The 72,089-nt window shown below is 41.5% G+C and overlaps 1 pseudogene; it reads right to left on the bottom strand.

Moving 5' to 3' along the window:
* Window positions 1–16,356: 16,356 nt before the first annotated feature.
* Window positions 16,357–66,167, bottom strand: LOC133832845 (uncharacterized; annotated as a pseudogene).
* Between the last annotated feature and the right edge of the window lie 5,922 nt (window positions 66,168–72,089).

Raw genomic sequence — 72,089 nt, 5'->3', positions numbered from 1 at the left:
AAAGTTTTCTTTGGTATATCATCTTCCCTTACCTTGAGCTGGTGATAACCAGATCGTAGATCAATCTTTGAAAATACAGTTGCTCCTCAGAGTTAATCAAATAATCCATCGACCCGGGTAGCGGGTACTTTTTCTTAATTTTCACCTTGTTCGGCTTGCAGTAGTCGATACACATTTGCATGCTTCCATCCTTCTTCTTCACAAATAGAATCGGTGCTCCCCATGGCGAATGGCTCGGTCTGATGAAACCCAAGTCTAAGAGTTCTTGTAACTGCGTTTTCAACTCCTTAAGTTTGGTAGGTGCCATCCGGTATGGTGCCTTTGAGACAGGCTCAGTTTTCGGTACTAGTTTGATTGTGAAGTCAATTTCCTGAGTAAGGGATAACCCTAGTAAGTCGTCATGAAATATCTCTAGAAATTCCTTTATAATGCGGACGTCTCCATCCTTTAATGGTGTTTCTTGTGGCAAATTCATGACGCTTGCTAAGAATGTGTGACATCCTTTCTCTATCATCCTCTAAGCTTAGAGAGATGATATCAGCGGTGTCTATATTCCTGAAACCTTTCCCATAAAACATAGTTTCTGACCGTCAGGAGTTTCGAATGTCACTTGCTTGCGTCTACAGTCGATAGTTGTGCCATACCTTGCTAGCCAGTCCATGCCCAGTATTACGTCAAAGTCCTTGATCTCTAACTCTATCAGGTCTCCTTCTAGTTATGTGCCCTCGATTTTGATCGGTACTCCTCGTACTATTCGTGATGATAGAACTACTCCGCACGAAGGCAGTTCCATAACAAACCTAATTCTAAATCTTTTGCGAGGTTTGTCTAATTTTTCTATCATTCCTAACGAGATATACGAGTGTGTTGCTCCTGAATCAAACAATACTAAACATATATTATCGAGGATAGGAAGTTGACCTATGACCACCTCATTACTAGCTTTGGCTTCTCCCTAGGTCAAGGCGAAGACTATTCCTGGAACCATCTTGTTGTCCTTCTTTTCTTCTTGTTTGAGCTGCGGACAATCCTTTTTCTGATGACCTTCCTGGCCATAATTGAAACAACCCTTGGTGTTTGCACGACACTCCCCAGGATGTCTTTTCTGCCTTTGGAGCATTGGAGGTATTCTACATAACCTGACCTATTATTTATGTTCTTAATTTGTGCTCTTTTGTCACCATCGGCTTGCTTATTATCAGGATGCTTTATCTTCTGCCCATTATTGCTATAATGATTATTGTTGTGGTTTCGACCATTTTGCGTCTGATTCTGTTGCTTGGGTTTACACTTGCTTGCTTCCTATTTACTAACATTTTCTTGGAGCCTTTCCACCACTATAGTCGTTTATAGAACATCGTCGTAAGAAGTGGTTCCAGGATTTTCTAGCTTGACACCTACCTCAATCTTGGGTCTGAGTCCCCTGGTGAACTTGGTAACCCTCAAGTAGTCGGTTGGAACTGTTGACCCTCGATTTGGCCAACGACACAGAGTCAAATAAATGCCAAAGAACAAAAGGAAAACAAGAAGAGAATCAAATGGAAAGAAAATGACACAAACGATTTATAATGGTTCGGCCCCAACTAGATGTTAATGACCTATGTCCACTTAGTGTTCTTATTGATATTGAATCCCAATATTGTGATCAATGAACTAGGGTTCACGAGTTTCACAAGCCTTGAGAGGATTACAATTTCAGTGGATAATCACACTGTGTTGTTTTCTCTTAATACAAAGATCAAAAGTTCAAAATTCCCTCCCTTGAGCTCTTTGAATCTTATTTATAGGCTCAAGAAGGTTACATGGGCCGACGACCCTTAATTACAATTAAAATTTGCATATCAAGGTAATAAAAAAAATATAATAAATGCTATTATTACAAGATTGCATATTCAAAAGTAAGTAAATGAAAGCATGTGACCAGACTGGTCGCACCCTAGAATGAGTCTTGATACATCAATAACTCTCTGGTCGGCGGTCGGACAGGATTCGTTCACTTGAAACCGCCACATGCCAGCCACGTGTAATTCAATCCTGCCACGTCATCAAGAGCCATTTTAGGGTAAACATTTGCCCCCCAAGTTTATTTTACTGTGACCAGCATAAAGTAAAATTAGACGACTGTCCTTTCGTATGCCCCATCAAATCTGTCAGAGCCATCTATGCCTTCTCGAAAAAGGCAACTAATCATGTCTTTTTGATTTCCCAAAAGTGTTATGATGGTTATTACACTTACCCATGTCTCGAAAAGTTACCCCTTATGATTACCTTGGTAACTGCTCCTCGATTGACTGAAGCTGGGGGGTTTTGATTGACGGGAGTTGGCGGAGGAGTTGTATTTTTGGTAGGAGTTTGTGTAGGAGGGTCCTTCGTTCAAGCCCTCTTTGCGGAGGGGTTGCTGCTTGTAACGCCCCAAACTCCAGGGACCATTACGATGTGCCTTATAAAGAGTGCTAAACTCGCTAATCGAGTCATTTGGCCAAAATCATGTAACTAAGTATGATTAGCAGTTTAGGGATTAAAAAAATTGGTTAAGATGTAACGTTTCATTAAAACGTTTATGGTATACATTCGGATCCCAAAAAAAAAAAAAAATTTAAAAGTCTATTGCAAGAAAATATTTACAACAGGTCGATCTAAGCGGCAAAACAGGGTTTAACCCTAGTTCCCCTTTCAACCCTCAGTCGTGGCGGTCGAGTAGCTGCATATGTACACATCGTCACCTAAGCTCTCCAACTCAAGGATGGTCCAACTTTCTTTTGCCTTTACCTGCACCACATAGCACCCGTGAGCCGAAGCCCAGCAAGAAAACTTAATATGCTCATGAACAGTAATAACATGTCATCAAATCATAAGGCACACGCCTAGTAGATATAGCCCTAATCAAGCAGGCAAACAAATTCACATATTGATGGGTATCCAGGATAAGAAATCCTGCACTCCTGAGTGGATGACTATCAAGTCAATCGCAATCAGATAAGTGATTTATCACTGGTGGTTCTGGTAACCATATCGGGCTGATAGCCCTGAATAAAAGAGTGACAGTGGTACAAGTCACTAAGGTGGGTTCTGTTCCCTTTTATAAATAAGTGATCCTAACACTAGCTTAAAAGGATAGGTCACAGTTACCAAGGTAATCGTAGTTGAAGACCTGGTCGACCACCATAGAGCCAGTTTCTTGGATGGCCTCTCAGCTGCGACGGTGCTTTGTTATCTTGGTCAGCCTATCTCACGAGCGTGGTGCTTAACTCAGCAAAAGATAGGCTGACCAAGATAACAAAGCACCGTCGCAGCTGAGAGGCCATCCAAGAAACTGGCTCTATGGTGGTCGACCAGGTCTTCAACTACGCACTGAACGAAGTTCTGAGCGTAAGTCATCATTCTTACCATGCTTTACCAATTTTCCTTGTCAATTTATTTCTACTAACAACTTTATCTTTTTCTGGTCGCAGGGAGTTCTCACCATGAGTTCTGGCTGGCAGAGCTCAAGGGTACTATCTGCTCAGTTTGAAAAAAGGCTTAGCGATCAGCTTGGCATAGCCGAGGCCCAACATGCCGAGCAGCTCAAAACTGTCAAAGCTAAACATGACAAGTAGCTCAAGGAAGTTGAAGCAAAGCATACCAAGGCGTTGCAAACAGCTGAGGCCAAACTCACCTCCCTCAAAGAGGAGTTGAAGAAGAAGGAAGCATCAATTTCCAAGATCTCTGCTTCCAAGGAGAAGTAAAAAGAGGCCTCTCTTATCAACTATTGGGAAGCCCACAAACTTCAAGCAGAGCAGGAGATAAGCCGCAAGGAGAATGCTGATCTTGAGGAGGCGAACGCCCGCAACCTCAAAAAACATGAGGGTGCGGTGTTTGAGTGTTTCTATATGTTTTGGAAATGCAATCCCAGCACCAACTTTTCCTATCTACCAGATCATATAAGGGAGGTTGAGCTGGAGAGGTGCGCTTCTCGCTTAAAGGAAGAGAAGGCTCAAGGGTCTCCCAAGATCTCTCTAGCAACAGGCATTGAGGGTGCCCAGGAAGATCCTGGAGTTACCATTGATCAGCAGCCACAAGAGCCTCAGCGGGATCCTCCGACCGCTTCGTAACTTTATATGTTTTTTCTTTAAGTTTTATTTTGAGACACACGACTTACAATTCGTGATGTAAAGGAAATTTATACTTTTATTGCTGCATGGGAAGCGTTTTCCTTTTAACAGACAATTACATCCGAGCAGTACCTGCTCGCGGTGTAAAGGGTTTCCTTTTTTGATATTATAATGTTTTTATTATAACATATGTTCGCATGACCGAACTTAGCATAGCACTTTGGTTTGATTTAAAAAAATAACAAAATTTCTTTAAAATACTCTAAGTACCATAGCATGCTTTCACTTATTTTGCTCGTGTGTTTACATACCCATTGATATGTTGTAACGACCCAAAATTACTAATAAGGCTTAAGGGCCTTGATTAGTGTGTCAGGAGGGCATAACTAGAAGATATGTGAATTAATGGTGAAAATGCATGATTATGTGATATGCATGATCCTATGATTATATGGATAAGTGGAGTGCATGTTTAGGAGTATTAGATAAGCATGTGGGCCCTGTATAGTCTTTAAGGGCATAATGGTAATTTTGGCCCGTTAGGGCATAAATGTGATAAATTGTTGAGGCCACATTTTTATATGGATATATTTATGTTTGCTGCATTTGGCATGAGGCGATCCTAGGGATCAAGTAGTGGGAAAGTCACAATGGGACCCGATACCCTACTCGGGGCGAGTCAAGGGGTATTCTAGGTAATGGACATTTATTTGGGTTATTGAGTTATGAAAATAAATAATTGGAGATATATTTGAGGTTAGGAAGCCAAGGAGGGAATACTGGGGGATTTTATCATTTTCCCTCGGGGACGTTTTTGGTACCCCGAGCTTTGGGATTGACTTAATTAACTAAGAGTGGATAAAACAAACTAATGAAAACAATAGAATTTAAGTAAACTGACTCTTTTCTCTCTCTCACCTCAGCTCCCTCTAGACTTTCCATTTCTCAAGCTTACTCTGAGATCAAGGTTGAATTATTGAGCTGGAATCTTGGGGGATATCTCGGTGGTAATCTGGACGTTCAAAATGGAATTCAGGTAAGCATTTAATTGTGGTTTAGCTAACTAAATTTTGTAGTCTTTGCTGGGTTCTAAGGATTTTTGGGTCTTGATATTGAAGATCAATTTGAGGCTAAGGATTTGGGGTTGGCTCAGTGATAGCTAAAGGAATCAACCAGGAGTTGAGGTAAGCTTCGAATTATATTCTTGGTCATTAAATTCTATGTTTTCTTTGACTAGTTTGAGTGTTCTTGAGCTTGTGGGTTCAAAGATTGGAATGTTGTTTTGATGAGTTTCTAGACTAGATTTATGTTGGGTTTTGTTGCTGGAAGCACGTTAGAAAGTTGTGATAATTGAATTGTGTCATTGGGATGGTTTTGGGTGGTTTTGAGTGAGGTTTGAATGTTAAAAATGGTGGTTTTTCTGGGTTCGAGGGGCTGGGCCGCGGCTCTATTCTAGAGTGTTGCAGCCCTACGAAGCAAGGAAGAGCCAGAAGGTGCTGGAGTAAGGGAGTGTCGCGGCACCACAGGGGCAAGGTCGCGGCGTGTGTCTGTGTTCAGGGAGGCCTAGACTCTATTTCAGGGGGCGGGCCGCGGCATAGGTCTTAAGGGCCGCGACCCTTGGCACTTTTGGCCTTTTGAAGGTTTTAAGTGGGGGAACCTAGTCTAGAATTCTCGAGATCGATTCTACTACCGTGTTTGGTGGAATTCGATGTCCCGAAAGCTAGAACTTTAATTGGAAACCTTTTTACAATTATTGATGGAATCCTTTATCATGGTTGTGACTAGGTGTACGCTTTGGCTCGGGTCAGGATCGTGCTCGAGGGTCGTCTTTCTTAATCAAAGCACTTAGAATTAAAGATAAGAAAACTGCACCCGTTTATGTGGATAGGATGGGACTAAGTGTTCCCTATGTTTGTATGCACGATTATATGATTGTGATAAACCATGTGAATATGTTGGGACTAAGTGCTCCCTATAATTGTATGAATGTCACTGGTGGTATTATGCCATGAGGACATGTGATGAACGGTCTAAGAGTACCGGAATCAATACTTGCGGACAGGGCGCGGCTCAACCATTGGTAGCTGAGGACAACTTAATAATCACTTAGCTCAGTTTAAGCAGGCTGGAATCAGTGGGGTGAACATTGGCTTCGCCTAAGCGATCCAAAAACAGTGGATTAAATAGAGGGTGCGGCCTACAGGCGTGAACCCTAGTTGTCACTTGACATGTAGACTATTGTTAAATTGATGTATATGATATGCTGAATATCTGGAAACTAGATCATTGGTTATTGACTGTTATTATGGATTGAATGAATGTTATGGTTTGCTGGGTATTGACTGATGTCTTGTAAATCATTTTATTGTGCTCTGTGGACTGCTTGGTTATCGATATTAAATGTGCTACGATATTATGTTTTCTTGCTAAGCCTCGGCTCACGGGTGTTACGTGGTGCAGGTAAGGGTAAGATGGTTCGACCATGGGTTAAAGAGCTCTGGGGGCGAGGTGTACATTGTCAGTGTTGGGGTTTTATGCCCTAATTAAAACCCAAATTCTTTGTAATCTCATTTTATTATCAATAAAAGAATAGAAATCATTTTTTGACTTGGTCAATCACTTTGCTCACATGTTTTATTTTCATGATTATTTATTTAATATAAACTTCTATTAAATCCCGAGCATATAGCTAATCTTATTTATAGTGACGTAATCACAGTGGAATATAAATAAGATTATATGTTCAAAAATAAGTTAGTCCTAAGATTAGTCAGTGCACCGGATTTACACTGACTTGCCAATCTACGATATGATCTACTTACACATTACAGTGTTATGTTCTTTCCAGAACATTAGCAAAGTAGATAAGATCGGATGTATTTGTTACATCAGACAGGACCGATATTGACAGTTGATAAGATAAGTAAACATACCGTTATTATCTATTCTAGTCATATCATATAGTTGACCATAGGTCAATTCAATCTCAATTCTGAGTGGTTAGTATTCTAACTGATTGTATTATTTGAGTTCTTTGACTTGTTCGTTACCAGCTTACCCTACGGACTAGCCCATACTTACATCTTGGGAACTCGGTAGTATAATTGAGTGGGAGTGTTAATCATAGATATGAACATCTATAGCCTCTGATGAAGAAGTGAAACGATGGTTTCCTTTTAGTTTGGTTCAAGGTGTTAAATGATAGAGATCTCATTTCAGTAATTAAATTAGTTTACTGAAATATCATTTACAAGGAACTAAGTGTTTTAAGGATAAAATACAATGAGGGGTAAAACGGTATTTTAGTCCTATCTCATTGTAGATCGTCTATAGAGGATTGAGTGACAATTATGGTTGTAACAATGGATAATTAATAGCGTATCTATATTTGTTATAGAGCGTTCTATGAATTCAAGAGTGCAATTCCAAGTCTATAGTGGAGTCACGAGGAATTAATAAGTTAGTAAATTTATTTGTTAGATTTATGATAACTTATTGGAGCTTGATTTCATAGGCCCATGGTCCCCATTGTACCTTGGATAAAATCATCTAGATAGTCTCAATTAATTGATTTAATCATCAATTAGAATTATCAAAGTTGACCAGGTCAATTTTGGATAGTTTCACAGAGTTGTGTAATTTTGAGAAGAAATGAGAAATTATGGCAGATTTATTAATTAAGATAAATTGGTATCTAAATTAATAAATAAATTTAAATCAAGGTTCAAATTATAAATAATTAATTTGATAAAGGATTTAAATAATTATTTAATTAATTAAATCAATAGAAAATAATACAGGCCTTGATTTTAAGTCCAATGGGCTTATAATCAAATGGGAAATTTCACGGGCCTATAGCCCATGATAATTTCGACCTAGGGCTTCAAAATGGCTGCTATTTTATTGATTTTTTAATTAAATTAAATGGCCTAATTGAGTCTATAAAAGGAGTGTTATAGAGAAGTCAAAAAAAGGGTTTTTGATAAGTCAGATTTTCTGATAGTTTTATATTCTCTCTAAACACAAGTCCTTTTCTAAGCCTCTTTGTATTTTCTCTTCTTCTCTCTATATCTATCTCATGTGTTGAGAATTTCCCACACTAGTCTAGGTGGTTCTAAGGATACATTGGAAGATCGTGAAGAAAATAGAAGATCGGTTCCGTTTCTTGATAATACTCTGCGACAGAGAGGATACAAGAGTTAGAGAAACTGAAGGAAGGACTCTTAATTCCGCTGCGTATACTGTAAGTATTATATTATTTTATTCTCTTTGAATTCAATTTTAGAAACATGTTTTAGGCTATCTCGTATTAATTTGTTAAATATTAGATATACATGAAAATAAATAAAGATCCTGTATAAGTTTTTTCCAACAGTCAGCTGCTCAGCCGCCACGGTCGAGGGTTTGTACAGGGACGGGGACCTGAAATATGCATTTTTCCATTAGATTGGCTTTGATTGTTTATAACATTTGGAAATTCTGTAATTATGTCATTTAAACCCTGATTTGGGATCCCATGTACCAAACATTTACTTTAATGAAAATTATTTATTTATAACCAAAATATTTTAAACCTAACCTATTTATCTGCTTAGATTCATGTTTTTATTTAAATGAATTGATTAGCAAGTCTCGCACTACTTCAAACACACAGTGTAACGATCTTGGTTATCCAGGGTGTTACAACTTGGTATCAGAGCGGTCTAGGTTTAAGGGTTCCTGAAGATAGGCTTGACATGTACACTTGCCGCTAAAGCCAAGCTCGACTCAGGGTTTTGTAATTGAATACATGAGATTACATGCTTAAGTTCTTGATTGAAATATGAATGTATTATGTTGTATGATTATAGGAAGCATGAGATACTGATAGGGCCAGGCCCTTGACTATTGTGTGATGAGATTGAGGCGTGCTGGTCAGCATTGCTATTGCATGTGAATGAATATTTGGGCAATGGTTTGTATATTGATTGTACATGGTTAACTAACTGGACTGAATTTATTTGTTATACTTTTTTATTGGCTTGGAGGAAGCATGATAAAGTGTGAGATACTTGGTTGTAATAAAATTTGGTAGCTAAATGTATAGAATTGTGGATTAGTGTTTATTATGCTTTTGTGTGCATGATTACTGTGGTTATTTGGACTTGGTTGTGGATTGGTTCGGAGTGTGAACCTCAGGGCTGAGGAGTTTAGTCAGCAGTGGCGGATGAATTCAAATTGGTTGCGCCCAGAATGGTTAAGTGAACTTGGCATTGTATTATAGGGGTTGCAAATGATAGTTGGGGTTGGAAACCTCCATCTATCCCTGAAAGTCGCAGCAGATGATTGCTAGCATGTGAGTAAGCTGTGGGGTCTAATAGTTGAGACCAGGTGAAGGAATAGCAGACTTCTTTGAGGGGAAAGTTTGGGTTTCTTAAGAGTTGGTCAATGGATGGGCAAAGCTAATTCCATCCTTGGCTATATGAAGGTGAGAGGTTATAACTAAGGGGTTGTGCTAGGTATTTGTGGCGGAAGGATACCTAGAAATGGTACTCCGACCGAGATATTGGTATGATGGGTTGGAAAGAACTCAGATGGTAACTTGATACAAGAGGTTATAAAGACATAGTTTGAGCTGCAGAGACTAATAGGCTTATGAGTTTGATTTGGAATGGTAAGGTAACGACAATGTATGTCAATGAGTGTTGTGAGTTGGATAATTCATTTTGGAAATTTATATAAGCGGAAGTTGCTGGAAATGATGACCCATTTAAGGATTAAACTCTGGAATGGTCCAGAGCGTCAGGGTCATTCCAATGTATGAGATCTTCATTTGTATTTAGGCAGTAGAGAAGGCCATGTTATTTGAGAATTGTGGGATGAGGTATAGGGTGTGAATGCCATAGGGCAAGAGATGCAAATGATAGTATTCCCATTGGTGGAATTTAGTAAGGACAGATTCTCGGTAATCAAAGCAGAGAAACCTCAAACAGTTCTATGGCTCCTGGTTTTGACAGGGAGGGGTCTAATTTACAGGATAGCCGTCAGGACACTGATGGGAACCGGTGGGGTTATTTATTATGCACCAGAGGCAGGGGACGCCACCTGGAAAGATTTCAGGTGAGCGCACGACTTCTACATGGAATGATTGGCTATGTTAGGATGGATTTCCCATATTAGGAAATGGAAGACTAGGATTCCTTGTTACATTTAAAGCCTGAGGCTAGTTCCTGTAAGGTGACCAATTGACTGAATAGTTCATGTTTTTGGTTATATAGCGAGTTGGAAGAGTCCGGTGTTGGGTGTCTTCCAGGAAAGGTTTAGGCATAGGGAACATGCCTCAAGGATAATATATGAGGGATTGAAGATATTAGTATTTTCTGTGAAGGAATTAGAAACTTCTAGAAGAGGAATTGGAACACAAGTAATAAAGAGGTTCGTGGTGAGAGCAATAGAGCTCGTCATATGGGAACCTTGACATGAATCAGAGGGAGGGTTAATTTGTTAAAGAGACAACCATGGATTGTACGAGATATCACTTGGGAATGTTAATTAGACTGAATGGAAATTGAGCTGACCAGTAGGAATTCAGATGGGTGTACAAGGAAGGTATGGGTACGCTTCAGGACTGGGCTACAGATAGGTTCGATAGCAGGGACATTATGGAAGATGGTAATGGTTTGACAGAAAGAATTACTAAAGTAATTGAAGAAGTTTTGACTTCGAGATGGATTAGACAGAGCATCATATCGTGGGAATTATGGGTATTGTCTATTAAGGATGAAGAGTTTTAAACGCCCAGTTACAATACAGGACAATGTCTTTAGAAATTGATCTACGGCCTGGTTGTTACCAGCTGGGGATCAAGGAAAGAGACATTTCAGGAATTAGTACTTATACCAAGTAGGGTGTGAAGAATTGGTATCAAATTTTCTTAATTAATTCAAGCTTCAGCAACACAGGTAAGTTCTACAAGCAGAAAATATAGGAACAATGTGAACAATTATCCTTTAGGTTTATTGGCAGTATGTTGGACTACTCTCCAGTTAGAAGTGGAATGCGAACGACTACTACGCTGATGATGTTAGTACTGACACTACAAGAAAAAATGCTTTTAATAACACCGAAAATGTGTTATCAAAACATACCATAACACTTTTTGATGTGTTAAGACCGACTATGTTATCGTAGGTCAGGGTACTTTACATAACACTTTATCATTGTTATACAGATGTGTTATTATACTGTCAACGATAACACACTTTCTGTGTTATTTTAATATATAGATAAGTGTTTAATTATGTTATTTATAGTCGATTATATAACAAATTTCAATACTTATAAATTTGTGTTATACTACACTTTAGTATAACACTTTTTTTGTGTTATACTACACTTTAGTATAACACATTATTTGTGTTATATAATGAAGTTTGCATAACACAATTCTTTGCATAAAAAGTGTTAGTGTAATAGATATTATAACACAATTTTCGTGTTATTGTTATATTTAGATATGTTTAAATTGTCATTATATATTTTATTTATATAACACTAATTTATTCTATTATATTTTATTTTTTTTTATATAATTAAAATTAGCTGTCTAATATATACTAGCATCATCAAATGAACTTGATTTTCAAATAACAAAAAGTAAGAACATTCAACATTGTATTAACAATCCACAAATTAGTTTAAAACATTCAACATTGTCATTAACAACAAAATGTTCTTTAAGTATTCAAGGAGTCTAAAAGTTACTACTTTCAACACAAATAAACAAACAAAGTTACTACTTTCAAGGAGTCTTAAGTATCCTTTTCTACTTCGCTTGTCACATCTGCAAAATAAACAAAGAAATATTTTATTGTTATTATCTAGCATCACAAATTACTTCAAGAAAAATTCTATGGAAATTATATCCAAGAAAGGACACCACATACAAAATAATGAATTCACAACTACACCAAAGCAAACAAAGAAACCAAACACTAGATTATAAGACATTGGTTATTTTTTTAGTATGAAAATGTACCTCTTAGAATAACTTTTTTAGAAGGCCATGCAACTGTGGAACCAACTGCTTCTTGTATTGTAAGCATCACATGATTAGGACGAAATAAGTAAGATTCTGGTACAATATCAACATCAACCCATACTCGTATAAAGTCTGGTCCAAGAGGCTTTCCATGTACAGTTATCTTTGGATCCATCTTTTATCCATCTCCAATGAATTTGAATTTGATGTTGTTCTCTTAATAAAATCTTGTTTTTTGTCTGGGTTTAACAACTGTTAGACAAGACAATCACATTATTTGCGGTTGTAATTTCAGGGTCATGACAAGGTCATTAACACACATGCTTTTAAAAGAAAACATGCCTTGGTTGAATTTCAGGTCATCTTAAAAAAAAAAATTCAGGTCATACCAGTTAAAAGATCCTTTTCTTCAGTTAAATATCCTATATTTGCTATTTATCCTATGAATGATTAAAAATGGAAGAATTCCTTTATTGTTTTGGGGTTAGTTGCAGAAGAAGAAGAAGAAAAGAAAGGTCATTAAGTCAATGTTGTTTAATAGAGAAGTTGACCATATTGTTATTTTCGACCTCAATTGTTTTGTGGGTTGTAAATATATCAATGAAAAGGCCTAGTGGGCATTGGCCTTTTAATTTGATTAAGAAAAAAATGGATACTATGTCTAGTGGGCAGCAAACTCTACATCATGTGCTCTTAAGAACTTGTTCCTTGAGAGTATAATATGATTAATTCAGTCTTTTAAATCTGTAAAAACAATTGGTTATATGATCCAAATGGTGGTAACCAACCAAAAGGAAAGAAAAGGAAAAGACATTGATCTCTTTTGTTTTTTTTGTTATTATATTTTTGCTCAAGATTATTATTATATTTCTTAGTATTTAAAGTGGTCCCCTCCAAAATTCCATTGCCATGTTAGCAGCTTCTGGAGTGTGTAGTGTGGAGTGTGGACAATTTTTGTATGATAGAATAGATCACATGAAGGGTGAGAATGTCAGCCTCATCACCATCTTTTCTTTTATAAACAAAAATATTTAACCTTTCAGTATCATCAATGGTCAGACTTAGATTTTTGTCTTTGTATAATATTCCATCTATGATCTCTTATTTCTCTTCCTATTTTTTATTTTTATGAGCAAGAATATAAATGGTGGGTAAAGTTTTACTTTGATTATGGTGAACCTATTTTCTTACATATGTACTAATTTTAGCATATTATTATTTACTTGATTCAAATAAAAAGAAACAGCTGACCCAGAAACTTGTTGTTGAAATTATTTTCCTTTCAATGAATAAGAAGTAATCTTTAGAAAAAGATAAATGTTCCCGACCCTAAACATTACCAAATATTGGACTGCTTTTAAATACAAAAAAATTCAAAGATATATTGTTTTTAACAAAACATTACCAAATAAGCAAGCATTTAAACATCATTTTTAACATCATTTTTAACAAAATAAGTGTCATATATCTCACAATTCAGGGCCAATTTAAGAAGCATACATAGCCATTTGTTTGTTAGTGTGACCATTTTCTATTAGTATACATTATAAATTCAATCTATTGTACTCACTTTGTTTGGACCTACTTATAGGCTATATAGATAATCAGAATACACCATACCATCATATGGCTAAGTACTTTCAGATTTGGGTTATAATTAATTGAAGAAATTACACTTTTTAATTGTAATTTTATTCCACCATACCATCATATTCTTACCAGTTTTTTTTCCCTCTAGTCTTGGCAGTTTTCCCTCTACGAGCTAATTACTCTCTTGAATAAATAAAAGCATTTCATTTCTTGGTTTTCTTTTAAATTATGGCTTTCTATTTTCTATTATACTAATCATATCAGCCCCTGTTTCTTATGGAATGAGCATGAATGTTGATTTTTAGGAATACATTTTGGTTTGGTTTGGCAGTCTATTGCGAAACTGCCTCAAAGTTCTTACTTAAGGAACTTCAGACTTTTTGACTGATTTTAATTTGTAGGAAGTGCTTGTGTGTTTGATTCTGCAGTAAAAGGAAGTTTCAACAATGAACAAGGGTAAGATTTTCAAGCTAGAAAAGGGGGTCCTTGGGGTACACTATCTAATACTTGTTTCATAGATTTGTAATTTCGAGTCAGATTTTATATTATATTCTCTGTCTATACACGATTGTAAGGGATTGCTGATGATTTTGGTCTTCTTATTATGTAAGTTTTGTAGTATTGATCTCATAATGAATCCTGCTCTAAGTCTTAGTTCCGTATTCAGTTTCTTTTAACTAAAAACTATACAAATAGTTTAGTTAATGCTCTCCTTCAGCTGCACTAAAGAATTATAGAAGGATTCATTTTGAGATCAATATTAAAGATAATAAATAGTAAAATATTGTGTACAATGTCTGAATGTGTAAATTACTTTTATTTTTGTGGCTTGAAAAGCTTGTTTGCATTTTATTATGGAGATTTCTGTTGAAATCAGTAAGGCAGAGTGAGTTTCACTTATTTTAGATAGATTTTCCTTTGATTGAAAACCTTATAGTAATTTTTGAGGAACCAAAACTAGAGAGAACTACTGAAATTCCTCATTATTAATTAATAGCCAGTGCTGGTATAGACCAAAACCCTAAACATTACAAGGTTGAGTTAGATTGAGAGGCTCCCCTTTCCCAAAGATTGCCAAATTCTTCTCTAAGTAAATCTCACTCTCTATCTACAATATCTTCCCAACCTAACAGCCCAGACAACTTCTAACACAAGTCTACAATATCTACTCAAGAGATTCTAGTGTTGTTTTTAATTTAAAAATCAGATTCTAAAATGGTAGCCACTAACTATTTGGGTTTGGATCAAAGACAAGATTTTAGCTTGGGTTATGGCAATTAAATCTAATATATACATATGGAAATAATGAAAACAATATGACTAAATGAAAAATCTAATCTATACATATAATGAAAAATCTAATCTATACATATAAAAGCTTACCTAACCATCTATCAATACCAAGTCAAAAAATTCAAACAACACACAATAAGTTTTCTTCCTTATATCACTGCAGCACACAAACAAATTTTCCAGAACCTACTTCTCTAATACACACAAGTTTTCAACATTCCGTTATCACTGCAACACACAATTTTAATCTCAGGACCTACTTCTCTATGGATGAATATTTAAGATATTCAAACTCCTCTAACATTTTTAAGATATTAATAATAAGAGTTAAAAGAACAAATTCCGTACCTCTTGCAAATTAACTTTGCAATGCTCCTTGCCAATTCGATCCACAACCTAAAGAATATAATCAATACCTAAAAGATTAATACAAAATTAAAATTTGTCAATAGATATTAAAACAGCCTTTGAAATCCAAAATTTATCTAATTCGATCTTAAAATTTGGGGATAAAATATATACACACATTAATGCATGTCCCTCTACAACGTTATATTAATGCATGCATGCCTTGTAGAAATTGAGTATCTCTATGAAATTGTTGAATTTGAAGCTGAAATTTGCCAAGATTGTGGCATTATTAATTCAAATTGTCTTGTCTTAGCTAGTTTTGTTAATGTGGATTTCAAATTGTTATAATGATGATGTTAGTAGTGACATTAGTCTGGACCACTACTATTGAATATATTTGGTCCACCTTTTCGGTATGAGATAAGTTTAAATTAGCATATTAAATATATCAAAACGTTAACTTTTACTTTCTTTTCTTTTCCATTTTTCTCTTATAAACAAGTACAAAAGTATCAAAAAGCAGAAGAAGCAAGTACAAGAACTTCAAAAGTTTACGAAGGAAAAAACTACAAAGTACACACTACGTATTCTCGTGATTGATTAACATGTGTGTTGCTTTTCTGTCTCGCATGGAAAACAATAATATCAAATTAAAAGTACCAAATTATTTTGATTTCTACAGTCTTACCAATCCATCGTCATCTGTATTATCTTGATCAATCACATTAAAAGTAGCCCAGAAAGAGACCAATAAATGGCTAGTTGTGACTATTGCCTATTGTGATTCTCACTAATTATAGTTTCTTCTGAAGAACACTTCTCTGGCCACTAATACATCCACTATAAACAAGTTTAAAGCTAGATCATTGCAAAATGTAACTCCTTAGTAAAATAAGGGTTTATATTATTTTTTAGTCCCACAGTACTTCTTAAATCCTAGTTTGATAGAGAAATTACTAATGATAGAGAAATTGAGTAGTAAAAAGTAATATCAATGACATGGTTTCAATTCTAGGTGGCACTAATGGGAAAATGTGGATTGACCAACTAATTACAAAGAGCAATAGGAATGAATATAATCTGTCTTATTAATCTGAACCATACAAAGACAAATGTTTCTTCTAAATAAATATCGATACACAAAGAAAAACTAGTCCAAATCACCTTGTAAGTATTTATTCCATCATCAACTACTCTTTCAATGTAATCTAAAATGCTATCTGTGCTTCTTCGCAATAAAACAGTGGTTATGGAGTTCCCACCTTCTTCATTCTTCACAACAGTGACCTATATTTACATTATGGGAAATGTTAATGAGATTAAAAGGAAAAATAAATAATAAAAACAAAAGGAACAAAATACCCAAGGGTGGTAGCTCAAACAATCTGCCTTTGGTTTGCTCACACAAAGTCTGAAGTTCGAGTCACACCCAGATACTTATATTGCAATTGCTATCGTTTCCTAATCCACAAAATATTTATGTACCCTAGCACAACCAATTTCTTCTACTGAAACCGAATCAACATGTCACAGGTCATCTGGGTTTGGCTTGCTTTAACTGTAACACAAATAAGAATATTGTTAGAGAATTTTGGAAAAAATTCAAAAAAATTGAGTACTATTAAATGATAGCTGACTTACCATAGCAACAGCACCAATAGTGCGGCAAAATCGTCTTAATTCAAATTTTTAACTAATTTTCAAAACCATAAGCCTGCAAGGAAAAAGTTCCAAATTAAATTATCAGATATGCTAAGAAAAATCTTAATAGAATAATAAAAACTTGAAATTTTTTGACAGATTTCATAAAAGATCAAAAGCATTTAGATATGTACAACAATCACAAGTATGATTTGAAAATTAGTAAGTTAATCAATAAAACAAACACAATAGAAGGTGATATACTTGTAGCGCTCACAGAAATGAAGTGCCATCTCCCCAACTGCTGCTCCATTAACAATTACTTTGGCACCGGAATCAGCAATTGCCTTTATAAGCTCCTCAACTTTAGCTTCTTCAGTTTTCGCATAATTTTCTAGCTACAAGATATTAAAAAAACTATGAGAACTACTTAAAGGCACATAATACATAAAAATGTCAAGGATAACATAACAAGCCAAGATATTAAGAAGCAATTTTATATCAACTAGAGCAAGAACAGAGCAGAACAGTATTCTCACGATGGTGTCATTTGGCATTCCTGAGTCAGGAATACCCACCAATATCATGGGAAAGAATAGAATTGCAAGCCCAAAACTGTCCAGCAAGAAAAGCTTTTCTTTTTTTAATTCATCATTAATTAAGGAGAAAATATGAACTAAACAACCAAAAGAACCCAGAAAAATGGATGCCACTAAACATTAATATGAGATGAAGGAAAATTTTGCACAATACATTAGTTACGTGGAGGATCAAAATTAGCCACAACAACAAAGGCATTGACAAACAGGAAACTGCAAGTGCATGCACATAAAAAGCAAGAAATAAAGAAAATAAAACAGAAAATAACTGCTAAGTATATTGGCGACCTCGATTGCTCTTTATGCCAAAGACTAAAGTTCATGTATTACGAATTGATAAATATTGTGGTTAGCTGTTGTTCCCATAACTGCAGTGAAATAGTTGGACCATATTTTGACTATTTTAACAAGGAACTCAAACACATGCACATTCTAGACTAGCAGCAATAATCTACATTACAAGTTTGGATTATTTATTTCATTTTAATGTATGACATAAATGAAAATTTACCGAGTATTCAAGCATGTTTTTGTACGGTCTTTCAACCTCGCGGAGCAAAAATGGTTTTCCATTTATGTAAATAACATATTCCTCTCTCATATTGTGCCAAACAACTAGACGACCACTTTTTGAGCCACCAATTCTTTGTATCACAGATCGTATTCCATCAATAGTTGGATTTTCCACTCCATAAACTGCAAAACCAGGAACTTCCCGAAATTTAGGGGCACCCTCCACTCTTTCAGGTAAGTTTTGGTTTTGGCAACCTGGGCAGTGATCACTTTTCAGAGCAGTTTGGCTGCCTAAAACCTCACCATTTCTTGATGCAGCAACTATACCCATCTCAGAAGGACGACCATCAGTAGATTCAGCAATCTTCATGAGGGATGGCTTCAAACTTTCATAGCCAAGTGCACCCATTGGATCTCTCCTAAGCAGTCTAAAAGAGCACCAGATTGCAGAAATATTATTAGTGACCAAAAATTCCAACAATAAGAATGCCTAAGATATGACCTAGTTCATCATGAATTGGGAGAGGAAAAAAAAAAGGCAACATCACATATGGAAATCCACTAAATAATCCTCATATACATTTTCTCCTTCCTGTTCCCCTTTCTCAAAATTAGATACAATCCACTTTTCAAGTCGAAAGATTGCAATGTGTTAAAGTTGTTCTAGAAATGCAAATTTATAACATTATTTTGAGTCTCAACTTAGCATCAAATGCTTGTAGAAAAGAATCACCTTAAATCCTTAGAACCCTTGGCTTATCTAACCTCAACATTAGTCATATACCTCAACATTATTGGAATTTTTTTAACAAATAATACACATTGCTCAGAATTTCTCTATGGTGATGAGTCTGATTACTCAAAATAGTCAGTTGGGATCAATCATAGAAGTAAAAGAAAAAACAATAATCAACCAAACCAGTTGGGATCACATTCAATGTTTGCCATATTATCAATTTTTTCAAATTTATTTAACTAGATATGATAAGCACTTGTTAATACCTGCGAAGAATGCTATAGAGTTCTGGTCTCGCTCTCATCCAGTCAGCAAAACTGCTATTACCAACAGATTTAGATTGAAGGGCTGATTTCTCTGAATGAATGTAGACAGCAAAGCATATAAGAAAGTAGTATCTCTCAAGATACTCCACAAAAAATGAAAGCAACGCCTCCCTTTTCATTTCATCTGGTTGACGTAAAATGCTATTGCGATAAGTGGCAATTGCCTCACGTAAGTTCTGTAAAATTTCAACAAATGGTTTCATGAGTTCAACAAACTTTTAATTTTAAACAGATTTTTTTTAAAATGCCAAGAAATAGCAAGAAATGGTTGAAAGAGATTTTCTGGCAAAAACAGATAATTTTAGATGATCTCTTATTAAATAGATGTTTAGAAAGAAAATTGAAGTCAAAAGGTGCAGCATGGGATTGAAGAGTTATACCTGCATGGAGGCACACTTGTCGATGACTTTATCTACCTGCCTTTTGCCTTCAAGGCCACCCTAAAACATAAATTTAATAATGAAAATTTTAAAAAGTACTAGTTTTTCAGTTTTTTCTTTTGAAAAGAAAAAGAGATTATTTAATGTACCTCTAATACCCGAACCAGGCTTCTTATGATGCCACATTCTCCTCTACGAAGTGCTTCTTATGTGTTTGGAAAGTTGTCAGTGGCAATAGCAGCAGCGTCTGAAACTCTTCCAATTGAATTGGATCTTGGAATACCTATTTATGCAAAAAGACTAAGAATGAGAAGCCAACATCGTCAAAGACTGACTAGTGTGTTGTGCAGATAACAACAAGAGAAAGAGGCAGAAAAAAGGATACAATATTTTAAAACTAGAAAATAATACAAGTGATCAAGAAAAAATTAGCAATAATATCAGTAAGACATTTGTTGTTGGCCCATTATCTTTTCAAAGAAGATCTAGTAACTTTTATTGAATGTAAACATGTTTGAAAATTTTCTCTCCAAGCCGTCACATTACTACTATTATTGATCAAAAAGAAAACTTTCATTTAGAGCTTGAAAATCAAACCTCAGCTTTGTCCTAGCTTTTTCAGAAATATTAAACAGGAATTCTTTTGGAAGAAAATTAAAGCAAAAGGCTTATTTGGGATACAATTACACTCAAAGTCTGGGAAGACTACCAATCAACTGCTTCATTCCAAATTACATACGTGATGGAAGAGATTATTAGGCAAAACAATGGTAGAATGGTCTGGTATTTTAGATATTTCTTCTTCCACAACACTGATCTAAGAAGCATATAGATACGAAATTTCAATATGCCACATCAAATGCTAATTATGGCATGTTAAAAACCTTTTAAAAAGGATTTTATTCTTCACAGTTATGTAGCTTAGATACTGATCCAATACTAAACTACTTGCGATGTGACCTAGGAACTATTTGGCCTTGCTCTAATCTAATTTGATGCCTAATGTCATCTCAGCATTTCTCAAACTTTCCTCAAGATGTACATCACTCTCTACTTTTTCTATTTGGATAACCACTCTTTCATTGATATATATATTACACTATTCTCCCTCCTGTTGTTATATCGATACTTCAAATAAAGGACCCTTAACCCACTAATCATTAAGATCTATTTCGTAATAATGATTGAACAATTAACAAATAAACTAAATGGAACAAGCAATTTCCCTGCCCTTCATTTTCTTAGACTCTTAGTATCAATATTCTGCAATGCATAGACCTCTACCAACAATAGCTTTTCTCCGGCTCTAATGTTACATGTTGTCAAATTAATATTATTAGCATAGCAAAGGGTGAAAATTAACAGATTTTTGAAAGTGACAAAGAGAATAACCAGGTTAACAAGACAAGTTTTTCCCAAGATATTTGTAACATGATGTCAAATAATGTAAATACGATAATTAAAGTCATAGTGTTCATTACATTGATGAATAATGATTATTCCAAACAATGAAAGTAAAAAAGAGTACAGAAAGCAGGTGTTGACGGTAAGAACTCGTCAACGATTGATGGTTAGAAAACTGGAATCTCTATACTATAGGAAGCTTTGAATCAGATAGAAAGAACTCTACTCAACAGAAGAAAACTCAGGCAACCATGAAAACCAGAAGCATATATTTCTTAAGTCTCTTTCATACACTCAGTTTTTCCAACCCCTTAGCCTGAGGGGTTGGAGCCTATTTATAGGGGGGGCTCTATTGGCCCTGGATACAAACAAGTCCCAGACCACAGAGACGTACGCAGGTACTCTGATAGTGTAGTGGCTCAAGGCGTAGTGGTGTCTACCCTGATGGTGTCGGAACCGTGGCCTAGGACATAGTACTGTCGGCTCTGGCGTATGGTCGGGGGTGTCCAAGTGGTACCACTACTCTTCGTACAAGTCCGTACCGCCACTACTCCTCAGATGCAGGTCACAGGGTCGTGCCTCTGTTCTTCACAACCGTACACCCCGTGTCAGCGCACGTGTTCCGTACTCGGTCGTCCTCATCAATCCCCATTCAATCCCCCATGTTCATTTTTCATATCAATAAGGTTCCTCCAAGTGGTCCCCATGCCTATGTCAAGGAGGCTTCGACCTATGCGTGTCCTGAGAAGCCAAGGTGCCAGGGATCAAGGCCGGCTTATGCAGGTCACATGGACACGAGGCTCGCAGCATGGGGACCATAGCAAGGCCAAACCCTCGCATAGCGAGGGTACCTCGCGTAGCGAGGCTGGTCCTTTTCCCTCGGGTGTAGGCATGGCTCGGGGTACGAGCGCCGCAACAAGGCAGCACACTCGCGTAGCGAGGGTCCCTCGTATAGCGAGGCTGCCTCTCCTCTCCCCGGGTGCAGGCGTCGCGAGGCTAGGGGCACGGACGCCAAACCAAAGCCTCACCCTCGCATAGCGAGGGTGCCTCGCGTAGCGAGGGTGCCTCGCGTAGCGAGGGTGCCTCGCGTAGCGAGGGTGCCTCGCGTAGCGAGGGTGCCTCGCGTAGCGAGGGTGCCTCGCGTAGCGAGGGTGCCTCGCGTAGCGAGGGTGCCTCGCGTAGCGAGGGTGCCTCGCGTAGCGAGGGTGCCTCGCGTAGCGAGGGTGCCTCGCGTAGCGAGGGTGCCTCGCGTAGCGAGGGTGCCTCGCGTAGCGAGGGTGCCTCGCGTAGCGAGGGTGCCTCGCGTAGCGAGGGTGCCTCGCGTAGCGAGGGTGCCTCGCGTAGCGAGGGTGCCTCGCGTAGCGAGGGTGCCTCGCGTAGCGAGGCTAACCTTCTTCTCCCGAGTTCAGGCGAGGCTTGGTGCCTGATGGAACGGGGCGCACGCGGACAACCAGCTGGGGACCCTCGCATAGCGAGGGTGACATTTGGATTGGCAAGCGGCCGAAGGCCCTCGCCTAGTGAGGGTGACTCTCTTATCACCATCATGTGACGCCCTTTTAGGATGTCTCGTAGTATAGAGCTTCACTCGTGAATAGAACTCACAAGGAAAAATTTCCACATTTACACTTCCCCCCGAGTCTATAAGTACACTTTCAAGTGTGTTTGTAGACTTTCTCCATTTCTCTTGCTTGACATGCACGGCCAACCTTGGGGGGGCTTAACCTTGGAAATTTTCCAATGTCGCTCGAAGAAGCACGAGGTGAGGCTTGGAGTTGTATTTCTTTTTAGTGTTCAAAGAAACACAATAGCCACCTAACACTTGGGGAATCCATGAAAGTTCCTAAGATTACATAAGGACCAATCATCCTCCATCGTGGATCCCAAGGTTACCCATACTCTTGATCTCCACCATTCATAGGGAAATAGATCCAATGGCTAGGGAGCATTAACTTTCCCTATAAATACTCCAAGGCTTGAAACCACTTCTCTACACCAAGACTTGCCTAGCCTAGTGGCATGCTCTCCAACTTGTTTTCAAGAGTTCAAGGGTTCTATCCTCCTCCAAAGCATTCTTGAGGTACCCTTTCCCTTTTTTTTTTTTTTTGTTATTCATTTTCTTTTCCTGTTTTTTTATAAAATTTTTTTTTTTGTTTCCTTTTCTTCTCTAGCTTCGTGGTGACGCTGGGCATTCCCTTGCTCCAACGGTCTTGCTCCTGCTCCTTCGCCAGTCTACCCTTGCGCCTCCTCAGCTCCGTATACCCACAGGTATGTCCCCTTCATCTCTTCTCCTTTTTGTTTTGCAATGATTACACGAGGGTAGAATTGATGATTGCACGACACTCATTCTTCAGGGTTTAACATTTTACTCGCATAACCTTTCCAGTACCCATACACAGGCCCTTTTCTTATACCCTCACACTCGTGTTGTAGATATAGAGTCGCCCTTATGCGTACACGCCCTCGAGTCTTAGCTTGTCCATGGCGTCTAGGCGATGTCCTGAAGGTCCGTCTAATGTTGAATTTATTGAGTTGTCCTCCTCCGACTCGGGGGTCGACGCACGTAAACCCTTTAACCGCGGGGGTGTGCGGGCGCTCTACCTCAGGAGACTATCTTACCTCAGACATAAGGCGTACTGTCTGGAGAGGGAGCTAGAATTCCATCCCGGGGACTCGGGTTCTGATCTCTCCCCTCGGCAAGCGACATACATTGCCCAACTACAATCAATCTTCCAGGATTGCCTTTCCGAAATTGCTTGCCTAGAAGAAAACTTGCCCCCTGTGCCTTTTTCCTTTTGTCGTGAAGAGTCTCCCGATTATGGGGATTCTCCTTTTGAAGGTGGTAGTCGTGAATTGGTTGAACCAGAGTTCCTTTCCATGGTGCCGCCCGCGCTCCCTCTCCTATCCCATGTCTTGCGCCCTAGGGTCAAGCAAAGAGCTGGTAGACATAGGACATGTGGGGGATCTTCTAGGACCCTAAGAAAGTCTGTTGCTCATAAACTGCCTATTTTTGTCCAGGTACCCGAGATGTCGAAGAGAGCCTTGGACACTTCTGATGAAACCGGCAGGTCTACCGTTACCCTGAAGAAACTGGGCAACATGCTGAAAGCCCATAAGTTACCCTTGAACCTCAAGTTCGTTATACCAGAGCGCAAGGAACGGGAATCCGCACCGCCAAAGGGGTTCGTAGCATTCAGCGATTCCATAATCCGATCTGGTGGAGCTCTGCCACTCCACTCTTTCTTCATCAAAGTGCTGGACTACTTTGAATTGGCGCCACTACAATTGTCCCCCAACTCCTGGGTGATGCTCAGCTGTCTATATGTGTTGTACCATCAGGTGTACTCTAGGGGGCCTTCGACAAGCGAGGTTCATTACTTCTTCACCCTGAGGGAGAACACATCGGCCCCCGGGTTCTACCAACTCCAGAAAGCCGCGGCCCTTAAAGGGAGTTCCCTCTTGGAGGGATCTATTTCCAATAGGGGGGCGTGGAAGTCAGACTACTTCTATACTTATAGTGGCCAGACCCGATACTCTAGCTTCAACACCCCACGTAAGGCTATCCTCATCTTGATCCCGTATATCAGAAATTTCTCTTATTATTCGAATTCTCTTTTTTTTTTTTTTATAGTTCTTTTTACTGTGGTTATTTCCTTTCGTTTGATGGCAGGTCTCTTAGGGGTTGTTGGTTCCGACTTGAAACGGTCGGCTCATGACCGAGTAATACAAATCCTGGCCATGTCGAAGGCATGCAAGCACGCCAGCACCCTTTTCACAGAGAGCAATCTCCACTTGTACGGGCTGCTGACCCCGGACCAAAAAGTTACCTTATGCACCATTTCCCCTGAATCTGAGGATCCACGCCCGGCGTCACTTGACCGCACACCGCCCGTCCCTGCGGGTCCATGCCTTACGTCACCCGACTCTGTTGATCCACCCCCAGCGGCACCCGTACTCGAGTGTCCGTGGGTATATGGTCACGATGAAAGGAATTATGATGAAGCAGCCGATAGGGATTACGTCTCCTCCCCGGGTGACCATATGGACGTTGAGGAGACCGTGGTGTCTGAGAACTACTCCTGCTTATACTCTGTTGCTGGCAGGGCTAAGGGTGTAGCCGGTGACGGTCATATCGGCGGTGCTACCTCTCGGATGTTGCCGTTAACGCCTGGCGGCGAGTTTGCCTTCGATGCCCCTGCCCCTTGCCCCTCCGTGCCTAGGAGGAATTTTGTCATTCCTTCTTTCGATGGGGCTCGTTCACCCCCGAGGAGGCATCCTAGGTGGGCATCCACTGGCGTCTCCTTACCCCAGGAAACGACTCCGCACTCTTCCGCTCCCCGCACCACTGCAGATGGGTCGGGGCCTTCTCGGTCCCCCTCCTTGCCAAAGCGGGCCTCGGCAGGTACTCACACCTCTCCTGGCCCAGCTCATGTTTCTATTCCTGAAGATCATCCTCTGGCAAGTCAATATGGGGAAGCCATGAGCCATCACTTGGGAAACTTTCCCAAAGGTGAATGGGGGACGCTGCACGATGTCCCTGAGGCTCAGCTAGAGAACGCCTACATGCGAGCCTCCCTGCAGGTAACTGTCGCGATACTTGATTTATTCATTTACGCTGGCCATATATATACTTTTATATTATTTCTGGTATATCGTCTAACCCTTGAGGCTTTGCTTTATATCCTCACCCTTACTCAAGCTTCCATTTTGAACCATCGACTGCTCGCCTCCCACTCTTCATCGGCCCAACGGTTGCAACACGAGCTTGAGGAGGCACTGGGGAACCTATCGGTGGCTCAGACTGCAAAGGATGCCTTGTCAAGTCAACTGGCCGAGGCGGTATGCCAGAGGGATACCGCCCTGGCCCGGGCTGCATCAACCTCTCATGCCAACATTTAGCTGGAGGCTACCATCCAAACTCTGAACGGGAGGATTGCTGTGCTCGAAACTGAGCTTATGACCATTGAGGATCGCATAATCGAGAAAACGTTGCATGCTGTTTGGAGGACTAACCCTGCCATTGACTTATCTTCTTTTGGTGACTATGCCGTCGAGAGGATTTCTGAGTGGCAGGGTTGAGGTGGAGATTTGTAGGTCCCCTTGTACTCAGTCTATGTATGCTTTGGCTGTGTAATCCCTCGCACCACTTTTTCTCTTTTTTTTTCTTATCAAACTTAAGGGGCTCTGGCAAGTCCCTCTTATTACTGTTGTTTGTGTGCTATATGTTTTTCTTTGATTTGATGAAGATAATCTTTCTGGTGCACCTTGATTATACTTGTAAGGACACGTTAACCCGTTGGGCTGTTGGGGTCCTTTTATGTTCTTTGCGCGCGCTTATTACTTTTTGCGAGAAGCGTCCTTCTCATCCTTATACATAGTACTATTTTTTTTCCCAAGGGTCTCTTGTAAGACCCTTTTTGGGCTAGCCGGCTTAATGGTCGATCTAGACTTATCGGGTGATTCTCTCCTTACAGCCTCACCTCTTGAAGTGTCGACCTTTCGTTGGAGGTCATCCTTTTAAACTGCTCCCTTGATATTCATAAGGGTAGCTAATCCTTTTAAATATAAGAGATTCTTTTTTTTGTTTACTTTTGTCGTCCTACCCCCCCAAGTACCTGATGAGATTTATCTTGGCAGGGACTTTAGTTGATGCTTGCACAAAGAAGTAAATAACATACGAAGTGGAAAACAGTTTCATTCATAGTAGTCAGATTACAACGATATATAAAAAGATAAAAGGCTTACATCTACTTGGGAGGTTATCTAGGTAACCTTTTTGGTTCTCGTCTACTAAAATAGCACAACCTGCAACAAACTAAACACAACTACTACCTGCATCAGGCGTGGGAGCCTTACTGCCAGTCTTACCCGGTTGGGCCCTTCACGATTCTGGGGTCTCGTTCCTGTGGGTCTGTGCCCCCATGCACCACCATCGCCATCGGTTCTCGCAGTTTCGCAGAAGTGTGAACGGTGGTGTTATAACACTCTCTAACCTCTCTTTGCTCTCCCTTCATGCCTGCTATCCCACCAGGAGTTGGGAACTTGACGGTGAGGTGATATATTGAAGTGATTGCTTTCAATTCTCTTAGGGATGGCCTCCCCAATACCGCATTGAAAGCCGAAGCACAATCTACTACGACGAAGTTTGCCATGATCGTGGTCTGTCGGGGTTGTTCTCCCATGGTGAGTGCTAATTCAATCACCCCTAAAGGTTGTATCGAGTCCCCCGCGAACCCGTATAAGGAGGATTGATAAGGCTTCAAGTGCCTGATGCCCAAGCCCATCTTCTCCAAAGCGGGGCGATATAAGATATCTACGGAACTTCCATTGTCTACGAGGACCCGATGCACCCGCAGGTTGGCCAACTGGATTGTCAACACCAAAGGATCATTATGGGGAAAGTGCACCCCTCGTGCATCCTCCTCTGTAAAAGTGATTGAGTCATTTTCTCCTTTAAAGTTTTTCGGGGGGCGCTGTTCCAGACTCATGACACAGGGTGGTGGACTTCGCTTGTCTTCTCTAGCGTACCTATCTCGTCCTTTCCGGGAGTCTCCCCCAAGCCCCGGACCTCCAAAAATAGTTCTCACTTCTCCCTGGATCTCCGGAGCTTCTCTTTGCATCTTAGATATTACTGGTTCGTCCTCCGACTTCGGTCTTTCTCTCCTGACATAACGGCCTAGGTGCCCCCTGCGGATGAGCTCCTCAATTTCTTCTTTCAAATGAATACACTCTGCTGTGGTGTGACCAATATCCTTGTGGTATTGACAGTATCTATTGGGATCCCTCTGGGACCGATCCTTCCTCATTGGTGGGGGCTTCTTGAAGGGAACCCGCCTCTCGTTGGTGAGGTAGATATGCTCCCTTGTATCCGTCAGGTCCGTATAGAAGGTATATGCCATTTTCCTAGGGTCGCTTCCCCGCTTGGGCTTTCTATGTTGATCATCCCTCGGCCCTTCATACGCCCTCTTCTTCTTTGCACCATTCGACCCTTCATTAGTTGGGGGCTTTGCAGGGGACTCACACTTTCCCACCTTTAAGTTCGCGTGGCCATCCTCTACACAAATATACTTCTGCGCTCTCTCGTAGAAGTCATCTAGGTCTGTGACTTCCCTTTTGAGCATATTATCCCACAATTTGCTTCCCGGAAGCACCCCGGCAGTGATGGCCATTTTTAACTCTCTGCGGGTCAAGCTCCCCACTTTGGCTGCCTCCATGTTGAACCTGTGGATGTAGCTTTTTAGACTCTCATTTTCGCCCTGTTTTACATTGGCGAGGCTGGTGCCCGGCATAGTATAATCACGCACGGCATGATGTTGTTGGAGAAACTCATCTGAAAACTGTTGCCATGACCTGACGGATCCCGGTCGAAGTCTCTTAAACCATTTGTATGCGGGTCCTTTTAGCGTGACTGCGAAACAGTGGCATCTAGCCCCGCTACTTATCCCCCTTAACTTCATCAAGTCATTGAATGCGTCTAGGTGGTATTTGGGGTCGGTGCTTCCTTCATACGAGGTCATATGAGGCTCCTTGAAGTTGGCTGGGAGTCGGATGGCTTGGATCTCTTTAGTGAAGGGTGATTCATAGTCGAACTCCTCCTTAAGGCTTTGCCCTCCGGACGCGGTGACAATCTTACTCCGCAGGCTCTTTATCTCTGTATCGAGGTCCTGCCTCCTCTTCTTCAGGGAGTCTCTCAACAAGGACGAGTTGACGCCTTCCTTTCCTTCGCCGTCCCGGGGGACAGTAGGAGGGGTAGTCCTCTTATTCGCCCTCTTCTTGTTGAGCTCCTCTCGTAGATCCGAGGGCGTCCTCTTTGAGGTGACCTCGATGTTGTTGCGAGAGCCACCATTGTTCCCTTGCTTTGGCCCCTGGGGTGGCCTCAATAGTCCGGGACACTCATGCGGCTTCTCCCTGGGGGTGTTGCTGGTGGAGTGTCTGGTCCTCCCGTCGTCTACTGGGACAGTGGTTTCCCGACCCTTCTCTTTCCTCTTGGGCAAGGTTACGCTGGACTTACCCTGCAGCAAGCCGTTAAGGACCTCTTGCATGTTTTCTAAGGTGGTTTCTAATCTTTGGTTCTTACGGTGGAGTTCACGTATCTCCTCTTCATAAAACCAGAATTTCGAACTTGAGCTCACGGAGTGGACCCGGGGGTGCTTGTCATGCCTACGGGCAGAAGGGCCCAGGTCTCGCCGGCTGGCGGGAACTCATCAGCGTTTACTGGTGGTGCTCTTGGAGGACTCCCTCCAAGTGGAGCGGCTGGCGATGAGGCCACCCTATCACCTCCATGAACCTCAGGGTCTTTCGGAGGCTCCACGTCTCTGGGTGGAGGAGCGTCCTTCATGGAGGCCTTCAGCTGAACTTCGTTCAGGTGAACTTCTACCTCCCGCGTCTCCCTCAATCGCTTCGAGCATCTTGGCATCTTCTTCTTGTCGAAAACAATGGTGGAACAGTAGCTTGAAACTAACGTTCCCACAGACGGCGCCAAACTGTTGACGGTAAGAACTCGTCAACGATTGATGGTTAGAAAACTGGAATCTCTATACTATAGGAAGCTTTGAATCAGATAGAAAGAACTCTACTCAACAGAAGAAAACTCAGGCAACCATGAAAACCAGAAGCATATATTTCTTAAGTCTCTTTAATACACTCAGTTTTTCCAACCCCTTAGCCTGAGGGGTTGGAGCCTATTTATAGGGGGGCTCTATTGGCCCTGGATACAAACAAGTCCCAAACCACAGGGACGTACACAGGTACTCTGATAGTGTAGTGGCTCAGAGCGTAGTGGTGTCTACCCTGATGGTGTCGGAACTGTGGTCTAGGACATAGTACTGTCGGCTCTGGCGTATGGTCGGGGGTGTCCAAGTGGTACCACTACTCTTCGTACAGGTCCGTACCGCCACTACTCCTCAGATGCAGGTCATAGGGTCGTGCCTCTGTTCTTCACAACCGTACGCCCCGTGTTTGCGCACGTGTTCCGTACTCGGTCGTCCTCATCAATCCCCATTCAATCCCCCATGTTCATTTGTCATATCAATAAGGTTCCTCCAAGTGGTCCCCATGCCTATGTCAAGGAGGCTTCGACCTATGCGTGTCCTAAGAAGCCAAGGCGCCAGGGATCAGGGCCGGCTTATGCAGGTCACATGGACACGAGGCTCGCAGCATGGGGACCGTAGCAAGGCTACACCCTCGCGTAGCGAGGGTACCTCGCGTAGCGAGGGTACCTCGCGTAGCGAGGCTGGTCCTTTACCCTCGGGTGTAGGCATGGCTCGGGGTACGGGCGCCGCAACAAGGCAGCACCCTCGCATAGCGAGGGTCCCTCGTATAGCGAGGCTGCCTCTCCTCTCCCCGGGTGCAGGCGTCGCGAGGCTAGGGGCATGGATGCCAAACCAAAGCCTCACCCTTGCATAGCGAGGGTGCCTCGCGTAGCGAGGGTGCCTCGCGTAGCGAGGCTGACCTTCTTCTCCCGAGTGCAGGCGAGGCTTGGTGCTTGATGGAACGGGGCGCACGCGGACAACCAGCTGGGGACCCTCGCATAGCGAGGGTGACGTTTGGATTGGCAAGCGGCCGAAGGCCCTCGCCTAGTGAGGGCGACTCTCTTATCACCATCATGGGACGCCCTTTTAGGATGTCTCGTAGTATAGAGCTTCACTCATGAATAGAATTCACAAGGAAAAATTTCCACATTTACATCAGGAATGCTACCAAATGATCCTATTCTGTTGAGATAAACTAAAGTTGCAATCACCATCCCAGTTGTAGTCCATCCACGCCCCATTTGACTAGTTAAATATAATATTTGTATTTATATCAGCTTGAGAAATTTTATGAACCTAAGAATAAAGAGTGAAAATTAGAGACAACAGTAAATATATTATCACATAATGACTTGAAAGAAGTGTTTGACATGACAAAATGCAGTCTGCTCATAGAAACCCATTCATATTATCTATTTCTTCTTATTTGAGTACAAACTAAGAGTAGTGAACATTTTTTACATGACCTGTAGGTAACCATTGTCTACTACAGAACACTTAGGCAAGCTAAAAAGAGAATTCTTCCCATTTCAACTCACCAAAATATCAAAATCCAACTCCTTGGGTGATTTTTCATCAGTTATAGGAACACGCTCATAGTCAACAAGGTATCTCTCTACTTGTAATTCCTTGTACACCTAAAGGAAAGAAAATAAGTTGAGTTATCAAAACAAACTATTTTTTTTTCTTGACCCCTTCGTATGAATAAAATCAAGTAGAAATACCTCTAGTGGTGTCTTCACAAAATCACGAGACACCGGTTCCCATTGGTCCACCATCTGGCCATTTGGAAATTCATCGATGACAAGGATCTTGTTTCTATACCTGGGATGTCAGATGTGCAAACAAATCTATCAGTCAAACAAAAGGTAATACATGGTACAACCAACCACCATATCTTTGGGAGAGGCTCGTTGTAACACAATGCAGCAATGAAAAATATACCTCGCAGCTTCCATGAGGATGTCTTCTTTCAGTCGAGCCTCCATTTGTTCAACCCTATCCCTATTGAATCCCTTATTCACTATAAAAGGCTATAAGCAAGTTTAAAATAGTAGATGTTATTAGCACGCATTTACGCGAATTCTTGCAGTATACTATAAAATTTATGAATCTATTTTTTAACAAAACTAAACATCAAATAACTCCTAACTAAACCAAATGTGATGTGCCCTGGCTTTGGAACAAGTTTCAAAACTGAACTACACTTTAGAGCAGAAATATTTAACCTTTTCTGAGGTGGGAAGTACTATAAATCATAATACCGACATTACTACAGAGTTAAGGATGAAATTCATATGGAGCTAAAGATAAAAGATTCATCTTCCTATAAAAAAATAGAAGTAATTGCAGAATTCTACTAGAATATATGGGGTTGTTTAGCCTAACATTAAAGAAGAAAGTGGTATAGCCTTAAAGACGTATGTTGGAGTTCATGAATAAAAAGGCAATAATGTTTGGAGTTCAGAAACATAGGAGTAAAACATACAACTTAAATTGCAAGTGAAAAAAAGGCTGGACTTTATAACAACATACCGTATATTCCAGGTTTAAGAAAGGCATTTCCACATCACGCAATACAAAAGGGCGTCTGTTAATGTACACTACCTGTTTGAAGAAAATAAAGAAAAAATTTTGGTTGAGAACAACCACTTGCACTAGTGGACTATCTGGTCCGAATTTTTTGCATGGTCAAAGCATCAAAAGGCTTGTGAGTCCAAAATTTAGGTTGGGCGAACTTGAAAACACAGCTGAAATGAAATCGCCTAGGAAATCGAATTTGGTTATAGAAACTGAAGAACCTAACAAGTAATGGATCTGTGTAGGAATTTACCGGCTCCTCGCGAAGGTTCATCCAAAGAACTTGAGCCTCCTTTCCATGAATGTGGTTGAGAACATTCTGGATCCCATCCATGGTAGGAATTGCAACGCCATGAACATTTAAAGATTCGGCGTGACAGTAGTTGGGAGCGCCATCGATTTGAGGAGACAATCGTTTGTTCTGGCAACCAAGAAAGTGGTCACTCTTCATAATCGTCTTCTTCCCGAGCACTGATCCTCCCCTCAACTTCCTCACTTGGTCTGGCTCCTTTGAGGAGATTTGAGAGAGTGAGGAGTTCGGAGATCGTACCAAGCCGAAGAAATGGGTCTCTTCTTTGTGTCGAAATGTTGAAGGAAATGGGTCTCTGTTCTTTGTTGAATAAATGTTGAAGGAAATGAAAAAAAAAAAAAAAAAAAAAGCTAAGTGGCGGGATGGCTAAATAAATTACCACCCTTTTTTTCATTAAGTTCCCAATATAATACTTTTTTATTAGTATTATATTCATGTGTTATGGAAATGGGTATTTGGTGTAGTGTAAGGAAGCAAGGTCACAGGTAAGGCTCCATGAAGTGTCAGTTTGGTCTCACCAAGGGTATTCAAAATAATGCTACAAGAAGTGAAGGGGGTCAGGTATGAAGAGTTTTGATCTAAAGCCATAGAGAAGCTACGAAAGAATGTCTGAAGGATAGGGAGCACAACGAGGTCAGTAAACGCGTCATCTACTACGTAAGTAACTTCGCAAGCATCTACACCAGAGATTAGAAGGACAATAAGACTTGAAGTTAGACTGAATAGATAATGTCAGGTCAGAAGTTCAGAAGACAGAGCAAGGATTGATTAGCGCTTGGTGATGCAAGAGTATGTGTGTTATTGACGAATACAGAAGGGTAGCATGAAGGACCTAATTTTTTATAAAGATATGAAACTGTGAGTGGTACATCACAGGTTGAGACGCGCCCAGGCATGGACTGGCGCGAGGATGCATCGAGCCTTGCGAGAGGTAAAAGAATGGGAACATGTTCGATATACATGGAATGTTAAGTTGGCAGTGTATGCATAGCGTAAGGTATTTGAGCGTTCGATAATTTGTAAGAAAGATAACCTTGAGACCGAGATTTAATGAAATGTAATAGATGGATGGTTAATATTAGAAGTCCTCGACTATATGAGGAGGAAATTTAGTTGGAGGCAGATCTCTTACTTAAAAGGTGCATGTCACTTGAACAGAGCGCCACAGACGTCAGTGGAATGAACAAGATCACAATTGAGATTGGTATAGCATCAGTGTGTGGTGATGAACAGATACATATTCCTTTGGACAATAAAATCCAGAGTGATGGTTTGGTGGAGGCGGGGAAGAACCCTATGAGTGTAATACGAGTTAAGATACAAGGATCGGATGAGTGGTCTGATGAGAGTATGGCATGGAGATGAGAATTCTAAGTGGGTGTCGTTCCACCTCCTAGGGTATGTTGTACTGGGAGGTTTAAGCAGGTGACAGAATCTAGTATACTTGGATTATTGGAAGGTAAAGTGATATGGAGGTGGATCATAGGAATGGATCACATCAGACTTTAAGTAAGGTAATTGGATAGGGAAGGTTATAACTCAGCTGAATGAGTTAATGTAATTTGGTTCATATGAACTGGTAATGGGACAGGGCATTGACGATGCTGAGTTGGAACCATGTAGTCTTCCAAGCTTTGGAAAGGAACTAGAGAACAGGAGAATAGAGTGGGAATCTAAAGTTAGTGATTGATTGCAGATGGAATGGAAATCTGAAGACTTAACAGTTATTTTAAAGGATTAAGCATTGAGTGTGCGAATATTTGAGATATTAAGGAAAGTGTAATCCTTGATGAGATAGTCACGGAGATGAATGTTGGAGTACAGCTAAGGTGACACGGCATAGTACATGGTAAGATAAAAAGTAAGGAGTACTATGCTAAGTAAAGAAATGAAAAGTAGTGGTTACTACGGTTCAGTATTGGTTCAAGGGAAAATCAAAGAGGTTGTTGAAATTTCTAAGGCAGGGGTATCTGACTATCTGAAAGGACATAAGAGTTGGTAAATTGTTAACTTTGGAATACAAAGTTCCAGGATGAGAGATTTGTATTGCTCCAAGTAAGTGCAGACAAAGAAAAGTATGATGTTCTGGGAGAGGAAGGGGAGTTCTGACTCCCGATTCGACAGGAATTCTAAGGTTGTACCAAGGGTTAGGCCATGGGTCTATAAGTTGATCTTACCCTAGTAGGGGTGATGATTCATAGATATTTCTGGTATCGATGATAAGACAGTGAAGCGATCGTTGTGAAATAAACAGACTCTGGAGTTTCAGCAGTTTTGGTGTGCAAACAAAGGCTAATGAAAATATAGTTATCAGACAAGATCTTGTGGAACAAGATTGTTACTCTTGTAAGAGTGTTATTGAATAGTAAAAAGTAAAGGCGTTGGACCTTGGGAATTTTAGTCAGAGGTACGATGTTTACTATCTGATGTGTTCGAGTAAATTTCGAGGATGAAATTGTTATAAGGAGGGGATAGTTGTAACGACCCAAAATTACTAATAAGGCTTAAGGGCCTTGATTAGTGTGCCAGGAGGGCATAACTGGAAGATATGTGGATTAATGGTAAAAATGCATGATTATGTGATATGCATGATCCTGTGATTATATGGATATGTGGAGTGCATGTTTAGGAGTATTAGATAAGCATGCGGACCCTGTTTAGTCTCTAAGGGCATAATGGTAATTTTGGTCCGTTAGGGCATAAATTTGATAAACTGTTGAGGCCACATTATTATGTGGATATATTTATGTTTGCAGCATTCGGCACAAGGCGGTCCTAGGGAGCAAGTAGTGGGAAAGTCACAAAGGGACCCGGTACCCGACTCGGAGCGAGTCAGGGGTATTCTGGGTAATGGACATATATTTGGGTTATTGAGTTATGAAAATAAATAATTGGAGATATATTTGAGGTTAGGAAGCCTAGGAGGGAATACTGGGGGATTTTATCATTTTTCCCACGGGGACGTTTTTGGTACCCCGAGCTTTGGGATTGACTTAATTAACTAAGAGTGGATAAAACAAACTAAGGAAAACAGTAGAATTTGAGTAAACCGACTATTTTCTCTCTCTCACCTCAGCTCCCTCTAGACTTTCCATTTCTCAAGCTTACTCTGAGATCAAGGATGAATTATTGAGCTGGAATCTTGGGGGATATCTCGGTGGTAATCTGGGCGTTCAAAAGGGAATTCAGGTAAGCATTTAATTGTGGTTTAGCTGACTAAATTTTGTAGTCTTTGCTGGGTTCTAAGGATTTTTGGGTCTTGATATTGAAGATCAATTTGAGGCTAAGGATTTGGGGTTAGCTCAGTGATAGCTAAAGGAATCAACCAGGAGTTGAGGTAAGCTTCGAATTATATTCTTGGTCATTAAATTCTATGTTTTCTTTGACTAGTTTGAGTGTTCTTGAGCTTGTGGGTTCAAAGATTTAAATGTTGTTTTGATGAGTTTCTAGAATAGATTTCTGCTGGGTTTTGTTGCTGGAAGCATGTTAGAGAGTTGTGACAATTGAATTGTGTCATTGGGATGGTTTTGGGTGGTTTTGAGTGAGGTTTGAATGTTAAAAATGGTTGTTGTTTTGGGTTCGAGGGGCTGGGTCGCGGCTCTGTTCTAGAGTGTCACGGCCCTATGGAGCAAGGAAGAGCCAGGAAGGCTCTGGGGTAAGGGAGCATCACGGCGCCACAGGGGAAGGGCCGCGGCGCGTGTCTATGTTCAGAGAGGCCTAGCCTCTGTTTCAGGGGGCAGGCCGCGGCATGGGTCTTAAGGGTCGCGGCCCTTAAGGGCACTTTTGGCCTTTTGGAGGTTTTAAGTGCGGGAACCTAGTCTAGAATGCTCGGGATTGATTCTACTACCGTGTTTGGTGGAATTCGATGTCTCAGAAGCTAGAATTTTAATCGGAAACCTTTTTACAATTATTGATGGAATCCTTTATCATGGTTGTGACTAGGTGTATGCTTGGGCTCGGGTCAGGATCGTGCTTGGGGGTCATCTTTCTTAATCAAAGCACTTGGAATTAAAGGTAAGAAAATTGCACCCGTTTATGTGGATAGGATGGGACTAAGTGTTCCCTATATTTGTATGCACTGTTATATGATTGTGATAAACCATGTGAATATGTTGGGAATAAGTGCTCCCTATAACTGTATGAATGTCACTGGTGGTATTATGCCATGGGGACATGTGATGAACGGTCTAAGAGTGCCAGAATCAATACTTGCGCATAGGGCGCGGCTCAGCCACTGGTAGCTCAGGACAACTTAATAATCACTGAGCTCGGTTTAAGCGGGCCGGAGTCAGTGGGGTGAACACTGGGCTTGGCCTAAGCGAGCCAAAGACAGTGGATTAAATAGAGGGTGCGGCCTATAGGCGTCGACCCTAGTTGTCACTTGACATGTAGACTATTGTTAAATTGATGTATATGATATGCTTAATATTTGGAAACTAGATCATTGGTTATTGACTGTTATTCTAGATTGAATGAGTGATATGGTTTGCTGGGTATTGACTGATGTCTTGTAAATCATTTGATTGTGCTCTGTGGACTGCTTGGTTATCGATATTAAATGTCCTATGATATTATGTTTTCTTGTTGGGCCTCGACTCACGGGTGCTACGTGGTGCTGGTACAGGTAAGATGGTTCGACCATGGGTTGGAGAGCTCTGGGTTGAGGTGTACATTGTCAGCTGCTCGGCCACAATGGTCGAGGGTTTGTACAAGGACAGGGACCTAAAATATGCATTTTTCCATTAGAGTGGCTTTGATTGTTTATAACATTTGGAAATTCTGTAATTATGTCATTTAAACCCTGATTTGGGATCCCATGTACCGAACATTTACTTTAATGAAAATTATTCATTTATAACCAAAATCTTTTAAACCTAACCTGTTTATCTCTTTAGATTCACATTTTTATTTAAATGACTTGATTATCAAGTCTCGCACTATTTCAAACACACAGTGTAACATTCTTGGTTATCCAAGGCGTTACATATGCTTTGCTTACTAGATACCTTATATGCCCCCCAAGTGATTGAGGAGCTTTAGGTCCTCGGTCACTTGCCTTGACTAGGACTTATTCAAACATTTATGCTCGTAATAGAGACATGTATAAACAATGATTATTATAGCAAAACAACACACGTAATGAGCAAATACTTGTAATAAATAAAATAATTGGCAAGATTGACTCGCTGCACACAGTCCCTTTTATTTCTCGTAATCGATGGACAAGCATGTCTGTACGAGTGATCAAAAATATGATCTTACACTTATAAGTGATCAGTCAAAAAAATCGACTAACCCTTGTTCACAAACTTGTAAAAAGTAAAATTAATATAAGACAATTCTTTAAGAAGAATTGTTTATTGATAGTACTTGCGAAGGTGTTCTCCATTCCAATAGTGAGGAATGAGATCTTCGTTTAAGCGAGCAAGTTTATAAGTGCCTGGATTGAGGACTTCTTCGATTTGGTACGGTCCTTCCCAGTTAGGTCCGAGTACTCTAGCATCTTGGTCGCGGGTGTTAAGGAAAACTCTTCGAAGTACCAGATCTCCCACATTAAATTTCCTTTCACGTACTTTAGAGTTGAAATACCGGAAGACCTTTTGCTAGTAAGCTGCTACTCAGAGTTGGGCTTGCTCGCGTCTCTCATCGACCAAATCCAACGATTCCATCAATAACTGGCTATTAGTGCCTCGATCGTAAGCCATCTATCGATGTGATGGCGGATCTAATTCAACAGGAAACATAGCCTCATATCCATAAGCTAAGGAAAATGGAGTATGGCCTGTTCCTGTTCGATGGGATGTACTGTACGACTAGAGGACTTCAAGCAACTCCTCTGGCCATGCCCCTTTTTCTTCCTCAAGCCTTTTCTTCAGAGTATTCTTCAGTGTTTTATTGACAGCCTCGACTTGCCCGGTTCCCTGCGAGTGAGCAACTGAAGAAAAGCTTTTGATAATTCCATGTCGCTCGCAAAAATTCGTGAACATATTACTATCAAAATGCGTACGGTTGTCTGAGATGATTTTTCTTGGTAATCCATAGTGACACGCTATGTTTTTTACCACAAAGTCCAGCACTTTCTTGGTCGTTATGGTTGCAAGTGGCTCAGCTTCGGCCCACTTTGTGAAGTAATCGAAAACTACCACGGCGTATTTGACGCCGCTTTTCCCTGTGGGAAAAGATCCAATTAGGTCTATACCCCAAACTGCGAATGGCCATGAACTTTGCATCTGCTTTAGCTCATTAGGGGCTGCTTGCGGAATCTTGGAGAATCTCTGACACTTGTCGCATTTTCAAACAAATTCCATCGAGTTTTCATTCATTATTGGCCAGAAGTATCCTTGCCTTACGATCTTTTTCGATAAACTCTACCCCCAAGCGTGATCCCTACAAAAACCTTCATGGACCTCTCTCATTATTTCTTTGGCCTTTTCTTTTGAAACACGCCTGAGGAGTGGCATAGAGTATCCTCTTCGGTATAGAATTCTGTCAACCAGGATAAACCTAGCAGCCTGCCGCTGAAGAGTCCTGGCTTTGTTCCTGTCCGTCGGCAATACTCCCTATGTCAAGAATTCAATGAAAGGTGTCATCCACGTATCCGCTGCCTGAATCACCAGAAATGTTTCTTCAGCTTTGATGCTTGGTGCGGATAGCCATTCAATAGGTACTATATTCAGGGTGTCAGCATCCTTGGCACTTGGCCAGAGCATCAGTATTTGAATTCTGGTCATGAGGTACTTGCTGGAGAGTATATTTTTCAAATTGTGTCAACATATCCTTTTCTTTGTCCAAGTAAGCAACCATCTTCAGCCCTCGGGCTTGATATTCTCCAATAATCTGATTAACCACCAACTGGGAGTCACTATAGATTTCAAGTGACTTTATGTTCATGTCCTTGGCTAACCATAAACTTGCTAGCAGCGCTTCATACTCGGCTTCATTGTTGGACGCTGTGAAGTAGAATTTAATCGTGCAGTGGAATCGATGCCCTTCAGGCATTATCAAAACCACTCTGGCTCCAGCGTGATGTTCATTAGAAGAACCGTCTGTAAACAACTTCCAAGTGGGAGTTTGGTTTTGAGGCTCATGCTCTTTTGCTTGTTCACCATCTGGAAGCCCAGTGAGCTCTGCGACAAAGTCGGCCAGAGCTTGCCCCTTTATTGTTGTCTGTGGCACGTAAGAAATTTCAAACTGCCTAAGCTCAACTGCCCATTTCAACAATCGATCAGCGGCTTCTGGCTTCTGTAGAACTTGTCGTAGGGGCTGGTCGGTTAGTACGGTGATGGGGTGTGCTTGAAATTATGGCCACAACTTTCTGGAGGCTAAAATCAAGCAGTAGGCTAATTTTTTGATGGGTGGATACCGCAGCTCTGCTCCTATTAGCCTTTTGCTTACATAATATACGGCCTTCTGCACATTTTCCTCCTCCCTTACCAAGACAGAACTTGAAGCATATTTTGTGACTGCCAAATAGATGAACCAAGTTTCTTTTTTGACCGGCTTAGATAGAATTGGTGGCTGTGACATATGAGACTTTAAAGCTTGAAAAGCTCACTCGCACTCCTTCGTCGACTCGAATTTCTTATTGCCTCTAAGTAGATTAAAAAATGGGATGCACTTGTCCATTGATTTGGAGATAAATATACTTAGAGCAACAATTCTCCCGGTTAAACTTTGAACATCTTTTATTTTTGTTGGCAATTTCATATCGACCAGGGCCTTGATCTTTTTGGGATTAGCTTCGATTCCTCGTGAGTTTACTATAAATCCCAAAAATTTCCCTAATCCAACTCTGAAGGAACACTTGAGAGGATTTAGCTTCATTTGATATTTGTTAAGGACATTGAAGCATTCTTACAGATCCTCAATGTGTCCTTCTTCCTTTTTTCGACTTAACCAGCATGTCATCAACATATACTTCCATGTTTGTACCGATCAGTTCTTTAAACATGTGATTCACCAATCACTGGTAAGTCGCACCAGTGTTTTTCAAATCGAAGGGCATTACTTTGTAACAATAAAGTCCTGTATCGGTCTGAAAGCTAGTATGATCCTCATCAGGTGGATGCATATTGATCTGAGTGTACCCAGAGTATGCATCCATGAATGACAGGATCTCGTGTCCTGCAGTGGCATCGACCAGCTGGTCGATTCTAGGGAGTGGGAAACAATCTTTAGGGCAGGCTTTATTAAGGTCTGTGAAATCCACGTATGTTCTCCATTTGTCATTCGTCTTTGGAACCAATACGGGATTAGAGACCCATGATGGATAAAATGCTACCCTGATGAATCCGTTCTCCTTTAGCTTCTCGACCTCTTCCTTTAGAGCATTTGACCTGTCTTTGTCAAGCAACCTTCTTTTCTATTGTACTGGTGGAAATCTTTTATCTATGTTCAGGACATGGCTGATAACTGCTCGGTCAATTCCAACCATGTCTTTATGCGACCAGGCAAAGACTTCCTGGTTTTTCTTCATAAATTCCACCAGCTTTTGCTTTATAGTTGTCTCTAAGTTTTTACCGACTTTCACAACCCTGGTCGGATCTGCTTCATCGAGTTGGACCTCTTCGAGGTCCTCGATGGGTCCTACTTCTTCCTCAAAATCCCCAAAGTGAGGATCCATTTATTCCTCCTCAAAATCCACGTGTGGCTCATTTTCAACCACATTTGGAGGAGGAGGCTGAGTGAATGAAGTGCCAGAAGTTTGCCCAGTTCTCTTGGATGTCTTAGCCATTTAATCTTTCTGAAGTCTCAAATTAAGCTCTCAATGAAAGCACCAAAATGTTGACCCTCAATTTGGCCAACGACACGGAGTCAAATAAACGACAAAGAACAAAAGGAAAACAAGAAGATAATCAAATGGAAAGAAAATGACACAAACAATTTATAGTGGTTCGACCCCAAGTAGATGGTAATGACCTACGTCCACTTAGTGTTCTTATTGATATTGAATCCCAACATTGTGATCAATGAACTAGGGTTCATGAGTTTCACAAGCCTTGAAAGGATTACAATTTCAGTGGATAATCACACTGTGCTCTTTTCTCTTAATACAAAGATCAAAAGTTCAAAAGTCCCTCTCTTGAGCTCTTTGATTCTTATTTATAGGCTCAAGAAGGTTACATGGGCCAACGGCCCTTAATTACAATTAAGATTTGCATATCAAGATAATAAAAGAAAATATAATAAATGCTAATATTACAAGATTGCATATTCAAAAGGAAGTACACCAAAGCATGCGACAAGACTGGTCGCACCCAAGAATGAGTCTTGATACATCAATAACTCTCTGGTTGATGGTCGGACAGGATTCGTTCACTTGAAACCACCACGTGCCAGCCACGTGTAATTCAATCATGCCACGTCATCAAGAGCCATTTTAGGGTAAACAGGAACTAACTCTGGGGAAAACTTGGCTAGACGATCAAATTGTCGAGCATACTCGACTACTGTCAAATTTCCCTGCTTCAGACTGACAAACTCTTCCACCCTCGTAGCGATGACTACCGAATTGTAGTACTTTTTGTGAAACAGCTCCACAAATCTAGCCCAAGTAATGGTGGTGATATCATGAGTTTGTTGTACCAAATCCCAGCAGATTCTAGCATCCTTTTTCAGTAGAAAGGAAACGCAAGATATGCGATCTGCGTTGTCAAGGTTCATGTGTGCTACAATAGGCTCTACATTCCTGAGCCATTCTTCAGCCACAAAGGGGTCGATTGTCCCTTCAAATTTGGAGTGTGCTACTTACAGAAACGCTCATAGATTGGCTCAATGTACTGAGCTCGAAAATGCACATAGTTTTCCACTGGCCATCCCCCATACAGATATCATAAGTTTTGCCCTTGTTGGGGTGCTTGAGCCACTGGCTGAGGCTGCGACTAAGTCTGCAGTTGAGTTTGTGGCTGAGGCTGTTGTCCTTGTAGCTGCAGTAGTTCTTCCACTTAATGTTGTAACCGGATAATATCAGCAGTGTGATCAACCGATGGTGGTGCATTTCTATTAGCAGCAGCAGTAGTAGCATGCGTTTCCCTTCTTCGGACTAAAGAGGCTTCGTGAGTCTCGTTATCAGTGCTGGAGGCATTGTCATTTGTGCATGCAGACCTTCGTAGCGACATCTTCAGTAAAGTTCTAACAGTTGAGAAAACACGTTAGAACTTACCCTAATAGTTTCTAAGGCAAAACTTAGTCTAAGCAAACATAACTCAGACCTATCAGTTATGATTTCTTATGGAAAATTATGTAAGCCTTCTTTATAAATTAGGGTGTGTTTCTATACTTAGACTATTAAGCCACCTTTATTATTTTCTAAGTCTGTTTCTAACCACCCTATATGACTTAATTCTCAAGCTCAAAACTCGTTGTTGTTCCAAGGTTAACCATATTGAGGGAGGGTTAGGATCAATAAAATCGTTCCACTACTATTGCCCCCTAAACTCTCAATACATAACCAAGTTCATTGATTTGTATCCATCCTCACTGAACTCAGTCATTATTTATTGAATTTATTCTAAATTTATTATGATTGTAAAAAAAAAATCAAACTCATATATTACATTCACAAATAACAACTTTATTCATTTCGAAAAATATTTTCACTTATTACAATCATAAATTCAAAATAAAGAAACTACATTAATAATAATAACTAGGGTAATTCTCTAAAAATCGGGATCTTCTACATCTGACCCTTCATCTAACATATTATCATTTAGGATATTATGCTTTTTTTCATTAGTGAATTGAAACTCAAACTTATAGGTAAACCTAAGTATAAGAAAATAATATCTCATGGCTATTGGTAAATCATCTTCATCATCAATAGTCTCCCTTAATTCTTCCAATTTTGAAACTACAGTAGGAAAATCCTTAAAAGGCCTAATTACTCGAACATATTGTTCCATGGCTCTCATCATAATTTGCCTATTGATTTGAAGGTGAACTATCTCCTTGTGAAAGTTGACCAATCTCTGAGTGATTCTTTCTAGCACTCCTATTGTATCCCTTGGCTCTCTAACCCTTTTCAATGCCTTAATGGCTCAGATATCATGACAAGTCAAAGCTCCATTCATTTTGACTGAAAAAATAATGACTAAAATGTTAACTATCAACATAAACACTTACATTGGCGGTTAGATCCGGAGCTTTTGCATGTGTATCAAGGAGAACTTCATGCATATGAGTCGTGGCTCTGATACCAACTGTAATGCCCTGACTAACTCTAAGACCTCGAACCATTAAAAATACTAAGTGTAACTACTATTTTGGAATACAAGCATAAAATAATAAAACTTTTTTATAAAAATCCAAAATACGGGATCCCATTGTTATTACATAAAAACATAAAGAAAACCTAAACCTTTAGTTAATTGTTCAAATACTAAATAAGGAAAACATAAATACATAAATTAAAAAACTTGAAACAAAATGTCATCCTCGACCTTTCCCATTAGTCCATTCACTAAGTCATCCCGCCTTCCAAGCTTATTTTCCTGCACCATCTAAAATAAAAAGGAGTAAGCCTAATGCCCAGTAAGGAAAATCTATTAAAACATATCATAAAGTCATAAAACGTAAAAACATAAATCATAAAATGTATGACGTAAAAACGTAAATCATAAAACATAGAACTACAATATTAATGGTCATTAGCTCATTACCATAGTATGTGATAGAAACCACTTAGGTCCTCTTGCTACTATTCGAGGTAGGTTTAATCATAACTATAGTCTATGATAATGATAAAAATCTTGGGATTTGCTTATTTGCTATCTAAGCAACTATATTTCCCAAGTGACTACATACATACATACCCTCTTGCTACTATTCGAGGTAGGTTTAATCATAACTATAGTCTATGATAATGATAAAAATCTTGGGATTTGCTTATTTTCTATCTAAGCAACTATATTTCCCATACAAACATACATACATACATACATACATACATAAAATCTAACCTAACCAAAACCAGGATATTGGAGACAAGAGCGGGATTGGAAACTCCTAAAACCAAATAGTAAAAATCATAAGTTTTAAAAGAAATGAAGATGAAGAGAAGATCTAAACCATCAAGATAAGAACTTACCGAAAACCTTAAGTTTCAAGAAACTCAAACACCTAACCAAAATCCATTACAACAAGTTAGGATTTGGAAGAAAATGAAAAGAATAAGAGAAACTATAATGAACTAAACCTGAGGATAAAGAATACCTTGGATAGATTAGTACTTCGATCTACACCTCAATACTGAAATATCACTCTATCTTACTTCTCAAGTGCTTAGAAAAGCTTAGATTGGAAAGCTTTTAACCCCAAAACCCTAGTGCTTCTCTCTAGAATGAATTTAGCAACTTAGAGGCTCTGAAGAATGCTTGAATGATGAAGCAAATGGTTGAGTGAAAGGTCCTATCTATAGAGTTCAATGAGTGAAACTATCTCCTTTTAAAATGAATAGATAATTGAATAAAATTTGAATATTCTGTTCAACAGATGCCCAGAACTCGGTCAAAAACGTTCAAGAGCAAGTCCAAGTTGTTGAGGGCTGTTTCTAACTCAAATTCCACGAATTTTCAAAAATGCCAAAGGGAGCCGATATATCGCCTGCCCCTATATCTCGAGCCTCCGTGGTTTCGTTCGTGTGAAGTCGATGTGTTTTCCATATCACACATAGGCGATATATCGGCCCCTATAGCTGTGATATATCGGCATACATTGATATATCAAACATGTTCTTGCACACTTGAAGTTTGTTTAAACAACTTTGACTGAGTAAAACGTGATCATAATAGCTGAGGGAAGGTTCTAAACTTCCTAGGTTTATCCTTAATAAATTTATTCATCTAAAATCATTAAATCATTAATAAACATACATGTGACAAGTGTCACGTTCTTAATTATTCTATCTAAACCTTAGATGATAATAAATATCATTTCTAGGACCAGCTATATTAATCAAACCTTATGTTAAAATTAATATTTCTAAACTATAGGCTGAACTTATAAAATCCATAACTATCTCTATGAGTTTCCAACTAAATCCCGACTTGAACCAATAACCATGAAAACTAAAATACTAAGCTACTAATACTACTACTATCTAGCTAAGTAAAATTCTGAGACACTACAGTTAGAGCATTACCAATAGACATAAACAGTAAGGAGTTGTCTGTAGATCTGATTGAGCTAGCGATGGATGACTTTGAGGATTCTGGGGATGGATTGGTTATCAAAGTACGGGGCAATGATTGACTGCAAGAAAAAGATGGTGACATTTGAACTGGAAGGGAAGGTACCCTTTGTATTTGTGGAGAGTTGAGTGGACTGCTAGTACCTATGATTTCTGCCCTGAAAGCTAGAGACCTAATGTAAGAAGGCTGCATAGGATTCCTAACAAACATAGTGGGTACTTTGAGGATTGTTTTGGTTAGACTGGATGAGACCAGATTAGTATGTGAGTTTCTTGATGTATTCCCAACAAACTTGTCAGGGTTGCCACCATACCGAGAGATCGAGTTCGTCATAGAGTTGGTGTCAGGGGCAGAGCCAGTATCTAGAACACCTTATAGAATGGCTCCAGTGGAGTTAAAGGAACTGAAGATTCAGTTACAGGAGTTATTGGACTTAGGATTCATTAGACCCAACTTCTCACCATGGGGTGCTCCAGTGTTGTTCGTCAAGAAGAATGATGGATCCTTAAGGATGTGTATTGACTACAAAGAGCTGAACAAGTTGAACATTAAGAACAAGTACCCACTGCCAATGATCGACGACTTATTTGATCAGCTACAGGGGAAGACATTATTCTCCAAGATTGACCTTCGGTCCGGCTACCACCAATTAAGGATTAGAGAGGAGGACATACCAAAGACCACATTCTGCATGAGGTATGGACATTATGAATTCCTGGTCATGTCCTTTGGATTAACCAATGCCCCAGCAGCATTTATGGACTTAATTAATAGGGCCTTTAGGGATTATTTGGACAAGTTTGTGATCATATTCATTGACGACATACTGGTGTACTCTCAGTCAGAGACAGAGCATGAGCAGCATCTTCGCCTGCTACTACAGCGGTTAAGGGAGCATAGGTTATATGATAAATTCAACAAATGTGAGTTTTCGTTGCCCCAAGTAACATTTCTAGGCCATATTATTAGCAAGGAGGGGATTCTGGTGGACCCAAGGAAGATTGAGGTAGTGAGAGACTGGCCCAGGCCGAGCAGTGTTCCAGAGGTTAGGAGCTTCTTAGGATTAGCAGGGTACTATCGGCGGTTTGTTGAGGGATTCTCCATAATAGCCACACCGTTGACTAAGCTGACACGTAAGAATACCAAGTATGTCTTGATAGACAGATGTGAGAACAGTTTTAAGGAGTTAAAGCGACGAGTGATCACCGCTCCAGTATTGAGTCTGTCGTCAAACAGTGAGAAGTTTGTAGTCTACTGCGATGCTTCCAGGCAGGGTTTGGGGTGTGTATTGATGCAAGCTGGAAAGGTGATAGCTTACACATCAAGACAACTGAAGGAGTATGAGTAGAGGTATCTCACACAAGTTCTGGAATTGGCAGCGGTGGTATTCACACTGAAGGTTTGGAGGCATTATTTGTATGGCGAGAAGTGCGAAATATACACCGACCATAAGAGTTTGAAGTATTTCTTTACTTAGAAGGATATGAATATGCGCGAGAGGCATTGGCTAGAATTTGTAAAGGATTACGACTGAGACATTCTATACCATCCTTGGAAGGCCAATGTGGTGGCCGACACATTGAGCTGAAAGGGCCCAGGGAAGTTATTTAGTTCATGGCAGATATTAGGGAGGTTAGCTGAAGAGATGAGCAGAGCATGAATTGAATTGGTAGTTGGCTAGCTAGCCAATATCGCACTTTAGTCTACGCTCCTTGACAGGATCAAGGAAGCACGGAGGGGGGATCCCCCAATTGAGAAAGCACACAGAGGATGTCTTAGCCAGAGTGGCTAAGGACTTTTCTATTTCAGAGATGTGTTTACTGAGGTATAAGGGTCGGAATTGTGTTCCGATGGATTCCATTATTCGGCGAGAGATTTTAGATGAGTCTCATACCACTCCTTATTCCTTACATACGGGTACGATGAAGATGTACAAAGATTTAAGAACCTTGTATTGGTGGCCGAGAATGAAGAGGGAAGTGGTGGATTATGTGGATAAGTGTTTGACTTGTCAGCATGTAAATGTTGAACATCAGAGGACAGCAGGGTTGCTGCAGCCTTTAGGGATTCCAGAGTGGAAGTGGGAGGATATCACCATTGACTTCATGGTTGGACTACCAAAGATTGTGGGACAATATGATTTTGTGTGGGATATTGTGGATAGGTACACCAAATCAGCCCACTTTTCACCCGTTAAGACAACTTATGCAATGGAGCAGTATGTTGAATTGTATGTGAAGGAAGTTGTGCGACTTCATGGGGCACCGATGTAGATAGTATCTGACAAGGACCCCACCTTCACCTCCAAGTTTTGGGAGAGCCTGCAGAAGGCTATGGGTACACAGTTGCAGTTTAGTACTGCCTATCATCCTCAAACAGATGGATAGTCTGAGGGAACGAGTCAGATACTGGAGGATATGTTGTGAGCATGCTCGCTGGATTTTGGGGGATCTTAGAGTAAGTATGTCCCTTTGATTGAGTTTTCATACAATAACAGCTATTAGGCGACTATCGGAGTGGCTCCGTATGAAATTTTATATGGGAGGAAATGCAGATCGTCCATCCATTGGGATCAGACGGGTGAGAGAAAATACTTAGGTCTTGAGGTTGTTTAGAGGACCAATGAGGTGATTGAGAATATTAGAGCTCAAATGCTCACCTCCCAAAGTCAACAGAAGAATTACTCAGACTTGAGGCGCAGGAGTGTAGAGTTTCAAGTCGGTGATCATGTGAACGATTTGGAGTGAGGGGCAAGTTGAACCCTAGGTTTGTTGGCCCCTTTGTGATTCTGGAACGGGTTGGAGAGGCAGCCTACCGATTGGCTATGCCTCCAGCACTATCAAGGGTTCACAATATATTTCATGTGTCCATGCTCCAATATTATGTATCAGATATCACACATGTGCTGAGTTATGAGAACCTAGAGCTGGATCAAGATTTATCTTATGAGGGGAAGCCAGTTCAAATTCTAGACTGAAAAGATAAAGTCTTGTGAAACAAGACTATTTCCTTGGTGAGAGTGTTGTGGAGGAACATCAAAGTGGAAGAGGTGACTTGGGAGCTTGAGACTGATATACGGGATCGATATCCCGAGTTATTCAGGTAAATTTTGAGGAAGAAATTTCTATAATGAGGGGATAGTTGTAGCGTCCCAAACTTCCTAATAAGGCTTAATGCCTTGAGTAGCGTGCCGGAAGGGCAATAATTGATTTAATTGTGTTAATATGTGAATTAAATGATTATGTGATTAGAAATGCATGTTTAGGTGAATTAAATATGCATGTGGGCCCAATTTGGTTAATAGGGGCATATTTATAATTTTAGCCCGTTAAGGGCATAAATGCAATATATATATATGTTGTGCTTTATGCCACAAGATTGTGGCGATATATTTATGGTGTGCGGTTCGAGACGGTCCTAGGGAGAAAAATAGCAAAATAGTCACAACGTGGTCGAGTACCCGGCTCGGGAGGAGCCTAGGGGTATTTTGGGGATATAGTATGTGTTCGAGAATTACCGAGTAACGGGTAGGGATTTAATGTTTGTTTAAGTGTGTCAGGGATTAAATGGGGATTTATAGGAACACTCGAGGAATTAGTAGGATGTGGCAAATGACGAGATTGCCGTTGGTGGCATTAAAGGATAAGGGATAGACTAAAGGGCATTTTAGGCATTTTTGGACATAGGTAGCTGAAGATAGAGTTAGACCAATACTCTAGAATTACTTAGAAGAAAATAGAACCACCTCACCTCTTCCTCTTTCTCTCTCTCTCTCAGCTCTCTCTCCCTCTCTTGGTGACTTGGAGAAATTTGGGCAAAATTGAAGGGAAAACTCAGAATTAGAGGTCGTAAGTTTGGGAATTTGCAGCTAGAAGTGTTGGAGAGTTAGCTTAGGTCGAATTCTCAATGAGGTAAGGGTTTAAACTTGATTTGTTTTCTGTTTAATTATGCAAGAACTAAAAGCTTGCATGGGAGTTGGACTTTAGTTTGATTTTGAGTGATAGTGAGGATATGAAATTATTTCCGGGGATGTTGTGATGTTTAGGCTATGTGGACGAGGATTCTACACTTAATTTCGGGTTTAGATGATGATTGGGGTGTGATTTAGTGGTTTAGGGTCGAGAAAAAAATGTAGAAAATGGTAAGATTTCTGGGTTTTGAGGCTCGAGCAGCGGCCCTATTCATTAGGCGTCGTGACTCTCTTGAACTTCAAGGCTAGGTGTAACGCCCTGGATAGCAAAGACCGCTACACTGTGTAATTATAAAGGTGCAGGACTTGCTAATCAAGTCATTTAGTTAAAAATGTGTCCCTAACCATAAATGTGCTAGGGTTTAAAAGGGTTTTGGTCTCAAAAGATACATTTTATATAATTAAACAGTATTACACATGGGATCCCAAAAAAGAAACAGTGTTTAAAAGCCGGTTTACAGAATCTCCAAAATACAGACAACCATCAGCCATTCTAAGGCAAAACAGATATTTATAGCTCTCATGTTCCTGTCGTCCTCACAACCGTGGCAGCTGAGTAGCTGGTCATGTACATTCAGCTCACAGAGCCCTCCAAGTCAGGGCTGATCAAGTTTGCCCTTGCCTTTACCTGCACCACATAGCACCCGTGAGCCAAGGCCCAGCAAGAAAACATAATATGCATCACAAACAACAATAACAGATGAATAGTATTATAAGCATGATCGAACACTTAGCACTCATATTAACCACATAGCATGTATTCAAAATCAAAGATGCAACCAAGCATTAAAAACAATTAAGTTATATGACTATCAGGGCCGACAACCTAGGCTGCACCCTCTGTTTACCCCACTGACTCCGGCCCGCTTAAACCGTGCTCAGTGCATAATAAGTTGTCCTCGGCTACCAGTGGCCGAGCCGCGCCCTGTGCGCTAGTGTAACCTTGGGCACTCTTAGGCTGTGGTTTACTGTTTACATGGCATAATACCATCCTTTCAAAGTATACATATTAGGGAACCCTTAGTCCCATTACAAATACACAACAGGGTGCAGTTTTCTTACCTTTAATTTCTACGTTCACTGACTACGAGCGACAACTCTCGAGCACGATCTGCTTCCCAAGCCCTAGCTTAACACCTAGTCACAACCAAGGAAATGGATTCCATTAATATTTAAATAAATGTTTCCAGGTACAATTCTAGCTTCTGAGTCATCGAATTCCACCAAACACGGTGGTGGAATCGATCCCAAGCACCCTAAGTTAGGTTCCCACGCTTAAAATCTCCCCAAAAGATCAAAGATGCACCAAAGGGTTGCGGCCCCTGAAACCTAGCCACAACCCGCCCCTGAAACAGAAACCAAGCCCCTCAGAGGGCAGACACGCGCCACGATCCTGCCCTGTGGCACCGCGGCGCTCACTTTCGGCCGAGCCTCCCTGGCTCCTTTACTTCATAGGGTCGCAACACTCTAGAACAGAGTCGCGGCCCAACCCTTCGTGCCCAAAAAAACCTCCATTTTTTACTCTCAAACTCCTCCAAAACTACCCCAACTCCATAACTCAATTACCCAAAGACTTCCCACACAATTCCAGCAACACAACCCAGCTGAAACCTAGATTAAAAACCCATCAAAAACCTATTTCAATCTCTGAAACTTACTAACTTAAGAACATAAAAACCAGCCATGAAAACACCAAAAATTCAGCCATTAAATCATAAATTCGAGCTTACCCTAACTGCAGAATCAATCCTCCAAAAGATTTATGGGCTAACTTCCAAGGTTCTAGCTTCAATTTAATCTTCAAATCCAAAACCCAAAAACAACTTAGAACACAACCAAAATTCACAGAATTTCAACAACAGAGAGTGGGAATCAATCCTTACCATAGTCCCTGATTGAATCCTCAATTAACCCTTGAGCTAATCCTCTAAATCCCAGCTTCAATCCTCAGAATTCTAGCTGCAATTTCTAGGTTCTGTGTTTTTCTTTTGAGAGAGAATGAGAGGAAGAGGAAAGTGTCAGTCTAATTTGTTCTACTATTTTCTAAAGCCTCTTAAGCCTATCCTTAAGTGACTAAGCTAATCCCAAGGCTCGGGGTACCGGAAACGTCCCCGAGGGAAAAATGGTAAAATTCCCCAAAATTCCCGCCTAAGCTTTCTAACCTCAAATATATCTCCATATATTTATTTTCATAACATGATAGTCTAAATAACCACCCGATACCTGAAATATCCCTGACTTGTCCAAAGTCAAATATTAAGCTTCGTTGTGACTTTCCCGCTATCTAGCTCCCTAGGATCACCTCAAGTTGCACGCTGCAGATCTACCCACATAATAATGTGGATCTCACAAATATAACATTTAACCACACTTACATTCATATAATCACACAAGCATGCTTATCATACAATCATGCATTAAATCAATAAATCACATGTAAACTGATTATGCCCTCCCGGCACACTAATCAAGGCCCTTAAGCCATATTAGTGATTTTGGGTCGTTACAACTATCCCCTCCTACTGAGAATTTCTTCCTCGAAATTTACCTGAGTAGCTCGGGATACTGATCCAGCATCGCTGTCTCTAACTCCCAGGTCGCTTCCTCGACCTTGCTATTTCTTCACAATACTTTAACTAACAAAATCGTTTTATTCCGTAGAACTTTTTCCTTCCAATCCAAAATCTGAACTGGTTGCTCTTCATTGGACAAATCTATCTGTAACTCTAAGTCCTCATACTTCAAAACATGCGTTGTATCTGGAACATACTTTCGCAACATGGAGACATAGAATACATCATGAACTCCTGACAGCGACGGTGGCAAGGCCAACCTTTAAGCCACCTGTCCAATCCTTTCTAGAATCTCGAAAGGACCAAAAAACTGAGGGCTCAGCTTGCCCTTTACTCCAAATCTCCTCACCCTTCTCAGTGGTGAAACTCGCAGAAACACGTGGTCCCCAACCTGGTGTTATATTATTTTATAATATAATGTAAAATTATATTATATTATAATATAATGTTTTAGATTAAATAAATGTGAAAAAAGTGTGTCACATATTGTAACATATAATAGAGAGTTACAATATTTAGATATATGAGATATATCCAAATAATGTAACATATTTGGTGTTACAAATTTGTAAACTCCAAATATTACCCTTTATTGTGTAAATTGTTGTTACACAATATTGAGATGAATTTCATAAAATCCATATGTGATATGGCTATTAGAGATATGATTTTAACCCCAATAATGTGTTTTGGGAGTTACAAAATCATTTGGGAGGGTTTGGAACCGTTTGGAAAAACAGCACAATTTTTGTGCTGAATTTGGTCAGTGGCCACGGACACCAACTTTCAGTGGCCGCAGCCTGTGGATCAGAGACCAGTGGCCGTGGCCACTAATGTCTCTGGCCACGGCCACAGGCCAAAAACTGACCAAATTTTCAATTTTTTCAATATTTGTTTAACGGCTCAAAAAACCCAAATAACTCCCAAATCTCCTTTTTAATTCCATATTAATCCAATTAAACATTGGTAACAGCCATGGGGGTTGGTGGAATTTGAAATTCAAAGGGTGTCTCTAAACTCTATAAATAGGAGCCTATAGCTCACTTGTAAGACACAACTTTTCTATCCACTAGAGCACTTGGCTAGAAACACCTTGAGGCTTGATAATTCCATAAAGCTTTTCCAATATCTGAGAGAGATCCCTTAGTGCTTGAGTTAGGGGGAAATAAGCTTTTGGACAAAGGTTTTAAACCTTGTTCAAGTTGGCGATCCCCAATCCTCTTCACTTAGGTTGTGTAAGTGAGAGTTTGATTATGTTTCTGTTCTTCTTTTTATTCTATTGTTTTTCTTCTTATTATCTTGTTCTATTTACTTGTACATTTTGTTTAAGAGTTGTAATCTTTTTCTTTTGGTCTAAACACTTTATTTTACTTGTAATCTTTTGCTTAGAGTTGTATTCTCACTATTCTCTTCTTCATCATCATCTTCTTCCTTTCTTTAGTTTATTTGTATTTTCAGTTATAGAGTTGTAACCTTATTTAATCAATCTATATTTACTTGTAATATTATTGCATAGAGTTGTAATATTATAATCATTTCCATTGAGGAAAAACAATATTTTCCTAACACCTGGAACTCCGCGTCTCTACGCTTAGGATCAGCGTAGCTTTTCTGCCTACTCTGCGAGGCAAGCATTCTGGCTCAAATCTTCTCAATAGCTTCATTAGTCTTCTGAACCATATCTGGCCCTAAATACTTCCTCTCACCCATCTCATCCCAATGAATGAGTGATCTACACTTTCTCCCATATAACATTTCATAAGGAGCCACTCCAATCGTGGATTGATAACTGTTGTTATACGAGAAATCAATCAACGGTAGATACTTACTCCAAGATCCCTCGAAATCAATCACACGCGCCCTAAGCATGTCCTCCAACACCTGAATCGTCCTCTCAGACTGTCCATCAGTATGAGGATGGAAAGCTGTGCTAAACTTCAACTGGGTCCCCATAGCTCTCTGTAGAGCTCCCCAAAACTTATAGGTAAAGATAGGATCTCGATCAGATACAATAGACTTTGGAACCCCATAGAGACGAACTATCTCCCTCACATACAACTCTGCATGCTGTTCCACTGTATAGGTTGATTTCACTGGCAGAAAATGAGCTGACTTGGTGTATCTGTATACTATCACCCACACCGAGTCACAAAGTCCCACTCTCCTGGGTAGTCCTCCCACAAAATCCATCATGATGTCCTCCCACTTCCACTCTGGGATACCCAAAGGCTGAAGCAATCCCGTTGGTCGCTGATGTTCAGCCTTTACCTGCTGACATGTCAAACATCTAGCCACATACTCTACCACATCCTTCTTCATCCCGGGCCACCAATATAATGTCCGTAGATCCTGATACATCTTCGTGGTACCCGGATGAAGTGAGTATGGCGTAGTGTGAGACTCATCCAGTATCTCTCGTCTGATCCCCTCATCTGCCGGAACACAAATCCGTCCCTGATATCGAAGTATACCAGTCTTAGAAATAGAATAATCCTTAGTTGTCCCAGCTAAGACATGTTGCCTAGCATCTTGCAACTGCGCATCCACCAATTGCCCCTCCTTGATCATCTCTAGCAAGGTCGACTACAAAGTAATATTAGCTAGCTGGCCCACCACCAACTCTATCTTTGCCCTGGCCATCTCATCAGCTAACTCTCTCGAGATCTGGGTGGAACTATACAATTGTCCTGGGCCTCTCCTACTTAACACATCTGCCACCACATTGGCCTTCCCTAGGTGGTAAAGGATATCGCAGTCATAGTCTTTAACCAACTCCAACCAACGCTTCTGTCTCATGTTCAGATCCTTCTGAGTGAATAAATATTTCAAACTCTTATGGTCAATGTATATCTCGCACTTCTCCCCATACAGGTAATGATGCAACATCTTCAGTGCGAATACCACTGCTGCTAGTTCCAAATCATGAGTAGGATACCGCTGTTCATACTCTTTCAGCTATCGCGACGCATAAGCTATAACTTTCTCATTCTGCATCAGCACGCAGCCTAAACCCATCCTCGATGCATCACAGTAAACCACAAACTTTCCTTCCTCCGAAGGAAGACTCGGCACAGGTGCAGAAATAAGTCGTCACTTCAACTCTTGGAAACTGTTCGCACACTTCTCTGACCAAACAAACCTCTAATTCTTTCTTGTCAATTCTGTCATTGGTGAATAAATCTTTGAGAATCCCTCCACAAACCGCCTATAATAACCTGTAAACCCAAGGAAACTCCGCACCTCCGAGGCATTTCTTGGCCTCGGCCAATCTCTCACCGCTTCCACCTTAGGCGGATCCACCTTAATCCCTTCCGCGCCAACTATATGTCCAAGAAAAATCACTTCTAGCAACCAAAACTCACACTTCTTAAACTTGTCGTATAAATGATGCTCCCTTAACCTCTGCAAAACTTGATGAAGATGTCGTTCATGCACTACCTCTGAACTGGAGTATACTAGAATGTCATCGATGAAGACAATGACGAACTGATCCAAGAAGTCCTTTAACACCCTATTCATCATATCCATAAAAGCTGTCGAGGCATTGGTCAAACCAAAAGACATAACCAATAACTCATAGTGCCCATATCGCGTTCGGAAGGCCATCTTCGGTATATCCTCATCTTTGATCCTCAACTGGTGATAACCAGATCGTAGATCAATCTTTGAGAACACCGTCTTTCCCTGTAGCTGATCGAACAAGTCATCAATCCTTGGTAGAGGGTACTTATTCTTGATATTCAACTTGTTCAATTCTCTATAGTCTATGCACATTCTCAGAGTCCCATCCTTCTTTTTAACAAACAACACTAGAGCGCCCCATGGTGAGTAACTAGGTCTGATGAATCCCAAATTCAGAAGCTCCTGCAACTGTATCTTTAGTTCCTTCAACTCAGTTGGTGTCATTCTATATGGTGTCCTTGATACTGGCTCTGTCCCCGGTACTAACTCAATAACAAACTGAATCTCCCTACGTGGCGGCAATCCCGGTAGCTCCTCAGGGAATACATCCAAAAACTCACAAACCACCCTGGTCTCTTCTGGCCCTGCTGGCAACACCTTGGTAGTGTCCACCACACTAGCCAGAAAACTTATACATCCACCTTGTAACAAGTCTCTGGCCCTCAATGCAGAAATCACGGGTACGTGGGGTCCACACACCGCACCCACAAAGATGAAAGAATCCTCGCCCTCAAGCTCGAAAGTCACCATCCTCTTCTTACAATCAATAGTAGCCCCATATCTGACCAACCAATCCATCCCTAAGATCATATCGAAATCCTCCATGTCTAACTCAATCAGATCTACCAAAAGTTCCCTACCATCAACCATCACTGGCAGTATCCTAATCCATCTCTTAGAAATTACCAGTTCCCCTATAGGCAATAAAGTCCCAAACCCTGCAGTCCGATATTCACTAGGTCTACACAATCTATCAATCACTTTACTGGAAACAAAGGAATGTGTAGCACCAGAATCAATCAATACATTAAAAGGAGAGCCAGCGCTAGAAAGCTGACCTGTCACTACCGAGGGACTAGCCTCGACCTCTGCCTGTGTCAAAGTGAATACTCGAGCTGGAGTCAAGCTATCCACCTTTCCTGCTTCACCTTTCTTCATTGTTGGGCAGTCTTTCCTGAGATGCCCCACTGTTCCGCACACAAAACAAGCTTTGGCCTGACATTCGCCCAAGTGATGCCTTCTACACCTTGGGCACTCTGGATAGGTCTGCCACGCCTCGCCGCCACCCTGACGGCCACCCTGACCACCCCGACCCCTCCTATCAGGACCAGCAGCGGTCTAAGTGTCAGGAGTCTTTCTCTTGAAGTCATTGGGGCCTCCGCCCCTACCTGTCCCTGAACAAAGAGGCACCACTCTGTGACCCACGTGCCTCACCGCACTTTCCCTCCAAATCTTGTTCTCCGCTTCCTCAGCGGTAAGAGCCTTCTCAACGGCCTGGGCATAAGTTGTTCCGCCAGGTACCGTTGTAATCCTAACATCTCGGGCTATCATAGCATTAAGCCCTCTGATAAATCTATCCTGCCTAGTAGCATCAGTAGGCACAAGATCTGATGCAAACTTCACAAGCCTGTCAAATTTTAGGGCATAGTCAGTAACAGTCATATTGCCCAGCACCAAACCTACAAACTCATTAACTTTTGCTGCCCTGACGACAACACTGTAGTATTTCTGGCTAAACAAGTCTCTGAAGCCTTCCCAACTCAAAGCGATCACATCCCTAGTCTGTGATGCCACTTCCCACCAGATGCAGACACCCTCCCTCAACATATAGGTGGCAACAAGCCACTCTGTCATGCCCCTCTACTCTCATGAAATCCAGAATAGTTGTGATCATAGTCAGCCATTGCTCAGCCTTCAATGGATCAGGTCCCCCCTCAAAGATTGGAGGTTGCTTCTTCCTGAACTACTCATATAACGGCTCCCACCTGTTCCCAACCTCCCCAGACTATACAACTGGTACCACTACAGGTGGTATAATAAGGGCAGCACTCCCTGATGGAGCTTGCTGTTGCAACAAGCGAATCTACTTATCTTGACTCTGCAATCGCGCTTGCATATCTGCCATGAGTTGCTGCCAGTTATCAAGGACTAGCGGAGGAATCTGGCCCTGGTCATCACCCCCGGTCCCAGACCTAGTGCCAGCTAGCCTTGTAGATTTTCTTGGACGCATAGCTATCCAAGTCAATCTGCAATCAACGACTCGACAATCAGACCATGATGACAGGGCAAAAGCTTGTCCAAAATCCATCAAAGGAACATAACCAATCACTAACATTCAGAGTATAGGCATTCATCCGCATGCACCGGCTGCGAATAAACATGCCCCAATATTACCACACAACAACTAAGATAAAAGCATTCATTCATGCTCAATATACATTTAATCATCCAAATATTAATTTACATGCACAGCGATGATAATAAGCATGCCTTAATATTTTCATACAGCTGTCAAGGGCCAGGCCTTATCAGTATCTCATGCTTCCTATTAATTCAATAAATAACAACATTCATAATTCATTCCATACATACAAGCATATATGCACATATACACATTACCAAACCCTGAATCGAGCTTGTCTCTAGCAGCGAATGTACATGTCCAGCCGTTCTTCAGAAACCCTTAAACCTAGGACACTCTAATACCAAGTTGTAATGCCCCGGATAGCCAAGACCGCTACACTGTGTAATTATAAAGGTGCAGGACTTGCTAATCAAGTCATTTAGTTAAAAACGTGTCCCTAACCATAAATGTGCTAGGGTTTAAAAGGGTTTTGGTCTCAAAAGATACATTTTATATAATTAAACAGTTTTACACATGGGATCCCAAAAAGGAACATTGTTTAAAAGTTGGTTTATAGAATCTCCAAAATACAGACAACCATCATCCATTCTAAGGCAAAACAGATGTTTATAGCTCTCCTATTCCTGTCGTCCTCACAATCGTGGCAGCTGAGCAGCTGGTCATGTACATTCAGGTCACAGAGCCCTCCAAGTCAGGGCTGATCAAGTTTACCCTTGCCTTTACCTGCACCATGTAGCACCCGTGAGCCAAGGCCCAGCAAGAAAACATAATATGCATCACAAACAACAATAACAGATGAATAGTCTTATAAGCATGATCGAACACTTAGCACTCATATTAACCACATAGCATGTATTCAAAATCAAAGATGCAACCAAGCATTAAAAACAATCAAGTTACATGACTATCAGGGCTGACAACTTAGGCCGCACCCTCTGTTTACCCCACTGACTCTGGCCCGCTTAAACCGAGCTCAGTGCATAATAAGCTGTCCTCGGCTACCAGTGGCCGAGTCGTGCCCTGTGCGCTAGTGTAACCTTGGGCACTCTTAGGCCGTGGTTTACTGTTTACATGGCATAATACCATCCTTCCAAAGTATACATATTAGGGAACCCTTAGTCCCATTACAAATACACAACAGGGTGCAGTTTTCTTACCTTTAATTTCTACGTTCACCGACTATGAGCGACAACTCTCAAGCATGATCGCTTCCCAAGCCCTAGCTTAACACCTAGTCACAACCAAGGTAATGGATTCCATTAATATTCAAATAAAGGTTTCTAGGTACAATGCTAGCTTCCGAATCATCGAATTCCACCAAACACGGTGGTAGAATCGATCCCAAGCACCCTAGGTTAGGTTCCCGCACTTAAAATCCCCAAAAGATCAAAGATGCACCTAAGGGCTGCGGCCCCTGAAACCTAGTCGTGGCCCACCCCTGAAACAGAAACCAAGCCCCTCAGAGGGCAGACACGCGCCACAGCCCTGCCCTGTGGCGTCGCGGCGCTCCCTTTCGGCTGAGCCTCCCTGTCTCCTTTGCTTCATAGGGCCGCAGCACTCTAGAACAGAGTCGCGGCCCAACCCTTCGTGCCCAGAAAAACCTCCATTTTTTACTCTCAAACCTCTCTCAAACTCCTCCAAAACTACCCCAACTCCATAACTCAATTACCCAAAGACTTCCCACAAAATTCCAGCAACACAACCCAGCTGAAACCTAGATTAAAACCCCATCAAAAACCTATTTCAATCTCTGAAACTTACTAACTTAATAACATAAAAACCAGCCATGGAAACACCAAAAATTCAGCCATTAAACCATAAATTCGAGCTTACCTTAACTTCAGAATCAATCCTCCAAAAGATTTCTGGGCTAACTTCCAAGGTTCTAGCTTCAATTTAATCTTCAAATCCAAAACCCAAAAACCACTTAGAACACAACCAAAATTCACAGAATTTCAACAACAGAGAGTGGGAATCAATCCTTACCTTAGTCCCTGATTGAATCCTCAATTAACCCTTGAGCTAATCCTCTAAATCCCAGCTTCAATCCTCAGAATTCCAGCTACAATTTCTAGGTTCTGTTGTTCTACTATTTTCTAAAGCCTCGTAAGCTTATCCTTAAGTGACTAAGCTAATCCCAAGGCTCGGGGTACCGGAAACGTCCCCGAGGGCAAAATGGTAAAATTCCCCGAAATTCCCGCCTAAGCTTCCTAACCTCAAATATATCTTCATATATTTATTTTCATAACCCGATAGTCTAAATAACCACCCGATACCTGAAATATCCCTGACTTGTCCAAAGTCAAATATTAAGCCCCGTTGTGACTTTCCCGCTATCTAACTCCCTAGGTGTAATGCCCTGGATTCCCTATTGTGGTTTAGCGGCTGGATTTGTAGGCCGGGAAGGCCATAATTGCTTAATTACGCTATTAAATGTGTTTATGCATATTTATGAGAATTATATTATAGTATAATGTTAATTGTATGCATGTCGATGATATATGTAAGACCACATTATGATGTGGGTTTGTTCGAGTTGTTCGACATGAGACGATCGTAGATTATTGATTAGCGGTTTAGTCACAACGGGATTAAGTGTTGGGACTTGGGTTGAGTCTCGGGGTGATTTTGATGATTAGAGCGTTACCGGGAAATAAAGGGTAACGGGATGTGAATTATTGGCGTTTATGATTTTCGAGAATAACGGGAATTGGAGAGCGTTAATTATGATTAATGAGTTAGGAGGAAAGTACCAAAAATGCCCTTAGGAGCCTTTAGAAAGTATTAAATGACCTAGGGGTAAAATGGACATTTCACCCCTAGGATAGATATAACCTTATTTAGCTGAAAAAGGTGATGGAAAAACAGAGTATCTTTGAGAGTTCTCCCGTACCTTCTTTTTCTCTCTGGTCTTTGTGGTTTTTGAGCCAACTTTGAGGATTCTAGCTTGGGGAGCAAGCCTTGGAAGTTTGGGAGTGTGTTCCACTATTGAAGGCCATCATAAGCCAAGCTTTGGGTAAGTTTCTAACCATAGTTTCTCTGGTTTGCTCTGTTTTGATTTTGTTTTGCAGCTGAAATGTTTAGGGTGAATTCATGGTTTTTGTTGGGAGTTTTGGCTAGGGTTCCCATGCTTGTGATGTTTGGGATGTGTTGGGATGGTTTTTGGGTTCATTTGGCATCAAGAATAGGCTTTGGAAGCTTGGGAATCGAGTTAGAATCGAAGGAGATGAAGAAGGTCAGTTCAGGGGTGTTCTGGGCTGGAGGTAGCGCTACAGCGCCCACTCTAGGGCGCTATAGCGCTCCTCAGGAGGGTTTCTGGCACTTGGGAGTTTCTGAGTATAGCGCTGTGGCGCTAGGGGTTGAGCGCTGTAGCGCTACCCTGTTCCTTCCAAACCCCATTTTGAGTGTTTTTAAGGGTTTTTGACTTGGGGTTTCAATTCTTAAGGCCCGGGATCGATTCTACTCACCGTGTGGGCATGTTTCGAGGTCCCGAGGATGGTGCTTAGGTTAAGACCCTATTATTGTGGATTCTCATTAATGGAGGTTATAATTGGTTGTGATTAGGTAACCGCTAAGGAACTAAAAGACTGATCGTTCTCAGGGGTCATCTTTATCATACTTCTCGCTCGAACTTGAGGTAAGAAAACAATGTATGGTTACAGTTGCACCCTGTACAGGTATATGACATGCATGGTTTGATATTGAGGCGTGTTGGTTGAGATATATGAACGTGGATTTCATATTAAATGTTAATGAATGCTGATTACCTGTTTAAGACACTGACTAGTCAGGGACCGACTCTAAAGTCGATGATCACGCATTGAAGGGCTCTATGGCATTAATGCGGGACCGGCCCTAAGGTCGATGAACTTATAAGCGCTTGCCTGGTCTATGACCAGAAGACTATGGCCAAGGTATATGACCCCGGTGACCGTTTGTCACGTGGCTAAGGGACGTTGTCCATAGCTTCGACTCTAGAGTCGTGAGGAAGGTTATGTTGGTGACTAATCACCATGCACCTGTCCTGATCGAACATACGAAAGAATCACTTAACCGTTAAGCCCTGGTGACCCTATCATCACATGGCTAGAGGGAGCGACGCTCGTTATTGTGACTGTTGGCTATTGCCACCTATTTGTTGGACTGTTAGTCCTGAATGGTTACTATGATCGTTGTTGATATTATATCATGTTCTATTATGTTTTCTTGCTGGGCCTTGGCTCATGGGTGCTATGTGGTGCAGGTAAAGGAAAGGAAAAGCTTGGCCAGCCTTGAGTGGAGAGCTTGGGCGATGTAATGTACATACAGGGCCGCTTGACTGCCACGGTCAAGGAGTTCTCAGAGGGACTAGGGGTTTACCCTATTTTTGCCGCTTAGGCCGGCGGGGATTGTATATATGAACTGTAGCAACTCTTTTGTAACATGAACTACTTGTAAACGTTTTAAAAAGGCTCATGAGCAGTTTGTTTACTTAATAAAATGTACCCTTTCCTTTTACTGGTTTTCACCTTAACTTGGTAATAACACTTAGATCACGTTTTTAACCAAAGGACTCGGGTAACGAGTCAAATTTTCGGTTCACCGTTCACCGTAACTGTTCTGGGGTAGCCAGGGCGTTACACTAGGATTGCCTCAAGTCGCACGCTGCAGATCTACCCACATAATAATGTGGTTCTCACAAATATAACATTTAACCACACTTACATTCATATAATCACACAAGCATGCTTATCATACAATCATGCATTAAATCAATAAATTCACACGTAAACCGATTATGCCCTCCCGGCACACTAATCAAGGCCCTTAAGCCATATTAGTGATTTTGGGTCGTTACACTAGGGAGCCTCATACTTTTTCCTAGGCGCCGCAGTGCATGCTGAGGTACGATGCACCTGTGTCCCCCAAATGTGAGAGCTATGCTCTCTTACTTGAGTGTGTCGCGGCTTGTGTCCCCCAAATGTGAGAGCTAGGCTCTCTAACTTGAGTACATCGTGGCCCTTAAGGCCTAGTGTCGCCACCCTGAGTATAGAAAAAACCTAGGAAACTAATTGAATCTAACTTAGGAGACTAAACATATTTGGCTTAACACCTAGAAATTAGACAATCTTAGTAGCGTGAGAATAGACTTTTGTCATCTCTCGTGTACATCGAGCCCGAGGAGCACTGACCAAGTCTTTGACCTCGAGATGCGAACGGATGACCGAGTATTACGTACTTGGTCCTGAAGCAAACTTAGATGCCTCCCAAGGACACCGCACCCGAGGAGTATGCTCAAGTCCAAATGCCTCGAATATTATAGTGTCGGGGAGTCCATGACATGGGGAGGTTGGATAGTCGACGAGTGAAGCACCCCTAGTGTCACGGGATCCCATAGCTAACCTGGAGAAAACCTAGCGTAAAAAGTCTGGTAGATGACAATTTAGAGATTCAGGTTACCTCCCGAGGTTAGCGCTCGCCCAAGGATTAATAACCAAATCCTAATCTTCGATATGTGAATGGATACCTGAGTCATTTGTACTTGGACACCCCATTAACATCACTTCCTGAGGACATCGAGCCCGAGGAGCAAGGTTAAAGCCCCTGGCTGACCTCCCGTGTAGTGCATACTCAGGGGGCATGCAATCAATGTGCAACAGCTCCTGAAAGTCTGAGTCTTTGGACCACAGAGGTACAGGGGGATGACAGACTGACTCCACCTTGAACCGAAGGAGCTTGGGGAGGCTGAACTGTGTTAGATTAATGCTAAACTTCACATTAAAACCAATTTTAGGACTACGAGCCTATAAGAGACTAAACGTTGGAACCACCTGTAAAATAGTTTAAGTTCTTATTCTCATGACAGTAGTGTTACGTTGAATTTATAGAACCAAATCAAGTGTTTAAAGTGGTTTGAGTTCTTATTCTCATGATAGTCATATTACGTTGAATTTATAGAACCAAATAAGGAGTTTAAAATGGTTTGAGTTCTTGTTCTCGTGATAGTCGTGTTACGTTGAATTTATAGAACCAAATCAAGTGTTTAAAATGGTTTGAGTTATTTTTCTCGTGACAGTCGTGTTACGTCGAATTTATAGAACCAGGTCAAGTGTAAAATGATTTGAGTGCTTATTCTCGTGGCAAGTTAATTTACGTTGAATTTATAGAACCAAACCAAACAAAACAAGACCTATGAACCAAAGGAGTAAGAGAAGTGCAAGTTGCGTAGTTTTTAAACGGAAAAATAGTTACTACTGTGCTCGGGGGCTCGATCGTTGGTTGTCTATAACCCAATAAGATATGGCACACATGCCTACTCAGTTTAAAAGAAAAAGTTATAAACAAGGCAAAGTTACTGGGGGCCTTCGCCTAGTGGCACCTTTACCACTAACTCGATCACCGGGTTAGCCTCGGGGGCCCGACCTACCGCCGAAGCCTCTCTCTCCTGAGTCACGCGGGCAGTGTCCACCTCGAGACGTGTCTTGAATTTAGTCCTCATGCCGGGATCCTCTATGGATGATAGATCAATGTCTTTGTTGCTCTGCCACGCAACGAAGAGCATGTCCTCGACCATCACGTCGAGGTCTTTGGCCAATTCTCTGTTGGCTTTCTCCAGCTCATTGACACGGGCTCGAGACTCCACATGGCTCAACCGAAGCTCCTTGCGAACTTGGGCCAATTCCTCATCCATGGTCCGCGTGCGGCCTGTGACATCTTCCAGTAACTTGGACGATGTCTCCTCCAAGGCAGACAGCTTCGACCTCCTAGTGACCAGTTGGTCCTCCACCTCTCGAAGACGAGCCCTAGTGTCCTCCACTTCTTTCTGGAGCTGCGAATGTTCCTTTAGAGGGACTGTGGTCTCCTGGAGTTGAGCAAGCTCCACCTGGACCCAAGCTAGCTCCTCCCAAGTCTTCTTCAACTCGAGAGACCGCATCAGCACTAGGTCCCCGAGTCGTTGATTGAGGGCCGCAGTCTGTAAAATCAAAATACCAAGTTAGCCAAAAAGACAGAAAATATACACTGAACTTGGATAGAAATCAAGAGACTTACCCCCGTGGAAGAGTGGCGGCTGGTTGCCACCAGCACAACCTCATTGTCACTTCCGCACTGGGCAAAGCTGCTAGTAGGCATCTCGCATAAGGATGTTGCTAGTCCCTGCATGAGCTCCGTGCCGAGCGGTAAGGCCCTATCTCCAATTCTCCCTATGAGGAGAGGTTCCAACTCTTCGAGATGAGGAGGAACAAAGGGTTCCTTTGGCCAGTCCTCGCGCAAGTATTTGGCCAAGTGTCGATCACTCTCGTTGCCCTCCCCGATATGAGCGTTGTAGTACTCGGTGACCTCCCTATGCAACTCCGACTCATCATCTTCCGACTCATCATCTTCATAGTGCTCCGGAAAGATGACCAACCGGGTGACCTTGGCTTGAGGGGGGTTGGAAGGGATCTCTTTTCCTTTCCCGAAGAATCCCTCGTCTCGGGGAAAGGAGGTCTCGAGTCAATGACCTCACTGGCAGTTGTTGCGCTCGGGGCAGGGGTCGTAGGAGCAATGGCAGAGGGTTCTTGGGCAGTCAACGTTGGCGTGGGCACCATTGTTGGAGTTGTCGGGATGTCAATCTCAAAAGGCCCCGACACCCTTTGATGTTTTGAATGCACCAAATAAAAAAGGCCCATACAGTCTGCACAAAGGAAACACCCTAGTTAGTCCTGATAAAAGAAAGGAAAACCACAACAGAATAAAACATCTGCAGAGAGGATAAATAAAACTCCTAGGGAGCCCCACCACGATCAGGCTCCTTGGAATGGAGGACAATATTAGAAAATGTGTGTAAGATTCGATCCATCTCCTACATTAAGTTGGTTTCGTACTGACAAAACCAGGAGGCGTGCATGGTCATCGAATCGTCAAGAGGCACGAAGCCTTGAGGGTACCTCTTCCTCCTCAGGTTGCGGAGGAACACGTCGATGAGATCCTGGTAATCTTGGTACTCCTCCATGGACCAGTGACGCTTTGATACTTGGGCACATTCGAGAAGGGAGGGAGAAAAGAATGAATGGTCGGGACTAGTTCCCTCTCATACATGCCTAGGGTAGTAAAGTGTAATCAGAGATTTACCTTGAGGCATGGAAGACGATTCGATTCCCGCCTCGAGCTCCACATCGAGTTCCTCATCTTCCTTTGCCTCCGTAGTTGCCTTAATGGCGAGGATGCTCTCTATATGCTCCTCATGAAGGCATTGTAAGTATTGATGTTGTGCCTTGGTCGCCATATGCTTCGTGTGTAGCCTTGCTACATTCTGAGATTGCTTCTAATCCCAAAATTTGGTTAACACCATCGAATTTATGCTCTGCCTCATTTGCAACAGCCTGTATCGTCTGAGGTGGGCATCAGTGACGAGGAAGTCAAGCTCTAGCTCCTCGAGGTGAATAGATTCCATCGCCTGAAGTCTTTCGTCGAAAGAGTCGACGAAGGGAATGCGACAAAACGAACCTGATTAAGACGACACGGACAAGGATGAGTCACGAAATAAACACTATCATACTAATTTATGCAAGGATAGAAGTACTTACTGACTGTAGCAAAGTCCAGAAGTAATGTGGGGTTGGTCCTTGTAGGGAAGTCGTCCGCCTAAAATAACTGGTCCTTGTAAGCCCGAGCGTGATTCTCGTTGCCGCACGGGGCTTTGTAGCCTCTCCCAGGGACCGTGTGCTTCATCAGGGTGTAGTATCCCCCTTTTTTCCCCTTTCTTTGCACTTTGGAAAAAACTGTAGAAATACAGTATTTTGGCCGGGGACGGAGTAGGCCAGTTCTGCCTCTTGTACAATACGTACAACCTTGCCAGTACCCGATATCCATTCGGGGACAGTTGGAAAGGAGCTATGCCGACAAACTTGAGAAAGTTGACATAGTATTGGGGCAACGACAGGGCTGCACCTGCTTGGAGATGAGAGGCACTCCAAGGCCCGAGCCCATGAATGCTCTCATGCGCCCTCTCATCCTCCTGAGCTAGGTAGACTAGTATTTCACTATCATCCACCCCGTAGTTCTCGAAGATCTGTTGCAAGATGCCTTTATGTCGTAGTTTGCTTGGGAGGTCTACCACTCCGAACCTTATGGCAGGGTAGGGGGAGTCTGAAGGTGTTGGGACCGTATTGGCCTCTTCCTCTGAGAGACCAGCTCTGAAAGGTCTCGTCGCCGCTGGTTCCGAGCTCTCCCGTACTACAAGAGCTTGGCTGCTACCAACCACTTGTTTCCCTTTCTTAGGGCGTTGTTCCGCTTCTCGGGCCATTTGAAGGATTTCATTGTCGAAGGCATAGAACCCTTGTTGATGGAGCTCATGAAGCTCCTTAGACATCTAAAACAAACACCAAGAATTTAGTGCCTTGACCAGAAGAAAGTTAGGCCAAAACGAGAAACCCTAAGACAATTGCTCAAGGAAAGAGGAAGAAAGAGAGACTAATGACATTGGGGTGTCCTCGGAGCCAAGCACCTGGCGCCAGAGACACCACTGGAAAATTCGACCACCATCAAAGATGATGAACATCACCGGAATCTGGAAATTTTCTAGATTCTGGTCGAAGGCCCAGAATGAAGAGAAACGCCCCAAAACACTTTAGAACACCTAAATGAGCCATTTAGGCCATTTTTTACTACAAATAAGGCAAAAACAGCCTCTAAAAGGCCCGAAAAACAACTCCTAAGCATGCATCCTAAATTCTCAAACACGCAGAAAAATAGAAAGTTGTAGTTCAAGGATACTTACTCGAAATTTAGCGTCGAATTGTGCTGAATTGAGTATGAACTCTGAAGAAATGCTTGTCGTTTACCCAAAATTATGAAGCTTCACACCAGTCATCCAAAATGGCAAGGGAGTTGGAGAGGATGCAAGGCCAGAAAATGGGTTGAGAGGCTGAGAGCGGCTAAAGAGTTAAAAGCACAAGAAATTTGAAATGGGCTAAAACAACGTTGAAAAGTTGATCCTCGAAATTTTTATAGGTCCAGTGCTTGGGGTGAAGTAAGTTCACCCTGACCGTCATATTACCTAGGACATAGGTACTCGAGAACGATCCAAGGGTCGAAGATCAGAAAGGCGAGGATCATGATCATTGGCATTGGAAAAGGGAAATCTCGAGTATAAGCTGAAAGGACACCTAGGGTACGGAAAAGATGTTTCAGACCGTGGACCTGACCCTTCATTAATTACACGGATTGATGGGCCCAGCAATGGGGGTTCAACACATGGCAGGAACTGTAACGACCCAAATTCACTAATAAGGCTTAAGGGCCTTGATTAGTGTGCCGGGAGGGCAAGATGGGAATTATGTGTGGTTATTATGATTAAGATGTATGATTATGATTTTAAGCATGTTATATGACTATGTGAATTATATTATGTGATAATTATGATATGTGAATTGTACTGTGTGGGTGCTGTGATACAAACGTGATGCACGTGCCAAGACGGTCCTAGGAAACTAGATAATGGTAACTGGTGATTTGGTAACCTGCGTAACCGTTAGTAACTATAGAGAGTAACAGGCCTTATTGGGAAAGTGGTAGAATTGCAAAGTTAGGGAAAGGACAAATAAGCCCTTGAGGTCTAGTTAGTAAGTGATATTAATGGAGGGTTAAAATGGTATTTTGGCAGTTAGTAGATGAGTTTCAGCTGAAGAGGGAATATCATATACGTGTAACACTTTGGGAGTTGGTTATGCTGAATTGTGGAGACCTAGAATAAGAGCAAAAAGGAGATAGAAAGGAGAAGCAGAAATCTAAACTCTTGGAAGGAGAATCAAGGGATGTTTGAAGTTATCAACCAAGCTTAGGCCAAGAAAACTCAGAGGTAAGATTTTGATTATGTTATATCCAAGTTTAAAGTCTGAATTTTAGTTAAGGAAGGTGAATTGAGATGAGTTGGTGGCTGGTTTTATGTAATTTCAGAGAATTGGGAACCAAGGGGGAAGGAGGTCAAGAGCTGGAGGTTGAACCTATCACTTAAGGTAAGGTCTCTGTATGTTTATTAGGTTTGTTTTGTTAAGGTATAGGGAGTTTGAAGTGTGGGTTGTGCTTGAGTTCAAGCAGTTCATAATTTCTCTGGTTTGAGTTGTCAAGTGGGAAATTCAAGAGTGAATTTTAGGATTGAAGGTGTGAGTGAGCTTGGGCATGATGTCTTTGAGTTGTTGTGAGGTTTGTTAGGGGTTTAGAGTTGGTTTTGGGGCTTAGGATAGAGTTTGGGGTGATTTGGAGAGGTTGGAGCTCGGGAAAATGCGAAGGGAAACCCAGAAATCTGGGTCTGCGATGGTGTGCCGCGGCATGGCTTTTGCTTGCCGCGGCCTAGGGGTCTCTGGAGGTGGGTGCCGCGGCACAAGGAATGTGGTGCCGCGGCACAAGGCAAATTTCAGGGAGTTAAATTTTGCAATTTTTGGTCTTTGCTCTGGGGGTTCGGGGGATGCCTCCGGGGTGTTATTCTAAGGTTTTGGGGGTTCCGAGAGTGTGGATTAGGTACCGGGAAGGTAGTCTTAGATTTGTTAATGACAAAGAATATTATATTTGTGTTTTGATTAGGAATTTGGAGAGGCTCGGGGTAGAGGACCGTGCTTGTGGCTACGTGGCATCGGAAATCAGTAAATTGAAAGGTAAGAACACTGCACCCGAGTGTATGATTGTGATGGGACTAAGTGCTCCCGAGAACTGTTTTGTGTCATCGTTGGTATTATGCTAAGGGACACGTATAAGCGGTCTAAGAGTACCGTTCATGATTTCTAGCGCACGGGGCGCGAATTGGCCACTGGGAGCCAGAAATAATAGGATAACAGAGGGAGCAGCTTGCGAGCGCTAGCCCTGGTTATCATTTGTGCATTGTGTTATATGAGCTGATATGCTTTGTATATGAAATACTTGACTATTGATATGCTTGAAGTTTATGAGATGCCATATGTGAGATTGACTTGACAGCTAAATGTGCATGTTCTATTGTTGATATGTGTTCTTGCTGGGCCTTGGCTCACGGGTGCTACGTGGTGCAGGTAAAGGCAAGAGCAAGCTGGACCAGTCCTGAGGTGGAGAGCTCCGAAGTGAAATGTACATAGCCAGCCGCTCGATCACCACGATCGAGGAGTGTGTCAGGACGGAGATCACCTAACTGCTCATTTTGCCTTAGTATGGCTGTTAACGTATATAAACTTTGTAACTTTTGTAGTATGGCTTTTAAACTGTCATTTTTGGGATCCCATGTACATAAACAATGTTTAGCAGTGAAAATGTATCTTTTGAGACCAAAACGCTTTTAACCCTAGTTCCTCTACTATTTCAATAACACGTTTTCACTTTAATGATTTGATTAGCGAGTCTGGCACTTTATAAACACACAGTGTAGCGGTCCTGGCTATCCTGGGCGTTACAACTTGGTATCAAAGCGTCCTAGGTTTATGGGTCCTGAAGACTGGCTGGGTATGTACATTCGCTGCGGGAGACAAGCTCAACTCAGGGTTTGGTAACTGTATATGTATGATTATGTGTTTCAATGATTTGAGTGAGATATGAATATTGATATCTGTCTGTTGAATAGGGAGCATGAGATTCTGATAGGGCCTGGCCCTTGACTATTGCATGATGTTATTGGGGCGTGCTTATTAGCATTGCTGTGTATGTGGGTGAATATCTGGATAAATTGTTATACTTGCTTACTTGTGTAAGATTGGATTTTTGGTGGTGGATTATGGTGAGATTATCACCCTGTCATCTTAGCCTAATTGCCGAGTCGTTGTTTGCAGATTGACTTGAATAGCTATGCGTTCAAGGAAATCAACACGACAAGCCGGCAGGTCTGGGGCTAGAGAGGATGATCGGGGCCCAACCCCTCCGCCAGTCCCTGAGAACTGGCAACAGTTAATGGCAGAAATGCAAGCTAGGCTTCAGAGCCAAGATGAGTTGATCAGAATGCTGCAGCAGGCTCCATCTGGGAGTGTTGCCCCAGCTGGGCCACCGGCGCTGGTACCTGTGGTACAGCCTGTTGAGGTTGGTAATAAAATGGAACCGTTGTATGAGCGGTTCAGGAAGCAGCAGCCCCCGATCTTTGAGGGTGGGCCAGATCCACTAAAAGCTGAGCAGTGGATGACCTTGATTACCACCACACTTGATTTTATGAAAGTAGAAGGACATGATAGGGTGGCCTGCGCCACTTATATGTTAAGAGAGCATGCCCTAATCTGGTGGGAGGTGGTATCGCAGACCAGAAATGTTGCCACAATGACTTGGGAAGAGTTTAAAGATTTGTTTAACCAGAAGTACTATAACATTGCCATCAGGGCAGCAAAGGTGAATGAGTTTGTGGGCCTCGTTCAGGGCAGTATGACTGTTACGGAGTATGCCTTGAAATTTGATAGACTTGCAAAGTTTGCACCGGATTTTGTGCCTACCGATGCGGCCAGGTTAGACAGATTTGTTAGAGGATTGAATGTTATGGTGTCTCGAGATGTGAGGATTACCATAGTCCCTGGAGTGACTACCTATGCCCAGGCTGTGGAAAGGGCTTTGACTGCTGAGGAAGCAGAGAATAGAATTTGGAGAGATAACGCAGCAAGAAGGGAGGGCCGTAGACCGGTGCCTCCGTATTCTGGTTCTAGTAGAGGTGGAGGTGTTAGTGATTTGAAGAGAAAGACTCCAGAAGCCCCATTTGCTCCTAGGTTTGATAGAGGAGGTCGGGGTACTCAGGGTGGTCGACGGGGAGGCGGTGAATCGTGGAGGACTTACCCAGAATGCCCGAGGTGCAGGAGACGCCATTTGGGCGAGTGTCAGGCTAAGGCCTGTTATGTATGCGGGGTGGTGGGACACCTCAGGAAAGATTGCCCAACAGTGAAGAAGGGCGAGGCAGGAAAAGTGGACAGCTTGACTCCAACTCGAGTGTTCACTTTGACGCAGGCAGAGGCCGAGGTTAGCCCCTCGGTAGTGACAGGTCAGCTTTCTAGTGCTGGCACTTCTTTTACTGTTTTGATTGATTCTGGTGCTACGCATTCATTTGTTTCTGATAGGGTGATTGATAGATTGTGTAGACCTAGTGAGGTTAGAGCTTCAGGGTTTGGGACAATTTTGCCTACGGGAGAGCTGGTGGTGTCTAGGAGATGGGTTAGGGCACTGCCAGTGTTAGTTGATGGTAGAGAGTTGTCAGTGGACTTGATTGAGTTGAGTATGG

Source organism: Humulus lupulus, chromosome 4, assembly GCF_963169125.1.
Source record: "Humulus lupulus chromosome 4, drHumLupu1.1, whole genome shotgun sequence".
In the NCBI taxonomy this organism is placed as follows: Eukaryota; Viridiplantae; Streptophyta; class Magnoliopsida; order Rosales; family Cannabaceae; genus Humulus; species Humulus lupulus.
Note: the sequence above shows the minus strand (reverse complement) of the source record. Positions and strands in the feature narration are given on the sequence as shown.